At 33.4% G+C, this 72,089-nt stretch overlaps 3 protein-coding genes and 2 long non-coding RNA genes across 5 annotated transcripts; 3 read left to right on the forward strand and 2 right to left on the reverse strand.

Annotated features, from left to right (window-relative positions):
* The first annotated feature begins 1,447 nt into the window (after positions 1–1,447).
* Positions 1,448–11,789, forward strand: LOC128172464 (ficolin-1-like). The gene is made up of 5 exons (XM_052838262.1): positions 1,448–1,553; positions 9,956–10,039; positions 10,755–10,891; positions 11,398–11,494; positions 11,611–11,789. The coding sequence occupies exons 1-5, from the start codon at positions 1,448–1,450 to the stop codon at positions 11,787–11,789; spliced, it is 603 nt and encodes a 200-aa protein (XP_052694222.1).
* On the forward strand, positions 5,764–8,127 carry LOC128172538 (uncharacterized). Its single transcript, XR_008242304.1, has 3 exons — positions 5,764–5,882; positions 7,439–7,531; positions 8,041–8,127. It is a non-coding gene; the product is annotated as an uncharacterized LOC128172538 (long non-coding RNA).
* Positions 11,790–28,332: 16,543 nt separating the features above from the next.
* On the forward strand, positions 28,333–29,045 carry LOC128172485 (uncharacterized). Its single transcript, XM_052838278.1, has 2 exons — positions 28,333–28,358; positions 28,725–29,045. The coding sequence occupies exons 1-2, from the start codon at positions 28,333–28,335 to the stop codon at positions 29,041–29,043; spliced, it is 345 nt and encodes a 114-aa protein (XP_052694238.1). The 3' UTR covers positions 29,044–29,045.
* An 8,270-nt stretch (positions 29,046–37,315) lies between these two features.
* Positions 37,316–38,707, reverse strand: LOC128172433 (uncharacterized). The gene is made up of 2 exons (XM_052838232.1): positions 38,273–38,707; positions 37,316–37,811 (listed from the first exon to the last, which is right to left on the reverse strand). Exons 1-2 carry the CDS (start codon positions 38,664–38,666, stop codon positions 37,366–37,368), a joined length of 840 nt encoding a protein of 279 aa, XP_052694192.1. The 5' UTR covers positions 38,667–38,707; the 3' UTR covers positions 37,316–37,365.
* Positions 38,708–44,654: 5,947 nt separating this feature from the next.
* Positions 44,655–45,815, reverse strand: LOC128172504 (uncharacterized). The gene is made up of 3 exons (XR_008242270.1): positions 45,467–45,815; positions 45,165–45,284; positions 44,655–44,758 (listed from the first exon to the last, which is right to left on the reverse strand). It is a non-coding gene; the product is annotated as an uncharacterized LOC128172504 (long non-coding RNA).
* Between the last annotated feature and the right edge of the window lie 26,274 nt (positions 45,816–72,089).

Genomic DNA, 72,089 nt, shown 5'->3' on the forward strand with positions numbered 1-72,089 from the left:
GTGTAACACTACCCTGGATATTAGGAAAGATGACTTTGGTAAATATCAACGGTATATGACCTAAACTACATGAAGTGCTGCTAGAATCCTGTGCTTTGTTGTTTTAAACGAAAAATACGTAGTATTTTCAATGAAATTTTAGAAGTTGAGAGGGTTTCCGATAAATATTTACAATATTTATTTTATGCAATGTACAATAGGATTCTAGCAGTAATACTAATAAACATGAACTAATTTCCAATCGAATTATTGTAGAAAACATACAAATGAACTTCGGGGTAGTGTTACACTTTTTGATTTTTTGTTAAGGTAAAAAAGTGATCTATTTTTAACCGTCAGGTGATACCATGGCACGGCAGCTTCAAAGATTGAGTCGATTCCGAAGTAGAAAAATAATACCTTGGTGAACTCTTTCACTTGGTATTAATATCCAGCGCTGTTTTCATAAAAATAAACATTATTTAAATTGATCATAATTTTGACGGTCATTAAACTATGAGTTGCCTTAACCTTCCCGCGCAGTCTGGAGGGTGGAGTGATAAGTGTCTATATCACCAAGGAGGACAAAGTATATAAGGTCATCTTGACTCCAGAGGCGACTTGGAAACTCCAACTTCTGTCTTCATTGATGTTGAAGTCACAAACACTGTCCCATTATCAATTTTCCCAGACACCTACCTCCATGACTCCTATAGTCTCTCCATCCATAAAGAAAGTGCTGTCCGTTGTCCTTGCTGTGGGTCCAGAGCATTTCACGAGCATCAGGAAGGAAACCTGCACCCCAGCCTATGTTCCGTCTAAGATGTCCGGTGCATGCCATCTTCAGGGTCCTCCTCCCGTCCCAGGTCAATAAGAGAGTTCCGCCATTCCTTGCCAGCCCGAGGATCTCCTCACCATTGACGACCAGCCAGAGGGCCCCCCCCCCTACCATTGACAGCCAGCGAGAGGCTCCCCTGCCATTGACAGGCAGCCAGAGAGCTCCTTTGCCATTGAACATCCTGCTATACTCTCAGACCTGCCAACTTTTGCCATTCCTGTCGATTTCCGAGCGCGCCACCTGAAATTTCCCTGGCAAATGACACTCCTGCCAACGAGCCAGCAGCATTCTCAGTAGATCCCTGGTAGAACTGGCAGATCCAGACGCTCTGGCCAGCGAAGCGAGCCAGCCAGTTCTTCCCATGCCGATATCAATGCTCCAGCTGTCCCCAACACTACTGCAAGCTGCCCATCCAGTTCCACAAATTCTGAGGCTCCAGGTACCAGCTTAGCTTTGAGCATAGACTTGTCAAAGAGCCATACTATCATTTTGAACGGGGCGCGAACTCTATTGGAGTTTGGTGTAATGCCACTGCTGCCCCCAGCAAGGAGAAACTAGTCCAAGGTCGCGCCATTCCCCATTTCTCCAAATGAGCCCAAACTCACTTGGCCACCCTCAGGCTGGGAAACCATGACTCCGGATCAGAGGCTGCAGGCGTGGGAGTTCGCAGTCCTCTTCCTTGAGACGAATGGTGTCATCAATTATTCATCCCTGACCTCATCCAGATCTGTCCTCTGTAATTACTATTTCCTTTGTCTTACTGGGTCAGCCAAGCCGGTGATGATCAAAGAAGAGGAAACAGACAGGAAACTTAGAATTTACAACTACTAAAAGCTGTGTTCTATTGCGAGAAAAAAGAGTTCATTCCATGGATGATAATATGTTCATTTTGATGTTCGAGGCTGCTTTCCTGCAGAGGAAAAAGACCATGCACTCTGTCATCAATATCATCAATTCTAAAAATGATCTACTTAGACTGTCGTAACTTCAGGAGAGTTTTCATTTTTTAAGTGGGGGTGGTGTAATATGATTACATGTATCTATGATCAATTAAGTATTTCTATTAATATTTTATTGTGTATTACATCAGACATGCAATTCTAGTTAAAATGCCTCGTATCATGTTCAGTTATTTGTTGTTTACCTGTCAAAAACCTGTTATAGGCATGCTTTACCAACATTCTAATGTTAACATGTTCGGAATTACCGTTCGTGTTTTGACATTACCCTTGTACATTGTATACAATTTTAAGAGATCAATTTATTTGCTTAAACACGTACTTGGATCAAGTAAATACATGATAACTGTTTTAAAGATGTTTATATTTACCATATTAATCACCCTGTTCAGTTTCATGCCATTATATAAATGTTCTTTCTGCGAGATAATCGTCATTTCACCGCTCACAAACTTCTTCTTTCAAACTTCCTTTAGTGTAAACTATTACAAGGATATGTATTAAAGCTATATGCGTATTTTGACAAAAATATGTGTCCGTGTTATCAAACTAATCCGGACAAGGCTTTATATAGGAGTAAAATGTTTATTTATTATTTAAATGTGCTTGTTGGGAAATATATGATACATGTCTGGAATGTCTAAGATCTGTACAGATTTCTGATTGGTTGTTTGTGTCCGGACAGAAAAGGACAAGTACTCATTGTTTGGAGAAGTTTATAAATATATGCTAGTTCCAGCAGCAGTATCACATGAACACTCGTTCACATCCCGTTCGGTTGAGCACTCTCCATACAAGGTTGAAAATCAAGAAGAACCTGGTCGTAGACGATGCCATTATTTATAAGGACTTCGTCGTCCAGACAGAATCTGTATAGTATAGCAACCATGTCGACCAGTCTTTCCAGAGTTTATAGTTCTAGTTATTAGTTACGGTCTATAAAAGGAACTGTTATAATTATTTGAACTATTTCAAGTCTAGAATTACGAGTTGTCCGCATTGTTCGGAATCCGTTATACTGCTGTTTTGAATTTCTTAACTCATGAGTTCAAATAGGTTATTCATTTTTATAACGAGTTGTCCGGATGTCCGGATTTGGCTGACTAGATTATTTACAGTTTACTGGAAATTATGAGGACTTAATTAGCATACCTAGCGCAAATGGAGTGGGTGTGTGATTAACCAGAGAGAATTAGACTGCGTGTTTAGAGTTAAGCTGTCCGGATCGGCGCAAGTTTATGTATTAAAGTAAATCCACCCTCCTGTGACGTCATACATTTTACATAAACCATAAATTCATTAAAGTTCTTGCAAGGAGATTTGTAATTTCTATGTTATGATAGGTGCACATCAAAAACTCAAATCATTGTTTACTTGGAGATATTTACTAAGCGTTTTTCATCCTTATATTCGACATAATTCAATAATGACAAAGGGAAATAACTCTTTTCTACTTTTCTCTAAGTGATATATCTAAATGCTATAATTTTTCTAATGTAAACATTTTTTTCTTTTTTTTTAATTAATTTTAGTTTTCTGGCAAAGTAAGCAATAAAATTTGAATAGACAAACAAGTATCCATCCACTTATATTTAATTTTTAATAAAAAAAAAGTGAGATTTTCAGATGATAATTTCAGCCTTTGGTTTTTATTACCTTACATCTTAAATAGTATGGAAACATATATATTTTATTTATTTTTTGATGAAATTAAAGTCCAATAAGTTAAAAAAAAGTTAAGTTTTTAACTTTGAACCCATGATTTTATAGGTACGGAGTTACCTTAAATATTTATCAATTCAGTACAATTCTTTTACGCTGTTTATAGTTGATATTGAGCTTGAAAACGACATATCCTGTAGATACGAGAACTTGTAGCGTTTTACTACTTTGGAAAAGTTTTTTAAACGGTTATAACCCCGGGTTTCAGGTGTATTGTTTGAAATGGTAAGCATCTCAGACTGTGTTCTGATATTGATATATTTTGCCATCCTGAATAAATTGATGTTGTTAGAAAAACGGTGTTTTTCTTTTGTGACAAGGATCGCTCGACTTGATACATTAAGAAGTTTGCTAATAACTGAATTGGCTAATTAAATTTAGAGATATGACGCACTAAATGCCTACTCTATGGTTTGAAATAAAATTTTAAAAAAAATGTTTTTTTTTTTCAATCCTGCAAGAAAAAGAGTTGATGCCATATGCATGTATATAACCCCAATTTCAGTATAGATTCTTGCCTCTGTCTGCTTAAATAGGTATCAAACCATGCAGTTAAATTAAAGAATAGGTAAATAGAGCAATTAAGGACAATTTCCAATGCAGTTAATACAACAACGAACACAACAAAATATCATATATTATTGAGTATATTGTTAATTCCCGCGCTTGTGCAGAATATTATCTAGTAAAATCATATTTACACGTTCTATCACTTAAGATATCACACATGCTCACATGATACTTTTCTTTTATAACCGATGCACTTTAAATTTAAATAAAATAAGTTGTCCCATAAAATGGCCATGAAATTTAAAGAACTTTTTATGCATGCAGCATATTCTAGACTTTCTTCCTGATTTAATTGAACCACATTTTTATGGAGTTCATTTAGAAATAATTGTTTCACAATACCATAAGAAACTTAAGAACGATTGTTTTTAATGTCAAATTCAAACAAGAGATGTTTGTATAAAACAATAATGCCCCCTCCCTTGGAAACATCCACGAAGAAAATAAACGGAAACAATAAATAACCGGAATTTTCTAAGTTAAAGAGGCATACCTCCGCTGACTATTGCTCATTTGTAACCAAAATTTAACTTGACCCATATATTACCTTGATAAATATGTGTATTACATTTTATCTCAATACGTGCAACCTCTGAGAAGAAAATAAACGGAAACTACTGGCCGACAGGCAGACAGACACACAGCTGCAAATCAATATGCCATTTCTCTCTCGAAGGGGGGGGGGGGTATAAAAATATTACATTTACTTGCTTAAAAACCATTTATTTACATCACCATCAGTAATTTTTTTTAATCGAAAACTACAATTTGTGTAAGTGTTTAACAAATATTGAATAAATGTTTAAAAAAAAACCCCTTTTGATAAATGCTGAAGGACTATTAATGTCCGCACAGAATACATGTTTGAAGCAAAACTCATTGAACTGATTTCAAGGTCTTATTGTTACATTTTTAATTATTTTATATTTTTTGCACATATGTATTTGACATAATTATTTATTTACATGTATATCTAACTGTTAAAAAACTTGTTAAAGTCTCTTTTTAACTTCTTTTTTTTATACAACACAATTAAGAAATAAAACAGATAAGCTATTAGACATGTTTTACCTTTTGCATTTTATAGTTAAAGAGGGATTAAATGTGTTTAGCTTTATTTTTTTTTTGTTATGCGATTGTTTGTCTGATAAGTAAATAACAACTTAATCTACTGATTTGTTATTATAATAATATTTTACAAAACGACAGCGCACTGATTTTAGAAGATTAAGTTTTTATAAAACTCTATGTTTATCATAATAGTATGTGTTACATTTTTATTAGTGATCCTATGTTGTATATGTGTCTACATTTTTGTAATTGACTGACAATGTAATTAGAGATATTTTTAGATCTAAATTAAGTATTCTGTTTCGCCCTACTTCAAACAAAAACTCAAGCATATCTTGCTTGACTTGCTTATCGAAACTGATGACAATTCTATAATGGCTGTTGATTTTTAAAAAAAATAATAACATAATTTCATTATTGCATAATCAGTTGCATTGTAGCATAAAGAAGACTGCATATTTTTCACTGATTTTATCATTTTTAAATTTAAAATGTTTGGAGAAATACATTCACGTAAACTTCTGCAAAGAAAGGTTTGACATGATTTGTTTAACTCTCAGTCAAATAAGATCAAACAAATTCTGAACCAGGAAGAAAAAAGATAAAAAAAAGAAATATCAATCCATATCATCCGTATGCATCGAAATATTGTGGCTTGTTATCATCCAAACATTGTGTGAAGTCGTTGTTGTATATATCGACTTTTTACTGGATAACTGAAAGATAATATCAATATGACAGTAGTAAGTATTACTTTTTGATATGCTTCTCTAAATAAATGCAAAACAAATGCAAGTTCTGAACTTTACTAAACAGATAGTCTTGATTGATCTTGATTGGCTTACATGTATTTATATATAATCTATCTTTACATGTTTTGTTTAGAAGTTTTATTACTATCATCAATATTTATTTTTACAATTTATTAATTAGATTACATTTTTGAATTGCGATACATGTATCTATCAATAAATCAAGAGTTGGAAAATCTGTGGAATGTAATAATTGAACATCGTTGTTTTCAGGTTTTATTGAATCATAAATTACCTTGTAGACGGGCAAGGATTTAAATTGTTTGACCTCGAATAACCATTGATCGAAGATAGGTTGTTAATCAATAACTTGAACATATTAAAACGTTTCTGAGCCTTATTTACAACAGCCAAACATCAGCGTCTCTTCAACCATTCTTTTAAGAATGTAGTCTAATGACAGCAAAATTAATGAGACGCACTTTAAAAAGTTTTGAGTACATGTTTGCCCCCATTGTTGAAAAAATGAAACTAACCCCCCCCCCCCAAAAAAAAAATAAAAAATAAAAATAAAATAACAAAATGAATAAATACTCAATGCTGACCTCTCCGTTTTGTAAAGTATGGATTTGCAGGCATAGGCAATTACATGTAATACCTAAAACTTTTTGTTTTGTTTAATGTCATCTTTTTGAGATTACTTCGAACTTATGAACAATAAAATGACTGCATAAACTTTAACAGTTCTCTCGTGTATTTTTTTTTTTATTTGCGTATGACCTTGCACATTATCTATATTTAATCATTTTCAAAACATTATTATTTTTGAATATTAACGGTCGACCTCTCCATCAGTGATTGATTGTTTTTAATGTTGTAGCCACCCATGCACATCGCAATAAAAAATATGAATAAACTATAAAACAGGCAATTCTTGTTATAACTCGGTCTAAGCTCAAAACTTTTGTCTAATGTACACATTTGTAGCGTAAGATTTATATATCTTCATACAAATACCACTTTATTAGATTTATGTATTTGTAGTTAAAATCGCAATACCGAAATCAATAAGAACCGCATAGCTTCATGTTATGCAAAAGATAATGAAACGTGAACTGTATTCAGTACCTACATGTATGATTCGCTTTTATTAATACGGTATGGTTGATTTTTAATGTATTCTAAACAACCAGTAATTTGACAGAGGAAACATGCCAATATTTAGAGCAATTTGAAGTTGATGATTCCTAAATACCTGTATTAAATTACAGCAATGCACAATGATTTTCTTAAAAGATTATCGAGAGAATGCTTCGGAACTGACAACAGTTGGTAATACACAAACATAAAGCATCAGAACACATTTACAATAATTTGTATATTAATTTAACTTACTCTGCTTCTATATACTTATGTTGTTAACTCCTTTTTTTCTCTCAACTTTAGCCTAAGGCACTGGTTTGCCTTTTTTGGAGATACATGTAAACACATACATCTACTTCTATACGTTACGTGCATCTTATTAACACACCTATTTTGTTTATCAGACAAATTCCGCTATTTACATCGAGGCACAAGTAGTAATGGACTATATCACTCCTGGCCTTGATGAAAAATCCACATCAGCGACAGCAAAACAGGTCTATTTTCTGTTTAAATCTAATTGCAAGCTAATACTTTTAAATCAGTTCTGCAGAGATGAAGACATCGCTGAAGACAAACTTTTAAATTAAATATTGTATTGTATATACATATATTTTATTAATATTTAATTCTCTTTAAATGTACATATTTAACATTAATTCTATGGGTTTTTTTATTTCTATATTTTGTTGTTGTAATATGCTTTGTTTTTTTCGTTGTATATACGTATTTGTTATTAATTGTCCTTATTAATTGACACATATAATTTATAATCCCTTGTAATTGCCAGAAAGGAATACTTATGTAAACACATTGCATAGAAAAATGCATTTCCATTTCTAATTATAACTTTAAGGAATTAAAACATAAGAAAAAGAGTTAACGGTTGTAGTCATGTTACATACCCGGGCGTACGCAGAGCGGAAGCAAAAATGGAGAAAGGGATGTTTCAATAACGATTTATATGAATTATGTTTATCACTGACGGATTGATTTTGTTTATCAGAAAAACCCAGCTGACTACCAGGAGGCACAAGTAGTAGTGAATGTTCTCTCATCTGATTTTGATAAAAAATCAACAACAACAACAAAACAGGTGTATTTTATTTTTGATTTCTGTAGAAGCACATATTTTCGTTGGCTTCGAATTTCGATTTTTTTTAAAACCAGATACAATTTCGTTGGGATTTAATTTCGTCATATCGTTATCCATAAAATGTATTATGTATCACCTCTGTATTTATTAACACACGGGTTAAAAATTGGATTGGATTTCATTGATTTATACGGCCAACGGAAGTGACGAAATTAAATCGTCAACAAATAGTTCTGCTTTTACAGTAGTTGTATGCACACTCATTTAAATCTTATTAGCTGATATAAGGACGTTGCTGAGGACAACTAACCTGAACCGACATTTAAAAACTTATACGATAAATAAAAACCAATGCAGTCTTAACTGAATATAATTTACATATTCTGGGGTTCTTTTTTCTGTAATTTTTGTTATTTACTTTCGATTTAGTATGATGCAGTGGGTTCATTTTAAGCGGTCTGTTCTGTAATCAAATTCTCTTTTTTTTCTTAGCAAATGATCAGTAAATATTCCTTTCACAACGCTTAAAATCACATATCGATGTCCACAAAAGCAGATTATTCCATCGGGACATCATCAGATTTTTTGCACACCGGGATCTCCAAATCTGTAAGATTTGCATACATATAATATAGAGTCGCTTGGAATGGAATAAACATTACACAATTTAAAATTTAAAAAAAAAAATGTTTTTTATTATTTTTTTTAAATCAATAAAAGATTTGAACATAAGTACACGTAGGCAATCGTAATAAAAGTAACATTTGCTTAAGCAAAATAGTTTATAGTAGGTTACGTTTTGATTATTTTGACTTTACCTTTTTGGCATATGTACTGGGCTTCTACAATTTCTATAATCCAGAGCGATCCGAATAATGGAAGGTTTAAAATAAACATTAACCCGTGCTTCAAACGACACAAACGATCAATTGTGGTTGGAATATTGATAATTTTAGTCATAGTCATTATTGCCTCTGTCGTGGCATCGGTAACTTCTAATGCAAGAACAAAAGGTAAGTTTCATTTTAATAAAATCAGACGAAGTATTAATGATCTCTTTATATGTAAAATCATTGTGGTTCCTTTTAATGATATGACTTCGAACGAAAAGTGTAGACTGTAGTGAGTTGTTGTATCTCATACATTTTATTTATTTATTTAACAAAACGTTAAATCAATTAATGTACGATCAGAGCAACGGCATATCTATATATTATTAACGTACTACACTGTAAGAGACATTTAATAATTTATATGCACTCTATCTATAAAGTAGTCAGTTTGAACGGCAATATTACAATAACAGAAAGCTATTCAGTGACAATCACTGATAGAACATTACATGTATAAAAAAATATTTAAACGTTACGTAATATTTGTCAACACTGACAATGAATATTAATTGTTATAGATTTTTTCAACTATATATCATAGTTTGATGTAAATACTGGATATATGTACTTTAATTTCTTGATGTGACAGTGCGTTTGTTTAATATAGACGAAGTCAATGATTACGCTCAAGTTGAAAATACTACAAAAAGTAAGTGTTTTAGTAAATAATAATTATAGCTGTTGGTAGAAAATTGAAATCAAAGTTTTGATGCGTTGTTTAAATTATTTAATACGTTACTGTAATTTATTTTATTTCAATCAATCAGTTAGTGCAGTTTCACTCACCTTAATGTATCTATATGAATACAATTCCGTCAATGCTTTATTTGACTGTGAATTTGTGTTTACTTTTTGGGGATAACTTGAGGAGTGGGTGTAAGTTTTAATTTTCTCAGACTTTCTTTTTTAAAACGTTTATACGTTTTAAAAAGATATTAGTCCTCCGCCAACATCAGTTTTAACAAGGAATGATACATCCCAAAAGACAACTATTCCAACGTTCCCAGCGTCAACAGGTTAATATTCTTTTGACTTTTGAACAACCTCTACTTTAGATTTAATATATGCAGAGGTTTTAAATTGCCACGTAGTTTAAAAGAATAACACAGCTCAACAATAATTTTGTTATAGTCTGTCCCAAATTATTGCTTCCATCAGTTTTTGATGTTTTTTTTATTTTTTTTTTTATAAAAATACACATACCTGTGAAAGAAATACAACTGGAATCCATGAAAGGGAATATATCCAAGATATCTTCATTGAACATTTATCCTTTTTCACTCATAAAATTTAACACGAACGAAAACAATTTTCCTACGGAGATTTGTAATGGGAAATGTTTACATCTTTTCTCCATTCGGAATACACTCGGAATAGATCGCGCAATCTTTTAACATTATCATCCGGGCTTATTAATGGCTGATGCAATGCAAAATCTCCGTAGACTTTCAACTTTTGGATGTGTATTGACACCTGAAGCGGTAGAGGGGGCGTTTCAAAACAGATAACCTGGACATTTTTTATATTAGTGGATGAACGTAGTTTGAGCACAAAGGTATTTACTATTATTGAAATATCAAGCAAAAAGTGGTGGAAGCAAAAACTTGGGACAGAGTATACATCTAACGAACCTTTCATGAAAAAAAAAATGTCATAGTAATGAAGGTGAACCTATTTAAGTACATCTTTGTAAAAATAAATAGAATACATGTACCTGATATTTTGACTTAGATGCTTTGAAAGACTGCAAAGAACTGAATTTAAAAGGTTTCAATGCTGATGGAGTGTATACAATATACCCATACTTGCCTTTAACTACGTCAGTCAGAGTTTACTGTGATATGACGACAGACGGTGGGGGATGGACGGTAAGATTTCAATAAATTTATCTTTTTATTCTGCATAAGCACCTAACTCATAAATAATCAGACGCGTTTAATTTGTATGTAGTTATGTATTTCATTAAAACTTGTTAATGTGTATAATATGAAATAATGCATTATATATAATGTATAATAAATCAACATTACAAAATTGTTTTAATGAATTCCAATAATCAAAAATTTAAATAATCGATCTAAATGACAATCTAACAAAACTTACTGAAAAAATGCATTCAAGTGTACAACGTTAACATTATGATCGATATTTCTTTATGGAACAATGTGATAATTCTATGTTATATAGGGTGACAGAAAATCCTTCAATTCAAAATACAACGTTAAAAAGCTATCGATGATATCAAAATCAGAATAATACGTTTATTTTTTTTATTTTTGCACGGCTTTAAAAACAATAAGTAACGATTTGCTGAAGTAAAGGACACATAAAATTGTTAACAATTGTTAAAGTAAAAAACAAGTGTGTGTTTCAGGTTTTCCAACACAGAAAAGATGGGTCAGTTGATTTTTATCTCTCATGGGATAGTTACAAAAAAGGCTTTGGGGATGCAAGGGGAGAGTTTTGGCTCGGTATATAATTGCATTTGTATTTGATATGAAGAACTAATTTTTGTTATACATTAAGTTAAAGGGGGTGGTAGGGATAACAAGTCCAATTGGTATGAAAATAGATTCATTTCTCGTAGGAAACGACTATCTCCATCAGCTGACAAGGTTGGGGATATCTGACTTATATATTCGTCTAGAAAAATTCACCGGAGGCTGGGCTTACGCTAGATATAACAATTTCAGTGTGGCAGATGAATCAGATGGATACAGAATGAGGGTTAAGTTTGGATCTTATGAAGGGAACGCTGGCACGTAAAAATTTGTTTGATATGTTTATGCTTACAATACATATCGATATAATTTAATTCTGGTTGTATCTCGCTTTCTAAATGGCTAAAAAAATATTTAATATCGTATAAAGAATGTTGCCTACGTTATAGTAAGACTAACGTCATAACATATCAATACGCCTGACGTTACATTTGAATTTTGTATAATTTGACGTCATTTTAAAGGTCAAATGACCGTTCTTATCTACAATGAAGAGTAAAAAAATAAATTATAAGCAATGAATTCAGTATTTATTAGTTTTATACGGTATAAAATGGTTTGAAACAGTTTACGCTTTTATATAAACCTCTTTGCGGTTTATAAAGTGTAAACTGACCCAAACCATTTTATATCCAACAAAACAAATAAATATTGAATTCATTTCTTAAACAAAAGAAAAAAAATCGATTATGAAATAAATATACGACTTAATTTTAAAAAGTAAAATTCATATTTTGCATGCACATTCCGACTGGATAACAATTAAATTAGTTATATGGTTTGAAGTTGACCTAATATCATAAAATGACTTGAACATAGTTAGTAAAATCCACACTAAATATTTAAATAAATCGTTTTATAGCAGTGTGACAAGTTTTGATTTTTGTACATAATGCTTAAAAGAATGACGTCATAGTGCTTATGGGGATGTATATTTTTTACTTACGGTGTAAGAACATATATGCTCCCCGCGTGACTGTTTCCCTAACTAGTTAATAGGAAGTAAGATAAAGTGATTTATATAAGAAGTAAAAGAGACCGGACCTAATATATGGATATATTACTAAATTTTGGTAGCTAAGTAAGAAAGTGTGATTTGTTACATTTATCCTGAAACGTGGCTTTTATTAGAATAACAGTCTATTAAAAGGACATGGTCACGATTTTGGTCAACAATTATTTTTTTTCCATTTTAATTTTTACAATGCTTCAGTAAGGCATTTTAAATAGGCAACCAAAATTTGAGTATCATTTGATGAGTTACAAACGAGTTACATGGCTTGCGATTCTTCCCTATGTAAATCAAGCATTTGTTTACATTTTGAATGTTGAAGTGAAAATTCAAGTTTTAGACCTAACATGAATGTATCAATCGTTAGGAACTGTTCATTTATGCTTAAAATGAATCATAAGATGGACAAACCAGCTTGAAAAAGATTTTTACCGGTATATTTGACATACGTAAACAAAAACAGGGCACGAGCCTTGTTTACATGACAAAGAATTGTGAGCCCTGTATATTGCTTAAAACTCAACGACTGGCACCAAAACTTCATTTTATCATTAGAAATGCATTCCTAAAGCATTGCCATTGCAAATAATAAAAACAGAAAAATAAAATTTGACCAAAATCGTGACCATGCCTCTTTAAGGTCATCATCAAAACTGGCGTCTTTTCAAAGAAGAATATTTATACAAAATTGCGATCAAACTATTTTTATTTTACAAATGATTTAGTTCTTTTTTTACCGTTTCTTATTTAACGTATGTTAATCCCTTAGCAATATTGGCTCTATTTAAGTCGTTTTTGTTTATTTTTAATGAATAGGAGACTCTATAGAAAGCCACGGAACCACAAATACAAATGGAAACAAGTTCAGTACTAGTGACGTAGATAACGATTCTGCGCCAGGTAGTTGCGCCGGCGCACGCAAAGGAGCCTGGTGGCATAATGTCTGTACCTGGGCAAATCTGAATGGAATCTATGGAAATGGGACTTGTTTGAAATTGGAAAACTGTAATTTTTGGTATTCTCTGACTAACAGCTTCAGTGGTGTAAAAACGTCTTTCATGATGGTTCGGCGAGTTTGACAATATATACAGAATATAATTTTGAAAGATTTCATGAATGCACAAAATGTTTCATCTACGTTCATTTGTAATCCATCGATGGTTAGTTTTTGATATTTTTCTATTTCTAACTTTAATTTTTGCTGGGAGATTTGTTTCATTGATTGACGTGTTTTACGGTATCTTTATTATTTGAAACCTTCTGTAATTATTCAGTACCGTTTTATTTTTGTAAATTTTTGCTCTGACAATATATGAAGATCTTTTCTGCCAGTTTATTTTTTACCAGTTGTCCAATTGTCAAAATAGTAATGTTCAATCATTGTCAGTGATTATAATTTATGAATTTATAAAATGTATTGTTTTTCGTGCATTTTCGCTCAAACATGTATCATGTATAAAATAAAACTGCTGATTTTGTTCTTACAACTCAATCAGTTTAAAGTATCTTTCATATTCATTTATTTCTTTGTCACTTTTTCTCACGTTTTGCTCATTGGTTAAAATTTAGAAAGAGAAGACTGCGACGACATGTCGTTTAATAAAACCGAACTATTAGTCCAGTCAATTTAGCAAAATTTGGGGGATGACCTTAAACAAATTGCAACAGAATTTTTTTTTGTGGCATACGCATTTATACTTTCATATTATACTTAAATAAAAAATCCACCTAAATCCTCTAGAGGGAAAATATTTTTTTTTTTGCTTGAAATTAATGATATTTTGGGTCACAAATTTGTCCAAAAATAATTCAAATGATACATTGTGACAAACTTTTATCTTAGAGTTTGCTATTAAAATACATACAGACATAAATGTATTTTAAAAAATTAATTAATAAATGTTTAAAATATAAGTTTTTTTAATTTTTTGAGAGTTTGAGTAGATTTAAAGTCGATAAAAGTTCATAAAGTGATCCTCATTCATCATCAAAATTAATGTCTCCATCAATAGAATTAGAGCAACTCGTACCACGGCATTCCCCACAACTCATGGAACAAACAATACCATGTCGTTTACAATTGCAACGTTTGGATTCACAATTTGATTTGCAGTTACAGCGAATTATTTTCAATAATTCCTCGGGTGCAGGGGGGAGATGTGTTTTCGTTGGAACCAGAATCCCGTTTTCCAACTTCCATCCCCAGTCTTTTGGCTCCAGGTTATTACCTATCCATTGTTGTACTTGATGGTATACTCGGTAAATGTGATATATTGCAGCTGCATATGTCGGTGGGAGACTGCATACTTGTACCTGTTTTTGAACACGGGATGTTTTGGTGACAAATTTCCGAAATCTCAGTATGTCTAGTCCTTCGCAAGGTTGAGCGCCAAACAAACCAGCTATAACATCCTCCCCTTGAGATGCAAGCATTTCTTTAGATGGTATCGGCGAATTTGTAAGAAAGTGAGAGGAAACTTCCTTGTAATAAGCTGAATTAGCTTTTACTTTCTTTAACATTTGTCCCTTACTCAAACCATATATTCTAGAGGTAGTGTCACAACCTGTCAATGCATGTAAAAACAAAATACACTCGCAAACTTCGTCTGTTAAATGTGTCTTTGTCTTTTTAATGTCCCATATTTTTCCAGTTTTGTTAACTCTATCAGAGAGAAAATAAACTTCTTTGCTTTCCGCAAGATCCATGTGGTGCAATAAAAGCACTAAAAGGTCTGTATCTTCTCCAATAAGAGCGACATTATTTTCTTTTCCTTGCGATAACGTCGTTTGAACAATCAGAAGGTCTGCATCACAGTCTGCATTTATTGTGCAACATCCTGACTTTTGTAGGTCATTCTGTAAGAGCTCGTTGATCGATTAGACAGAAACACTTCTTTTTTTAAACGAAATGGTGTATTTTCATTGAAGAAAACATCACGTCCTGTCAGCCCCTTGGAACGTCTGATGTGAGCAACATCTTTGGTTGTGGGGCCGTGTGAGTAACCATCAAAGACAACCATGCAGTTTGAAAATTTGGAAGCAACGTATCTTGAATACATTTTGGATATATCACCAAATGTTTATTTCGAAGTCCACGGTAATTTGTGCAATAAAGACCCACCATCTAGAACATATTTAGTATCGACTGGTAAGGCATCAATCCCGCATTCACCCGACGTCCAAATTGCATCTGCAAGGGTGCTTTTGTTCGCTTCTCGTGGCATTCCCGAATTATCAAACAGAGAAGAAGGATGACTTGACAGTTCAAATTTAAAAAGTTCACTCATTTCGGGAAATGCGTCTCGGGCTACAGTTGTTATCCTCTGAAATAAAAGTTGGGGATCTACTTGGGCAGTTTCATTATCGATTGTTAAGGCTTGTTTAGTGTGCATGGTTATGGCTTTGTTCTTTTTCTTGAAAGAGAAGGTGGTTGCATCATTTCCAGACAATGAAGAAATTACCTTAGATCCAATCTCATTGCATCTATCAACATTCACATCTTTTTCTGCTGACATCCCTGTTTCGATACTTCGAAGTTGATCAACATTTCTATCAAAAGGGTTTCGCTCCGCTATCCGATTCACAAGCACTAACATGTCTTTATGGTCTCTTTCTTGTCTGCTTTTTGAAGTTTCTTTATGCTGCTCACTTGTGCTGTAGTTCACTTCTGTCAATATCTGTAGACTCTGAGTAATCTCTGCACATATTGGGCTGGACAATAACCACAACGCTCTTAGATACTCGGACATTCCTTTGCCCCTGGTTAGTCCACCTGTTGTTTTCAGACTACGCATCAAGATCTGTTCTATTGATAAATCGGTAGATAATCCTGCCCAGTACTTATTGGATCTGCGAACAACGTGATAGCCTGCTGCAAAAAGACTATGGACATCAGGATGTGTCTCTTCAAGTTCGCACATTTCAGTCAAGTAAATGTATGCAGATTTAACATATAGGTTATGTCCAGCAGCAGCTAAATATGGCAGCATTTTTTGAACTGTTTGTAGGTGTAGAAACCAATCCCCTTTCCTTTCAGCTTTTATAAATGTGTGCAGGAGGGAAACCATGTTTAGGTATTCAAACCAAAGAGTAGCTGTGCGATTCGAGGAGAGATCTCTCATAAATCCTGACATTTCGTCTTTTATGCCCTTAAAAAGGTCATTTTTACAAGCTTCATCTGCTGATAAATTTTCATTGCACATATCGTCATACATTGCACAAATAATTTGTAAGTCAGGATGCCATATGTGGAAGCTATCATCTCTGCCACTCAAGTCCCCATCTTCATCACCGCTGTCCTTCTGTGCAAGGTTGCAATCTGACGAGTTTTCTGCAGAATGATTTTCCATATCTAAATCTGTGTCATCAGGTTGAGTTCCCTTGATTCATCGTTTGGATTCTTTCCCCCTCCATTTTCTTCATTTGGAATTTGTACTCCATAAATCTCAGACAGAATTAGGGCATAAAGAGTAGATTCGACCAAAAAATGACCTCTGACGGCTCTTGAAACAGCCTTCCCACTGAGCATATGTACATCGGCATTTGGAGCATAGACACATTCAAGAAGCTCTTGTTAACCTGACCCACCCATGATGTGACCAATGGCACCGAGGAAGCTCATCTGTAAATGAAAACCTCCAAGGCGTATTACTATTCAATTTAAGTCACTTTCTCTTTCATTTCTAGTAATAAGAAGCGCTTTTCAATACAAGGGTTGATCAAAGGTTATTACGGGCGTTTTGTTGTACCTCGAAGCTTCCCTACAAACAAATTTGAGTGTTGTGTAGATGCAAGACATGTTACTTGGATCAAGGTCTATCATTGGGAAAAAAACTGACGAAGACTGTCCAGGGAAGGTTCCACTACTAAACATCTGTAAAAATCCAGACCATGCAGGTTTTGGAAATCTCAAGGGCCAAATTATGGATGACATGAAGTCTAATTCCCAAAATTTATTGTTTGCTTCCAAGATTCTGAGTTTGGCAAATGGTATCTTTTCAGTCTTTGTATTCTGCTGGTACAGAGATACATCAATTGTTCCAATGTTCAGTACTTCCTCTTTTGAAACATCTCTTCTTGGAACTTGAAATTTTTTTTTCACAACTGGTGTTATTGCTGCCATGATTCCCATTCCATGGAAAGTATTCAGACCATGAATCGTACAGGCATTGTGATCAACATTGTCTGCAACAAACTGCAAACAAGACTCCTCTCCAACATCAACCTGAAGTGAATTGCCCTGTACCACAGCAGCGGATGATTGGAACTTTTTAATTTCAGAGTAGGATGTGCAGAAGCCAAGATTATGCAAGGTGTCGATAAGGAAACGAGAGGCAAAGTGATGATGCAGAACAACACCCAGACTGATTTGTAATGGTGAAATAATGACCCTTGGTCTTGCCGCCTGAATCATCGCTTGACCAATTGCTGCTATCTTCAGATTAGGATTTTTTTCTATGAAAATGCTATCTAAAAAAATTTTCAGTGACAACGGTAAGAAATTTGTATGAAAATTCATCGATCCTACTTCTGTTGGGGATGGATAAGACTGCTTTGAAGTGGACATGCACTTAATGTCACTGCGTATGATCTTGGATGCAGCGGTTATTAGAGCAAACTTGTCTGACTCTGGATCTTTTTTCTGTTGCATGTAGAAGTCATGAAGAATTGATTTAGCTGTGTAACAAAATGTGACAACGTCCAATTTGCCATTGACATCGGTGAAGACAATGTCTTTGTCATATTTTTGTCGAAGCTTTTGCTTCATGTACACAACACTGTAAGGAATTTCACAAAATTCTTCCATTTTTTTAACAAGATCTACTATGGTAATTTGCTCATCATCATTTGCTTCTAAATAATCAGTTATTTTCATGAATGCTTTTTGTTGTATGAGCTCTACTGGTCTACCTGAGGTACATTCCTTTTTTTGTTTCGCTGGTGTTGGAGAAATTGTGCTAGGAATGTTTTTTTCTGGTACGGAAATTGACACTACAGGTTTGGTGATATAGAGCATCAGCTGCGTGTAAGTCATTTATAACTCCCAGCCTTCCTTTAACTTCACGGCTCCAACTGTCATTCCTTTCTTCGCAAATTTTTCCAATGGTCTTCTGAAATTCAAATGTTCTAACACAAAAGGCATCGTTTCCACGTTTCCTCTCATTTATTTTAGCTGGAAATCTACAGAACAAACAGTGGTCCCGGAAGTCAAAAGATGAATGAGATCTGAGTTTTGGAGGTTCTGAGGTATCGCTGTAGCAATTTGCTATTCTCCGCTTTGCTACAAGAATTCTTCTCTTATCAGTAAAGAATTTTCTGCAGTCTGTGTGAACGACATCACCAGGGATACAAAGTATGTCCTGTCCTCTTTCTTCACTTGCTGCATTAATAGTTTTGCTTCCTTTCGAAGTCAAACATACAGTGCTGCTGGTAGCAAGGGGACCATGACATATTTTGCAGACTTCCATAATTGCTGAAAGTTTTGAAAAGAAAATACATTTGTAGACATGTTACATTTTTCACTCTTGATTAATCAAAATAATTAAGTAACTTAAATCGGAGATTAAATTCTGATTTAAACTTTAAATCTTAAGCAATACACTGAGTATATAATTATAGAAGATATATTTATATCAACAATTTGACTTTTAAGACAAAATTAATTTTAAATTGAATGAGATTTAAATCCGGCATACATTATAAATTGAAATACAATTACATACACTGTATTTGATAAATATAATCATCTTATTTATTCAAAAAGAAATTCATTATGCCATTGCGAAATGGGGAAAAAAATGAAGCATTATGCTGTATTTTGTTAATTTTTGACCCAAATTGCGTTCCATATTTTTTTTTCCCAACGAATACGTTTAATTTCGAACAAATTACAAAAGATGGCTGTATTATCTAATGCAGGACAAAATGATTCTTAAATTAAATAAAAACTTTAATTTTGTCTAAATAAATCTTGGCATGTATAACATGTCATTAACTTCAAGATCGTACTACTGACCGATTCACGTCTGGTGTGGATTTATTATTTTTTAAATGGAAGATCAAAACATGTAAAAATGTTTAACAATATTTTACTGAATATATTCAATTATTACTTACCTCCTAGAAATACTGCAAGGTAAAAAAATTCTCATAAATTTTCATCTCTCATGATGTTGTTGACGTAAGATTCACCAATAATACGTCATAAACTTGAGGTACGGTAGCGCATAAAAGACTTTGAACGTATACAAAATATATCGATTTTTTTTTTGATAGAAAATATTTTAAATTACAATATTTTGAAGTGGATTTTTCTTATTTAGATTACGAACAAAACACCTTTGAACAGCTATAAAAAAAAATTTTGTTGCAATTTGTTTAAGGTCGATACTTCTTCTTTACTGGACTATATATCCGTTTCCATCAACACACGTGTTTGTGAAATAATTAAGTCGTACGACAAATGCATTCAGAATATCGTGACATGCACATGGCTTGGCTCTTTATCGTGACAGCATATACCGTAATATGAAAAAAAATCGAGCACATGGATATAAATTCGCGCGATCTGTAAATCAATGTAACAAGAATGTCGTATGGAACTGTAATTATTCTGGATATTTTAGGTTCGGCCCAGACCGGGTTTTTCTTTTAGTTCCTTTGTTTATGTCACGTGATACAAGGGTATACATAAGACAGTGAATCAGCTGTCGGCTGCTTAGAAGATAATCAGCAGAAAAGAGAAGGCTGTGAAGTATAATAATAAAAGGTATTGTGTCAATGCAGTGGTCGTCCGTTCGTAACGGCGTTCAGTGTTTTTGATAGGCCATAGAGAGGTTGTCCTCTTGGTACTGTAGGTTAGGCATTGCAGTCGTTTTGGCTTGTCAGTGTGTCACAGTAGGCTTTCCTCAGAGAGGCTAGCCATTATTCTCTATAGTGGCCGATCAGACGGTCGTCCAGGCCGTTGTGCTCACTGTCCGTCCTGAATAAGGCAGCCTACAGTGTGCACAATGATTGAAGGGCTACCACATATACTGTCCGTCCTGAATAAGGCAGCCTACAGTATATGCGGTAATCTGAGGACGGTCAGTCATTTTAGCTGAGTGGTTGACCTCAGTGGATTGTCACTGTGGGTGTGTACTGTCCGACCTGAACAAGGCAGCACCAGTACATCACACACAGTGTCAATTATATATTTATTATACCCTTGTTTTGTTTGTAAATATTATAGATTCCCTGAAATTACTTGTTGATTATTAACCTAAGTAAGGTTAGGCTATACCAATCATTTTTGACAATCAATAGAAAGTCACTATATTATAAGACTTTGTTAGTGTACACCCAAAACCCTGGAAAAGACCAGGCACGAACCCTTCCCCTGGCAGTACAAGTAGCTCGGTACGTTACAGAACGACTTACTTAAAGTTAAATGCTAAGGTAACAGAGGACTGAAGAGTTTCAATTCGGAAAGGATGTTGATTTTTAGATAAAAATTATTTGAAACCAAAACAAAAGACGTACTTCTAATCAAAAATTTTACTTGCCGGATTGGACAAGTCTAATCAGAGTTTCACTTGCCCGAATAGAGATTTTACTTGTCCCGGGCAATCGGGCAACCGTTAATGTCGATCCCTTTGAATAGTATTTTATAATATGCTGTTTAGGCATAAGATTTTGCGCAGGTATATGTAAACAATCAGGTGTCTGATTTACCGATCTAGACTTCAAAAAATTAAATTCTAAAATAAAAACGATGGTTCCACTCAAATTAAAATAAAAAGAAACTAAACATGTTATAAACCAAAAAATCAAAACAATCCAAAACCAACGTCCCAAATGAAAATGTCAACGCATTGAAATATATAACCTAAGTTTACTTCACATATATGGCACAAATATATTTTGGATGTTTCAAATATTCCCTTCGCACGTAAACTTTTGCACAACCAGCAAATTCATCTTTGTTCAACATGTTTTAGATGGCTGCTTCTAACTTAGACTGGTCCTCTAAACTGGTTTTCAATACACGTATATGAAATATCGAGCCCGAAGTTAAACTGATTGACCCCCATTCTCTCTTTCTTAACTATTAGTATTTTCGTAGATTACTCAAAGCTGAAACAAAATTATCCCTTCAATTTTGCAATTTATATTTTCCTTTCCATAAGGATGATTTATGCTAAATTATGTTGAATTTGACTCAGTAGTTCTTGAGAAGATTTTTAAAAATGCACCCCCCTTTTTCTACAGTTTCGCGGTTTTCTCCGCTTTGAATAAAGATCGGTCTTTCATTTCTGCAATTTATATTTGCCTTCCCATAAGGATGCTTTGTGTCAAACTTGGTTGAAATTGGCCAAGCGGTTTTAGAGAATAAGTTCAATAATTAAAAAGTTAACAGACGGATGACGGACAATGAAACTGATGAAAAAATGGGCAATTGACCAAATGCTTCATTAAGAGTGTCGGGTTCTAATAAGATTAAGACTTGTCTGGATGTTAGGATGCTGTCGTTTTTTGCACTAAATAATATTCTCTGGTACATGTAAGTGCAAGGTACATCACTTGAACAAACACTGCACAGTTTACATAAGATGCTACACGGATTACATGAAACGATGTCTACAAAAAAGCTACATAGTTTACAGGAAAGGCTGCATGAAATTCTTTGTACATGTTTCCACATGCTTTGTACATGATTGTAGCATGCCTTGGTCTCAATTTGGACTTCCTACTAGTATTCAGAGTCTATTTAACACAATTTTAAAGTCATTATGGATTTTTAATAGGTTACAGTAATTAAGAATGGCAATCTTTTAAAATACATTTAATTTAAAACTTACTAAATGGTAAGTATTATGAAAATAGGCCCATGTGGAACATCCCTCACTTGACCACATTAGTTTAACATGAAAAGGTCGATTTTATATGTGATCAAAAATACCCCCTTCGAAATTCACAACTTTGGAATAGACACCCTACCTAATCATAACTATGTACTGATCATTCATCAGCTCAATACCCAAGGGAAGAGAATATTTTCAAAGAATTCATGCATTTTCACGGTAGAGTCAGGTATATGACATTCCTACTAGATCTGGCTTTTAGCTGGATTGGTAGAGTGCTGAACTGGCGTGCCAGATGACCCAGATTCAAACCCCAGCAGAGGCAATAAGTGTCTCTGTTACATTTTGGGCCCATGTTGGGACCTTGGTGTTCTCTGGTGGGTGAGAGACATTGCTTCTAGTACTTCAACCCAGAGGTGTTGGCACTCCGGAAGTGTCGGGGACGCCTCTTTTCTTGGAGGGAGACAATGTGGTAGAGTCAGATATATGGCATTCCTACTTGCTCTGGCTAGTGAGTTAACCCTTTAGCTCGATCGGTAGAGTGCTGGACTGGAATGCCAGAAGACCCAAATTCAAACCTCAACAGCTTAATAACTTGAGACATGAGTGGATGTTAGGATGCCGTTGTTTTTTTTGCACTTAAAACCATATTAATTTAAGTCGCACATGCTATGTATTACTATGCGGTGCAGCCAATATCAATTTTAGGTTATGCTATAAGACACGCCCATTTTGTGTCACTCATGATTTATGAGGTTATTGGGTTTTAGGGTTCAAAATTGATTCGAAATGTTATCTGTTGAAAATGTAAATATAACTAGACTCTTGTTGCAAGAGCAACAAAAAGGTCTACCGTTTTAATATACATGTATCAATTTAACTGTCAGACATTGCTCTTCTCACATTGAAAAAATAGTGGATATGATAATTATTGTTAATAAAATATCCAGACTTTACTTCCATGTAAAACAACGAGAATAAAAAAGAAATCAATTTTTGAAGTATACTTTCTGTGACGATCGAGAGTAACACCAAACTAAACAAAAAATGTTAAACATTTGTACAATCATAAGTCAATTTTTCCTCAGTTTGGTTGTTCACCTCTCTGCCAAATCTGCTATCTCGTTGAAACAATATTTTTTGTCTTGACCAGAGACGCACAAACAGAAGTAATAAATAAATAACAAAAGCTGGTATTTCTCGTACATTTGCTTCATACATCACTGTTTTTCAGGCTCAGACATGATTTTTTCCGCTTTAAAGCGGAAGTCCGTTATCCAGATTTATAATTTCCGCTCCAATTTTTCGATCCCGCTTTTTAATAGTAATCCGGATTTTTTTCCGTAATTGATTTGAGTTTTACTATTATCTTAAAACTTCCTATATTTGTATGTGTTCTGTTTGTTCATTGGTTGAATAATTGTCTCCCAGTTGACTCTATCCAATCACGAGTCCATTTACAGTGCCATACAGACTATTAAATATAGACTTAGTGCTGATGGAAAAACAGCTATTCACTTTTTAGGTCACCTGAGTCACTCAGGTGACCTATTGCAATTGGTCTTCGTCCGTCGTCGTGCGTCTGTGCGTCGTGCGTTAACATTTTTACATTTTTAACTTCTTCTTGAAAACTACCCGGCCAATCGTTACCATTTTTGGTGTGAAGCATCTCTATGGTAAGAAGAATCTAAATTGTGAAATTCATGGCTCTACCACCCTTGGGGTGCCACGGGTGGGGCCAAATATGCAAAAAAAAAGCCAAATTTTCAAAAATCTTCTTCTCTACTCCCACGCATGTGAGGAAAAAACTAAATGCACGGTTATGTTGTCCATGAAGCCCTCTACCAAAATTGTGAAATTTATAGCCTCTGGGTCAGGGGTTTTGGCTCTAGGGTGGGGCCAATGTGGCCATATAGTAAAAATGTATTAAATCTTAGAAAATCTTCTTCTCTACTACCATATACATTTGTCAAAAACTAAATGCATGATTATAATGTCCATGAAGCCTTCAACCTAAATTGTGAAATTCATGACCCCTGGGTCAGGGGTTCAGGCTCTAGGGTGGGGCCAATATGGCCAAATAGTAAAGATGTATTAAATCTTAGAAAATCTTCTTCTCTACACCCATATATATTTGTTAAAAACTAAATGCATGATTATGATGTCCATGAAGCCCTCTACCAAAATTGTGTAATTCATGACCCCTGGGTCAGGGGTTCAGGCTCTAGGGTGGGGCCAATATGGCCAAATAGTAAAAATGTATTAAATCTTAGAAAATCTTCTTCTCTACTCCCATATATATTTGTTAAAAATTAAATGCATTATTATGATGTCCATGAGGCCCTCTACCAAAATTGTGAAATTCGTGACCCCTTTATTAGGTGTTCAGGCTCTAGGGTGGGGCCAATATGGCCATATAGTAAAACTTTTTTAAATCTTAAAATATCTTCTTCTCTACTCCCACACATGTGAGCAAAAAACTGAATACATGGTTATGATGTCCATGAGGGCCTCTACTAAAATTGTGAAATTCATGACCCCTTTGTTAGGTGTTCAGGCTCTAGGGTTGGGCCAATATGGCCATATAGTAAAAATGTTTTAAATCTTCAAAAATCTTCTTCTCTACTCCCACACATGTGGGCAAAAAACTGAATACATGGTTATGATATCCACAATCTCCTTTACCTAAATTGTGAAATTCATGGCCCCTGGGTCAGGGATCAGAACATGAAGGGGGGGGGGGGTGCAATATGGCAATATAGTGTTAATGCATATAATGTTTAAAAATTTTCTGCTCTATTCTCACACATCTGTATAAAAAAAACTGACTAATAATTATGTTTACCAGGAAGTCCTCTACTGAAATTTAATTTTCATGTCCCCTCAAGGATGGGTTTTGACTCTAGGGCAGGGCCAAAATGGATGTATAGATGTTAGTGCATATAACGTTAAAAAATTATTTTCTTTACTCCCACACACCTGAAAGGAAAACTGAATTCATGATTTTGTAGACCAGATCTTTTAGTTTTTCACCAAAAAAATAGGTTTCACAGTTCTTTTTGAAATGTGGTCGTCATTACAAATTTATAATTTTTCTACTCCAGTATGAAACCTAATTAATTAGATGCATGTATGAGACTCCATGACAAGTTTGTGTATGGGATATATGCTACTCAGGTGACCGTTAAGGCCAATTGGCCTCTTGTTTCAGAAGAAGGATCATATGCATGAAACTGTGGACAAATGCTTTGCAAAAATATGAGCAGTTCTAGAAAGAAATATAAAGCTGATCTAGATAAGAAAAAGGATGAAAAGCTTTTGAAACAGAGACAGATATTCGTGTTAAAAATAATCAATCTAAGACAAAGGCAAAAGAATTGATTGTACATGCAGCCAAAAAAGCAAGACTTGGACATTGTCAAAACGTTTAAAAAAAAGAACTTCAGTGTTTTTTGTTGTAATTTATTTCTGCAAAGAAGGACTATAAGTAGACATTTTCATGTTGATTTTATCTATTTAAAATTAAATTTGGTGCTTCTAAAATTCAGTTCTCCAGGGGTTTTAAATGATAAAATAGCCATTTTTGGCCGGGGCCTTCGGCCCCCTGGACCCCTTGATCAGGGGCGCTGCCCCCTGAAACCCCGCTGGGGGAGGACCCCCAGACCCCCCTTCAGCTTTTTTGGTTTTTCTTTGGAATCATGTCTGCAGGCTAGATGAACCACTCCAGAAAGTCAGCTAAACTGGTTATAAACATGATTCGTTTGAACCCTTCCTGTAAGAACCGGAAGTGGCAGTTGACAAAATAAAACCCGTTAAACTCATCTTCAATTAAATGACCATCATTTATGAAAGCTTCATGTCTCAATCACTTACAGTAACTAAAATCTCACAGGCATCAAAATTGTAATCAAAGAACTGACTGACATTTTTTCAAACTTGTTAGGCCGTTATTTACACACAGTAATTTGTTGCAACTTTCCTTTTTTAAGAAAAGAGAAAATACTTAGAGGATACAAAAAAGAGTAGTGTTTTGAAGCACAGATATTCTACAAGGCAAATTGGAGAATAGGGTAGGTACATGCATAACAAGTAAATTTTAGATATGCATGACATTTTTCATAAAAAACTTTTTAAGATATTCTATGAATTTTAATGATTATCGTAATAAGCACTCCTCGTTTTAATTATTAAAAAAATATACCTACTGTACTATAAACATTACTGTTATGTTTATGGAAGTTATATAGAACTACTGATCATACGACACATGTATAAATAATATTTTATATGTAAAACATCGAGGCAATTGTTTGTATAATTTACAAATGTTTGAATGAGTGAAGTACAATTTCTATTTTTTACAGAAAATTCAATTTTAAGTGTAAAAATGTAATACAATAGTTATTTTAAATCAAATCATTCTGAACTTATTACATGCAGTCAAAGTACAGTAAAACTTTTATAACGAACACGGATATAGCGAAATCTCAGATATAACACATTTTTAGTCCCAATTTGAGTTTTTTGTTAAACTTGATAGAGCAAGCTCCAATTCGCAGTGTGAATGTCAGGATCACACCAAAAAAAAACTGGTGTTGAAATTTCAACACCAACAACTCCAACCAAGGAAGCTATGAGACGACTAGCTACAGACGGCTCATCTACCCCCAGGGGTTCTACGACTTGTACAGGAGGTGGCATATCTTCCCCCAGTGGTTCTACGACTAGTGCAGGTGGCGGCATATCTTCCCCAGGGGTTCTACAACTGGTGCAGGAGGCGGCAAATCTACCCCCAGGTGTTTTAAGACTGGTGCAGGTCACGGCATATCTTACCCCAGGGGTGCTACGACTGATGCAGGAGGTGGCTTATCTTCCCCCAGGGATTCTTTGACTGGTGCAGGTGGTGGCACATCTGACAGTTTGTTAACATCAGGTTAGAAAAAAATATTGAGTGTTTCGGCATTTTTTTGAATAAATTTGATATTACAGCTCTTTGAGGCACGCATGCATCCATTTTGAGGTAGCTACATTCCAAGAAATTGAATAACACTTTTGGTCATCATTTTCAAAAGTCAATTCAGGCTCGTTTAGAAATCGCACTCAAAGATAATGCCTACGAAGTAAGGAAAGTTTATATGGATGAACAGAGACTTTTTATCGTTATTTTTATATAGAAAATTAAATTCCTCGTTTACGTTTTCATAGGGCTGAGCAATAATATCGATATTCCAATATATTGCAATAGACTCTAAAAAAATATCGTATCGCAATACATTTTTCTATACCGATATATTGACAATATTGATAACACTCAGAATTTAGCTTCTAAATTAAGTTTTCTTAATCATATTAAAAGAAAAAATGGCTTATATCTAATACAAAACAGAGATATTTTAGTACTTATTATAAATCTGTATTCTTAAAATGAAAATAAAATTTCTTTACCAAAAAAATTATTTTATATCATATATCTATAGTGAAAAGTACATTTTAAGACAATTAAACTTGAAATTGTTTTACACAAAAAATATTGCAATACATATCAATACAAATTAAAATATTGCAATATATCGCAATACAAAGTTTCCAGCAAATACCCAGCCTTTTTTATCAATAAAAATGAATTTTTTAGGAAATGCCCCCTCGCCTCTTTTTTTTTTTTTAGGAAAATGGTCCGAGAATTGATTTTATGTAGCCTTAATAAATATTTTTTTTTACTGAGGAATTTAAAATTATGTTGCAAATTTTTGTATTGAATAAACTAAAAGAGTCAGAAAATACTGGTATAATTTTCGTTTCATTTTTCAAAAGCATATGTGGTGTAAAAGATATTTGATTGCCTAATTAACTAATTAATAAGTAAGTGAAACGAAGTCACTTTTTAAATACATTGTATTTGTTTTTACACAGACGATGAGAACCACGAGTTTGATAATTTCAGTATCCAAGGAAACATGGAAATGTTCATTAAAAAGAGCAGGTAATTCCCTTTACAATTTGGTCTTTTAACTCTACTTTGTACCCCCTTCATTCTAAAAAAGTAAAATATAACGTTCTTTAAGGTATTCAATATATAACGACAATATTTTGTATCAGATAAATATATCCAAATTGAGTGGTAGGGCCTTTTATAATTCTTTGTATCATTTTAAAGCGTTATTTAAATAAAAATGATTCACACTTAAAAATTTTATATTTGGGTTAGTCATTCGATTAGCTAATTATTTATGAATTTTAAACCTGTTTTACATCGTATAGAATTGTAACATAATCTCCTTCATATTATACATTGAATACCTTAAATTATATTGACCTGTAATGTTTTGATTTTATTATATTCCATTAGGGAAAAGAAAAAACTGGAACGCCTGGAAAATGAAGTTGACATTTTGAAGAAGGATATTAAAAAAATTAAAAAGAAGGTCCATAAACTGGAAAATAAACAAGCCCCGGAAAACCAATCAGATGCAGGCGAATTACAGCTGAGTGGGTTAAATTTGAAAAAGTACAATTTAAAGAATGCTGTGAAAGGAATGTTCAATGCACAACAAGCTCTCAATTATGCATTAAGAGAACTTTTGTCATTGGAGGAGATCCGAAATTCCTCAATATCTGGGGGAAAAAATTGTGAAGTGTGGAGAAGATGGACCCAGACCTCCTCTTGATCAGGAGAAGTTTAGACTGTTGGAGGAAATTATTCATGAGAAGTTTCCGTCATTTACTCGAAAAAAATTTCGAGAAAAAATCCAAAATATTCAAAAAGTAGAAAGGAAAAAATTGCCTCCGGTAGACAGTTGTAGGTTAAGGCTATGCACATAACCGGCAAATTTTGTAATCATTAAGGAGGCTAAGGGGATGGGGGGTTATACCATAAAATTTTAAGTAACCACCAGATTTTGCTGAAATTTTTAGACATAATTATTGAAGCTGTCAACATTCATTCGGTAAAAAAAAAGTCGTGTTTTTTTTTATTTTATCAATTTCTTATATCTTTACATTGTGCTCTTCTTTTAAAGGAGACAAAAATAGTATAAAAATGGCACTATACATTGTGCTCTTCTTTTAAAGGAGACAAAAATAGTATAAAAATGGCAGCAACCCCCGAGCCTCCTTAACAATTGTATTTAGTTTCTCTGACAATTTTGTTTGACACTCGAGAGCTTGAATTGTCGTGTAACATTGTTGAAGGCAATAACATGGGAATTTTAAGTATTAGATTCCAGTCAGATGCACTGTGAGTTGTTCAAGATTAAAATTGAGGCTGATCGTTAATGTTACCGCATGATTTACTCAGTGATAATTGATTTTTGATCTTAAGGCTTAAAACCTATTGCCATAAATGTAGATTTATATGAAATTATACTTAATGAAGTTGTGAATTTCAAGAACATTTAAAACTTGGTTCATTAATCTTCAAGAACATTCATGAATGTTAGTGATCATTCATAACCATGCTTATTCTTCAATGTATTCTGCATGATTTTAAAAAATGCCTTTTCTGTTGTTCATGAATAACCTGCTTTTCATGAATATTCTTGAACTTTGTTTTCATGAATAAAATTCCAATCATCATGATGTCCAGTTTGTAAGTTCATCGGATCTTCATGAACATTTCATGAGCCGATTCAAGAATATGATTTATGAACATTTCTTAATGATTCATGAATTATTCCTGACGCTCTCGCAAGGGTAAACAGACAGAAATCAATTTTTTTTTTAAATTTTCAGGCCTATAATTGTACATATTAGCAATGTGAGATTTATATTTACTGATATGTTTCATGTCTAATTTCAAAGTGCATTTGATAAATTGCCAATAAGACTACTAGCTGACTCACAGATTTAGAGTCAGTTTATACATGTATGAACTGATAAATGCTTTTGAAAATCATGTTTGTAATTTAATACATGTTTATATGCTGCATTATTTTCAGTATTTTTTTTTTATTTTGATACACATACATGTATATGCATATCTTTAAAGATTAAATAAGTTCATGACAATTTGAAAATATTTTCACAAAGGTGTTGATCGAGGACCCTTAAATAATAATTCACATTTATGCATATACACTCTCGAACAAAAAGTCTGAATTGTAAGATAATAGATACCAGATACCTTCTATTTCAAGTAAATAATCTCTCCAGTAAGTCTGTATTCTTAATTCATTTATATATCTGTTACTGCCTTCCTCGGAAAATTCGACAACAAACATGTTGTCCATTTCCACTGCATCAACAACAAGATCACTTTTATGGACAAAGAGCCCTCTCATGGCATCAGGATAATTTCTGATCCTGTCGAGTACACCAAGGCATTTTAGACCTTTAATGAACCTGTAAAACAAGTTTTAGCAGAGGTTATGAGTTTCTGAGTGTTTCATTTTTGATAAATGTTCTGTAATTGACAAAAGATACAGTACAACTAATCCTTGGTTTATCTAGATCATTAATTTTAAATTGAACATTGGTGAGAAAAAAATTATGCGAAAACTATACAGTCATATATTTTAAATATCTTTTTAATCTATAATATGCAGTGGGACTTTTTGGAGACCTACAATTACACTTTGCACACATGATTAAGTTCAATTTTTAATTGGTTAAAATAAGAATGGAATGTTGTAGCACTAACATATGCTCTTAAATTAAGAGTTGGTTACAAGTAATCATTTACTTGAGTTATCACATCGGCAGTACCAGAAAGGTTGGTATGTTTTCTCCAATCTATTTAACACAATCTTGTTATTTATTCTTATAATGTAAACAACAAAAACCTAATTTTCCTATATTTTTACATCCCAAGTCTAATAAAATTCACATACCCACTCCATTAAAAACTATTGAATTTGTCATTTACAACTTCATGTATCAATGAATCTTTTTAAGGTCAGACACTTTCTTCGATCATCTTTTTGTATCTCCTCTTAATAATTAAAGAATTCCAACAAAATTATTATTATTTAAAATCATTTTTATAATGATTAAAATTTTATTTGTTGATATGTACATGCCTAGATGGCCGAGTGGTTAGTGCGGAAGATACCATAGGTCTTTAGCTCAAGCCCCGGCCGAGGTGGAGCTCCAACATAGTGAATTTTCGCTATATGCCAAATATTTTTGTATCAGCAATTCAAGTGGTTTTCAAGAAGATTATATAGGAAATTGCATACTCTAGCATCTTGCAGAAATGCCTGGTAAGGTATCCTTTTTGTAAGAAAGTTTGTCAAAGTAGTAGTAAATCAATTACATATCCCTGGAAAAAATATAAAATTGAGGAACGTGTCGTCTGACCTTAAAACACTGCTTTTTATGAGATTCAATAACTTGAGTATTCTATTTCGGATATTTCCCGATTTTCACCTTGCACAAGTGAGTTACAAAGCTATTCAACATTATGTCAACTCACTGTTAAAGTGACTTCTCAATCCTTAGACAGCAATGTGTCTACATTAAGCCTGCCAAAGCTCATTTTTCTTTTTTGGTACTGCCAATGGAAGAGCACCAATATAATCCAAAAAGGGGTTTCATTGGATCCACAGCATCAAAAAAAGAGCTGCAAAAAGTGACATTGGTGAACCATCTAAGATGAGTGAAGTATCATCTGCATACTGAGAAATCTTATGTTCATTGCCATTAACAATTATACCTCTAATATCAAAGTTTTGTTTTATGAGAATAGCTAAAATTAATAATAATATTTTAAAAAATAAGTAAGGAGCTACTGGATCCCCTGTCTACATCCTCTTTGGATTTTGAACTGTTCTGACAGGAAGCCACATTGTAAAACAGAACCCTTAAAATCTTTGTTGAGAATTTTTATCCAATTTATAATATTATTTCCAAATCCAAAGTATCCTATAGTTTTGTGTATAAAGGACCATGAAACAGAATCGAAGGCTTTCTCAAAGTCAATAAGACCTAAAAGACCTGGTATGTTTTCATTTTCAGTGAATGACATTAAATCAAAAATAATTCTAGTATTTTCTCCAATATATCTTCCTTTAGAAAAGCCTGTTTGTGTATCAGATATAATATAGTCTAGTGTAGACTTTATTCGATAACTTATACATCCTGATTTAAGCTTATAGAGAACATTCAGAAGAGTGATGGGTCTCCAGTTTTTCAAATACTGTCTTGGTTTGTCACCTTTTGGAAAACATGATATAATTCCCAATCTCTGGGAAATATGAAGCTCCTTTTTCAGAAAAATAAGGTTGATTGCATTTAAGATGAAAAGTTTTAGATCCTTCCAAAAGAATTTAAAGAATTCAACCGTAAAACCATCACTACCTGGTGATTTGTTATTTTTCATACTTTTAGAACCTCAAGAACTTCTTTTATGGGAAATTTCAGCTTCTAACGAGCTAGATATATCTGGTTCTAACTTAAGAATTTCTACTTTAATAATTTCTTCAAGGTTAATATTTATTAAATCTGAATCAGCACATGTATATAGTTTTTCATAGAATTCTTTAACCTGATTCAATATGTTCGATTGCTTGTGTATAATTTCCCCTTCTTTAAGTTCTACTTTTTTGATACAGTACCGATCAGACCCAACCTAACACCAGAGTAAACCCCAACTAAACCCCGGGTTTACTTTTGGGGTCTACTTTGGGTTTCCTCTTTGAAAATTTGGGTCCTCTCGGGGTTTACTTTGAGTGTATTGGGACATTGCTTTTGAAGTCAACTGTACGCACTGAAGTGTGATGCAGACCTGTCTTTTATCTTAGTATTCTACTGCCTGTTTTTCCTGCCCCTTGTATATTCCGAATACACAGTTAGCGTCTGTTGTCAAGGGTATACTTCTGACTGGGTTTACTCTCTGTGTCCACTCTGGGTTTACTTTGGGTTTACTCAGGGTCCACTCTAGTAAACCCAGAAAGTAAACCCTGGGTTTAGTTGGGGTTTACTTTCTGTTAGGTTGGGTCTGATCGGTACTGTAGTTTTGTTCAGAAAATTCCGAGACTCCAAATTTAGAAAATATTTTGTTGGTATTTCTCCCTGCTCGATCCATCTTGCTCGAGATCTTATGCAATGGCCTTGAAGTTTATCTTTTCTTAAATTTTCAAGATTTGATTTTTTTTGTTATATTAGTTCAAAATTAATGTGCTCTTGAGATTCTAAGTATGTTATTTCCTTATCTAGGGAGATTTCAATCTTCTTTCTTTCCTTTTTCTTATGAGATGAGTATGAAATAGAAAGACCCCTTATTTCCATAAGAAGCACCTCTAGGAATATACTGTCGTCTATATCCTTACTGAAAAATGTATGAATATCAGCATTGTATGCATACTGACTCTTTACTATATCTAATATTGATTTGCAAAGATCTCTTCTGCCAGTTTATTTTTTTAACAGTTGTCCAAGGTATAATAGTAATAATTAATCATTGTAAGTTGGTTATCTTTTATAAATAATTATAAAATGTATGTTTTCTACGCAATTTGCTCATACATGTTTCATATTTAAAAATAAAACTACTGATTTTGTCCTTAAAACTCTACCAGTTCGACCAGTTTAACATACCTATCATATTCATTTATTTCATTGTCACTTTCGGACATGTTTTGCTCATTGGTTAAATGTTTTGTGGTTGATTGAAAGTCCTTTGTCCGTAATCAATTAATTGTATACGCTCTAAAATATAAAACACACAGGTGTTAGCCTCATGAAACTGTCATTATAGTATACGTATGAATAACAGTTTTCTCAGTGGGGATACAGCACCATTGTACGCAAAAATACGTAAAACATACTGCTGAATAACATTAAACTTATTTAAAGTTTATTTTCATATTTTTAGGAGGCTTAAATCAAAACTGAAACAAATTTAAGCTATATGCAAAAGCCAGCCCCCAAAATATGTTCGTCCCATATAATCACTTAAAATGTCACCGCCGTTGAAATTATCCTTGGTCGTACGTACAAACACTTCATCGCCCTGGTTAACTTGAACGACAACCGTCCCTGGTGTGTTTCCACCTACGTAATGCGTCGCGTCAAAATAAATGGAACTTTGAGGCGCTCCATTTACCATAAGTTCAGTCGAAATATGAGCATCGCCCTCAACCCTCAATGACCACGTAAAGACATAATATCCAGACCGAGGTGCAATAAATACTCCGGAATGTGGATGATAACTGTTACCACCATTTGTGATTACTGTGTCGAAGCTCAAGACGAAGTGGTCGCTAGGTCTTGAGAATGTGTGAGAGGAGTAAGCGTAAAAGGCAATTGGAGTGTCTGAAGCTCGAGCTATCCGGTGTTGTGTTTGGGTACGCATCACTGAAAAAGTAAGTGACACCTAACAACTATTATTTTTGAAAATGCTTTGAAAAAAAATTAATTTATTTATTCGATCATTTATCTCCCTTTCTATATTTCAAATATTCGCTAGATTAAAAGCATTTTTTTTTTGGTGGGGGGGGGGGGGTCAATTGAAAGACACACTTAACGTTGGGCTGATACTTTTTTCATAATCCAGAGGTATATTTTTATTTATTGCCTACCTTTTTCAGAAAGTTCAGGCCCTTCGAAAGTTGGAGCTTTCTTACTCTGGAAATTCCTTGGTTTAGGTTCCATCAAGTTTGATTTATTTACAAGATCAATTTTGTCAGCGTGCTGGAGATGCAAATGCAATATTTTTGCATCTTGTGTTTTAATCATTGTCCTAAGCTCCTTTATGTTTTCGGATTGCATATCATTTTGCCTTTCTAATGCCTTTATTTTTTCACTTTGATCCAGAACTAAAGATTTCAGCTCAAAAACCATGTTCCGTAACGTGATGCGATCACTTACATTCACATCATATATTTTATGTTCGGGCTTGGCGAACACTATTGAAAAATATCCAACTGCAACTAGTAAATGCATGCCCCTTTTTCTCTCACTGTTAAAGCTCAAATAAATGTCTTATCAGCTAAGACCTTTTCGAGACTATGACGTTAAGATAACAATGCAGAATGATTAGTTATGGTGGGTTAAAGGTATTCCATGTAAAATGTCTGCATTTTATTCATAATAAATACATGTTTATACATACAATACAAAACAATACATAATTGTATCATTTTACAGATGACATTTAAAAATACCCTTACAACGACATGTTCAAGGTTGACCATTGTATAATTAATTAGACCGTGATTTTTTTAAGGAAATGTATGGACAGCGATTGTTTTTTTTAAATATATTGTAAAATGTAATGCACATATTTTGGTGTAAATAAACAAAGACTTTTTATCAATCAAAATATGAAACAAGATGAACCGTCTTCGGTAAACACATTTATTTTATTTTTACAAAATACAACTATTCTTTCTTAATCAAGCGAAGATAACTAATAGGCTCAAATTTGTTGGTTTTCTATTTGTTATGCGTCATAAAAAATGTTAATTACACATACTCCATTATCTAACAAAATACAACCATTGATTTAGATTAGATTAGTTGTTTCATGTCCATTCTTTAACATAAAATACATTAAAATTAGCTCTTCTTCTACTGTAGGACCGTTACTCATAGTGAATCTGACTCTTCGGCCATTTGATCATCGAAGTGTATCGATATTAGAAGTATTTTGAATAGAGCTTACACCTAAACCTGAACATGTCAATACATGCACAATATATTTCTGAACAATTTTGCGAATAAAAATTCCCGGTTAGTTAAGGCTGCGTTTTGAGGATTTCATGTAAAAACAAAAAGCATCTTTACAAATGTGCCTTACTAGATTCTCCTTTGCGTTGATTAAAAGAAACTAGAGGTACTGTGAGCAAGCTCACAATTGATACCCCCCGCTAAGAAAAAAATCATAACGCGTGTATTTTTGCTATTATAGAAAATATTGGATGAATCTATTTCACTGTCCATTTTCTATAAATAACAACTGCTTTATTTTTGAAAACTGTTCATTTTTAGCTTCTAATATTTCCATTAATACAAGACATGACACAGACAGAATTTAACTTTTTTGAAACAATGACCTTGAACTTTCGCAATTGACCTTGGGCCAAGGTCATGACACACCCTTTAATCATAAGCAATCTTTGTGTGAAGTAAGAACTTCCAATGTTTCCCCATAAGAAAGATATGGACCAGACACGAATTTTGCACTTTTTCTGCCCTTGACCTTGCCCGAATGACCTTGGGTCAAGGTCATGACACACCCTTAGGTCATAAGCAATCTGTGTGTGAAGTAAAAACTTCCAATGTTTCTCCATAAGAAAGATATGGACCGGACACGAATTTTGCACTTTTTCTGCCAGTGACCTTGACCTTGCCCGAATGACCTTGGGTCAAGGTCATGACACACCCTTAGGTCATAAGCAATCCTTGTGTGAGGTAAGAACTTCCAATGTTTCTCCATAAGAAAGATATGGACCGGACACGATTGCACAGACAGACGGATAGACAGACAGACGGACGGACGGACAAGATGATTCCTATATACCCCCCCAAACTTTGTTTGCGGGGGGTATAATGAATATATTTTATGGAATCAATCATTATCACATTAGAAAGGTTTTACCATCTACAACCCGGGAATGTAAATGACACAAGTAAAAAACTCAGGTACTATGGCACATTATTTATTTTTTTAAATAATTGCGGCTCCTTCAGAGTATTCTAATCAATGATTAGTTATCAGTACATTTCATGAGGCACTTAGTTACATGTAACTTCATTTGCTTGTTTCCAAGTGTTTCAAACGCATGCGATGGGGCCACGCCAAATTATAATTTATTTTAAATTCTTTTATATCGCTGATATCATAAGAAGGTGTTCTTGATTTTCTTTAAAAAAAAAGGTTGGCATTTGTTTCAATGTACAAATGTTAATTCACAATAAGATATACAGGGTTAATATATCGCAGATCACTGGGTTCACTGCAAAATCCAATGCTACATTACCAAACAGAACGATAATTGGTAAGGAGTTATTCTTTATTTCTAGTATATTTTGTCAGCTAAAGTACAAATTTACGCTAACAGCCATCCAGCGAAATAGGTTCTTCCGATATGATCGCTCAATATGTCCCCAAGGTTGGCAAACTGGGTCGTACGTACAAACACATCGTCCCCTTGATTGACATGAACCACCACAGTCCCTCCTGAATTCCCACCTACCCCTGGGTGGGCATCAAAGTAAACTGACCCCTTCACCACGTTGTTCACGACAAGCTCTGTCGAAACGTGTGCATCGTTTTGTAGTCTGAATGACCAGGTGAATACGTAGAACCCTGTACGAGGGGTAATGAATGTTCCTGAATGGTGATGGAAACTGTCGCCGGCATTTGTTATGATTGTGTCGAAGGTCAGGATGAAATGGCTACTGGGACTTGGAATTTTCTGAGAAGCATAGGCGTAGAAGGCGACCGTGTTTTCCGCGTTTGGTGCCGCTGTCGTTTGTGTCGAGAGTAGTCTTTCTGTGGAGTTCAATTATTTGCATTTGTTAACATATATTTAACCATGTTGCCAAATCATATTTCAATTTTAAAATATTAAGAGAGGTTAAACGTTTGAATGTGTACTTCTACGGATATGCGTGGAGCTACAAGGAAGTTTACTCGTACAATTATCAAAATATGGCTTATATTTAATAAACTGTACTTGTAACTTAACTTTTAGAATAATTAGATTTCATATTTTTAACACTCTCACTGTTTATAATATAATTCTGTGAAATTGATGAAACCAAAAGCACAGTCGTCCTTAACTTATCGTCTTCTTTACATAAAACAACTTATGATACTCAAATCTGTATTTCTTTTGAAAAATGCCACAAGCCTTCACCTCCGCATAATTTTGATTCTAACGTATGTTTTTATATAGTGTTAATAAAATAATTAAAAAAAGAAACAAATTCATTAAAAAAAGACAAACAAACCCGTTCTAGGAATAGAAGAACCAATCGAGTTTAGAGATTTTCGAGATGGTCGTTGTTTCCCCACAGTATATAACAGTTTAGATACTTTTTTCACTGTTTTCTCACATACACGAACATTTTGGTTCAATTTTTCAATTGATAGATCTTGTATCTTTATTTTCTTCATCAAGGCAATAATTTCCTCTGAACTTTCACTGTTCTTTTTCTCTAGTGATTGGCATTTCTGCTCCAGAGCCGTTATTCTCTCATTCTGATGCATCACAACATTTTTCAGTTCCAAAACCATTTCTCGTAAAGCAATGTCACCATTATTTGATAAAAACTCATCATTTGTTTGTGCAAATGAAACTGTTAAGCTTACGAAAACAATAACAATCAACATGACCGCCGTCATTCGGAAATAAGGTAGGCAGGTACGCTATAGGTCAAACCAATCATGATAAGGAATCATATAAGTGCATGCTACAGCATAGTATTAAATCTCGAATGCCAGTTCTTATCTGCCTTAACCATGTTAGACACCACGTAACAGTCGGTCGAGAGCGAATAAGAGTACACATGACTTTTGTTAAAGTGAATATCGCAACACGAGATTTGTATTGAAAAAAATCTAGTTGTTAAACATTGAAAATTGTTCTTACAGATTTAATTTTTATTTGAGTTAAAGGGAATTGAATAATAAATCATATGTATTGAAAATTTTTTGCACGATAAAAAAACACAACTGTTTTGATTATTAGAAACGATGTTTTAGTTCGCCTTGAAAACATAAGAAGGCTGAAAAATGATATTTACCTTGTTTAAATGCTATCTTTATTTATCGCCTCCGTGTCTTAATATTACCGAGTAGGGAATTTGAGTAATGGACAATTCATTTTTGCCTAACAACATTGCAAAAGAAAATTAGGCTTAGACCAGAGTTAAAATGAGCATATGGTATCAATTTACAATATACCGAAGGTAAACTGTGTTGTAATTTTTTGAAGTTTGGAGGATGTTTTATATGCGACTTATTAGCACATGTTCTTCTTATAACGAGCTATGAAGTGTGTCCATGCTTAATCAAAGTGTTCTCATCAATTTTACAATATCATACTTTGTTATCAAAAAAGGTCGTCTTACTTTAAAACCAGTTCAAGCTCGTGTGTTAAAGAAATCAATTTTTATACCCCCCGCAAACAAAGTTTGGGGGGGTATATAGGAATCACCTTGTCCGTCCGTCCGTCTGTCCGTCTGTCTGTCTGTCTGTCTGTCTGTCTGTCCGTCTGTCTGTGCAATCGTGTCCGGTCCATATCTTTCTTATGGGGAAACATTGGAAGTTCTTACTTCACACAAAGATTGCTTATGACCTAAGGGTGTGTCATGACCTTGACCCAAGGTCATTCGGGCAAGGTCAAGGTCACTGGCAGAAAAAGTGCAAAATTCGTGTCCGGTCCATATCTTTCTTATGGGGAAACATTGGAACTTCTTACTTCACACAAAGATTGCTTATGACCTAAGAGTGTGTCATGACCTTGACCCAAGGTCATTTGGGCAAGGTTAAGGTCACTGGCAGAAAAAAAGCAAAATTCGTGTCCGGTCCATATCTTTCTTATGGAGAAACATTGGAAGTTCTTACTTCACACAAAGATTGCTTATGACCTAAGGGTGTGTTATGACCTTGACCCAAGGTCAATTGAGAAAGTTCAAGGTCATTGTTTCAAAAAAGCTAAATTCTGTCTGTGTCATGTTTTGTATTAATGGAAATATTAGAAGCTGAAAATTAACAGTTTTCAAAAATAAAGCAGTTGTTATTTATAGAAAATGGACAGTGAAATAGATTCATCCAATATTTTCTATAATAGCAAAAATACACGCGTTATGATTTTTATCTTAGCGGGGGGTATCAATTGTGAGCTTGCTCACAGTACCTCTAGTTTCGATCTGTGCACTTTACGTATTTTTCTACATACAACAAAATGATACTAATTAGGATATAATGCTGCTTTTTAAAACAATGCAAATTTTTAAGGTACTATTAACTGATGTATTCATGCTGAACACGTCTCCTTTATGATCTATGTGGGCTGTTAACTTTTAGAGAAAAAAATGGAAAAAAAATTAAATTCTAATCAGTCACTCTCTTTAATTAGACAAAAATGTGTTTTTATAATTGAGATAATAAATTATGCTGCTTGTGAAATGTGATGTACATTGATACGATTGTATTTAATGGCCCTTGCTCATAAATATTGTTTACAACTGCGCTTTCTGAACTTATCCATTTTTCAAACTGTTGTTTTAAGTTGTAAACATTTTACAAATAATACGTGCACTACACTCTGTGTATGTTTTCCAGATAAGCTTTAAATATTTGATTAGATTTTGATTAACTTTTTTTATATTTACCTATAGCTTTGATGATATTAGTTCAAGGATTTGATTAGGCATTAATGATCTATTTGTTTAACTCGTCTGTACTTTTAATGCTTCTTGATGTTTCTACATATTAAAAGATCTGTTTACAGATTCATTCATTGTCAAAGATAATAAGAAAAAATTAATGGGAAAACGAATGTGATAAACTGGCTAAGGAAAATCCGATCAGAACAGCTTAAATATGTAAAATAGAATGTATTTATTTAAACGCCCATAGCTAGATTTGTGTGCGTTAAAACAATATGAGCTGCATTTTTCATGTTGAATTTTTTTTTTTTTACTACAATGTTTTTTTCTACTAAAATGACAAAAATATCATGGATTTTAAATTTCTGATAGTCATATTTTTGTAGAAAAGGCGTTAAGAAGCCTTATTTGAAGCAAAATTGAATTATTGTCGTCCTGTACAAAAATTGATTTGCTGTATATTCCTCAGAAGAGAAATATTTCCTTTGACAAAAAATTATTGATTTTTAAAAATTTTATTTATCATAAAAGTTTAAGTTTTATGCATAGACTTATCATACTAGCAGGTTTTTGCAGCAAAAAAAAATCTATAAAATACAGCTCATATATAACATTGTTCATATAATGAAAAACTACTGTTGTACTACCTATTGAATTTTACGTTAAAAATATGTAATGTCCACCGTTATAGTTTTAAACTATAAATTAAGACGTTATTGAATACTTGGAATGGAACGTTTGTTAAATGAAATCGAATTTGTCATATGTTTTAATAAGATTGCAATATCAAAGGTTTATTTCTTACATTTTCAGGCAAACGGTTCTCATAACAGAAAAAAGTATCATTTTCACGAATAAGAAATGTACGCAGTATGCTCTAGATTGTTCTCACTTTTAAATGGTTGATCCAAATTTTTAAGTCATCAAAAATTAAGGTGCGTTAAACGCATGAATTTCTTTCAAATGCCACACTCGATAGATGGCCACGCATTTTCAGATAATTTTTAAGTAGAAAATAGAATGTCATTTTGGGAAAATGAAAGCGATATATGATTAAAAAAACTGTGGGTAAATATTTAGAGAAAATGCAGTTTTATTTGTACAGCATAAAAACCGTCGAGAAATTGATATTTAGTTATTTTTATCGCCGTCCATTCAAACCTCCAAGCAACTCTCCCAAAAGAAAGATTTTTGTTTTAAAACAAAAACGCAGAAACGATCAATAATGACTCATTGGATATTTTATTGATATCTCACAGTTGTGACTTTTGTAACGGGATGAGCGGAGGCTACTCCAAACAACAACAAGAAATCTTAAATTTAACAAAATTTAATAACAAAAAAAATAAGAGAAAGAAAGAAAAGATAGAAATATAAACACTAAACCACACAAACACTCACACACCTTTCACTCAACAAGAAAAAATATCATGTTTATACAAATGACCAAAAATAAATTAGAAGAGTGTCCGAATCGCCGGGGCTGTAGTCCTGGACCAACTACGGACAACCACAACTAGAGTAGTTTCGTCACCACAATCATCATCATCACCATCGCCATCATAATCATCGACACTATCGTCAACATCATCGCCTACAACACCATAATCATCTACTTCATAATCATCGACAAGACCATCATTATCGTCGTCGACATCACCATAACATCATCGTCGTCATCAACAGCACCATCACATCATCATCGACATCACCATCGTCGTCGATATCACCATCGCATCATCATCGTCCTCAACATCAACAATATGACACTACAATAAGTGTTCAAGTGACACCATAACACCATAATAAAATCAATATTGTATAATACATTATATAATAAGTACCTCACTGATAGTATCAAACTATGATAATGTATAAATAGTATTATATTAAAGGCAGCATCTCAAAATATTGTAAGTAAATGGTAACTAAGTTATTTGTTTACAGTAAACAATATGGCGTCTGAGACTTCCGGTGACGCACTTCCGCCCAAGAAGTTAGGTGGAAAAAGTGACAATAAATTGTAAAATAAAATAACGCATAGAAAATAGCCCTTTAAATCACCGTTTCTTTATACAGCAATAGCAAAAACTGTACTATAGAAAAAGACGAATTCCATTTAAACACTCTCGTGAACACACAGGTAACTCTACAGTGAACAATGGTCAAGGTGACTTTATAGGACGACTGCGTAATACTAATAAAAAGGCGCAAAAATTTACAAATAAACTACACCAAGCTAAATAAATACTTACCACGGTCAGCTATCCGTGTCCGCGTCAAATGCTGAACTTGTGAAACTAAAACATGCCACACAGGCTTCTAACACGATACCCCCTTCACACACTAAGCACGTCTTTATTGCTGGACAGCTCGGCCGGGTATAACTTAGCGCCTATTGTTAGGGTCGGCCAAGGACGTTGCAAAGAATTATGGGAAAAATAAAATCGGGTGTGTTCGATATGAACAGTGATTGTCACAACTTTACAATGGGATTTGCGTAGGCATAACGAAGTAAAATAATGTGGAGTTTTATAAACAGTGTAAAAATTGATTGTGGTGTATAAAACATCGGATAAATAGAATCTCATATGATTTGTAGTATAATATGATTTTTATCCAACTTGTGTGTTTTATCCCCTCACTAAGGCTCAAGAAAAAAACACTTTAGTTGTTGGATGAAAATCATATCCAACTACAAATCACGAGATCCTATATACATGTATTCCAGTTCTTTACATCTTCTGCCGGGCATTTATTTTTTAATCATTGTTAATATAAAGAGGATGGAATTCAAAGTTTTTTCACTTCTCGATATTAATTGTCATAGCGGGGCCCTTCCTGACTGGTCAGTTTTCTAGTTTTACCTATTTCCTATTTAAAGCTGCTTGGTCCGATTTTTTTGTTAATACAGTATCATATTTTTTTTCCATACAAGCCATTTATCTTAGAAAGTTATGGACTTTCTCCTATTTACACCAGCAGAATCAGTCTCCTTTCAAAGTTAGAAATATTCAAAGTAGATAAAAATAATTTCTCTCTGGGCAAACGAAAAAACAAACCAAAATGCATCACGGGAATGTTTAGAAAAGGAAACCGCTTCGTTTCGTCCCCCGAATGATTTGGGTTATCCAACCCGCATGCTATGCATTGATTGTAAAGAAAGCAGACTTCAGAAATATTGGCGAACAAAACGTACACATGTTTATTTGTAATTTGTCTGATCATTTCGACCTTTATTTAAAGCGATGTCAAAGTCGTAACACAACCATACCCGGCTCGTCGTCAAGGGTGAAATTTAACATGAGGCGAAATAACGCGGTACCCTTTTATGTCGTTTGTTTTGTTAGCAAATTTTGTAGGTATTTTTCTTCATTGAAATATGGCTTGATTGACTGGAAAACTACTGCAATGCCTATTTTTATACATATACTAAGCATAACCATCGTTTAAAAGGGTGCATAAAATTTGATACAAAATCGGACCAAGCAGCTTTAATTTCTATATCAACTATATAGTTTTAATTTCCTCTGTTCTTTTATCTCTGATTAAAGCATGACATCTCGTTTACAATAGCTCTGAAATAGTTGTGTGCTTGGAACCTTTCATAGAATAATACAAACCGGTAGGGGACGTGTATTGCTTATGTAATACTCTCAGAATGCTTGTTTTAAATACAATTGATGTTTAACTAGAACACCGCTAAGCAAATCATTCCGACGCGACATGAATTATACTGGGTGATGTATTATTTAAGGTGGATCTCTACACCAAATAAGTGTAGGAGATTTTTGTTGCATGCATTTGTTACCAATACTAGGCACAGTATTCAACAATAATAGACCTCAAAATACAATACACTATTTTCTAGAGAATTTTTAAAATATCAGTCTGGTTCCAGATAACCCCATATTCATCAAATTATTAAACATTTCTGTTTTAAAAATTTTATAAAAGTGAAATGTTATTAAGTTTAGAAATGAAAAACAAAAAAATCATGAATGAAGTTTGTATGATTTTTATTGGAATCCACATAAATATGAAACTAAAATATAAAAAAATTCTTTTAAGGCAAACTGCTGGACAAAATCCTACAAAAACCTAAAAATATAAACAATATTCGTTGGTTAATAGGATGAAGAAAAGAAATTGAATGAAATTGAAAAATTAAAGGAAATACTTAATTATTGCAAAAATCTTGGTATAAAAGATCCTGTTTAAGAGTTGTCTTTCTTTATTTTACATGGTCTCAAATATCTTGGGATCAATTTTTTAATTTATAAAAATCACGAAGAAAAATTAAAAAAGGAACAAGTCTATGCTAAATATGTAGATATAAGATTAGTAGTGCTTATGATAATGTTTGAAGCTGAAAAATTATATTTTTGATGAATGCATTATATATATTTAACTCTTTAAAACAAAATATTAGTAGTTAAATTGCCTTTTATTTTTTTTATATACAATAGCAATTATAAACAACAACCATACGCATATTAATACATACATTAGATGTCCATAGTGATACACATGCATGTGTGGAAATGAAAAACATGCTCCTTATCAGAATTCTGTCTTTTCCTCATTTGGCCTGCAAAACCGGGCCTCCACTGCTATTGCTACCTAGCTGTATTTATTTTAATCAAAATACATTAGTTTAATGTCAAAGTTTCAATGAAAGTCTTTTACTGCAAATATTTTTTTTTAAATTTGGGAAGTTAGGATCAATTCAAGAGATCGTACTACGGTACTTTCGTTTTATATTCATCATACATATATAGTTTAAATGAAAATTTGACATCTGCTTACCTATATCGATAATCCGCCACATATGTATGATCGTCTGTTGCAGATGACATGACAAAAATGTATTGCCAATAGCAGCAGAGCAGGGAAACTGTATATTATCTAGATTCCACGTTTTCCGTACAAAACAGCTGATAATCAATGTTAGTTAAAAGCTTTAAACAGGAAGAAAATTGACTTATTTTCTAAGCGTTTTGGTGATTTCAGTCCTATCTCACCTCCTTAGTTAGAAGAGTTCAATTAAACGGTGTATAGCTATTTTGTACCACGACATAATGTTATCAATCCGGAACACAATGGCGTTTCGAACGGAAGTCAGACATGTTTTGACGATGTAGCCTTCCACCTTAAGAATAAATGGAAATAATTGAACTACAACTATATCGTTTTGTGAAAAGAGAAAATTAGAGTCGTTTGAAATATTACACGAATATTCACATCCTTAAATCACTTCGAAATCAAAACATTTATCCCAAGCTATTTCATGGTTTACATGGACGGGAGGGGGGCTTTTACGTGGTTGAACAGTTCCCCTGTTTTAGCAGAAACACTAAACATCTGCTTTAAGGTTTAATAATGTAGCTTCATTTCATAATATGCATTATTTTTAAACATATATAAACAATTCTTGCAAGCAGATTACAGATTATAATGACGTAGCTGAGGTCGTGCGATATGTAATCTGCTCTGATAAGAAATTAAAGTTGGCAGCAAGTTGCGCGAGGGGATACACAGTTAAGATGCCACACGAATTTACAACATTGGCTAGTGTGAAAGCATTTTTATTTCATATTACGCTAGTGCTGAAGGTCATCTTGTCGATATCAATTGTTTATAAAACAAACAATCGTTATAAATGGTATTTAAAACTTTTTAATACTAACAGTAGTTGAAGTCATGAAAATTTACTTAAAGAAAGGTGCCACTGTACAGTGTAACGAAATTCCACATATTCCAAAATACGTTCTTCACAATATGTTTGTTTCATAGAATCCATCAGAGCTTAAATTTGTTGTATAGACAGAAATTTAAGGTTTTAAACAATTTAGATGTTGCGTGTCTCAGGTTATAACATGTCACACAATTTCAAGACATTGCTATATTTCCTATAAATTTGATTGCTTGAAACAAAAAACACGAGAAAACAAATCAAATCAATTATGACATCATAATGGATTTGGTGCCAATAAACGACACTCTGGAGCCATAATCTAGATTTTAAATGTATAACAATATATCTAAAATCCGTACACCTCAACTTCACCGATTCCCAGATACACGTAACCACTCGCCAATTTCTGAATAGTGACACTACTACCCCTGGATCCTGGAGGACACATAAAGAGTATGACGTCATTGCCGGCTGTGGGACCCTGATACAATCCTCCACATAGGTATTTGTATACGTCTATTGCAATATCGATGTCGTCTGCTTGGGAGGCTAAATGAGATTAAAATGACTTATATAGAAAGCAAAAAGTGTATTGACATAAGCGTTTATAAGTTCTACAATATGTTTACAGTAAATACCCATGCGTGATAGTATAGAGGGCTGAACCCTGTAACACGTTGCGATGTATATATGTATGGGTTATTTTTAGTTATTAATTTTAATGAGATAATTAGATTTATTTCATGGAGTTATTTGTAATTTTTCTAAAAAAAAATTCCTATTATGATCGGAAAAAAATTTCAAGTCGGTTTTTTAATAAGATGCGCCGTACTGTCCCTTTAATATAATGTGATGTCAGTGTTAACAAAAGGAGGATGGGCTTGTACGGTGAAATATAACAATAATCGTTTTTTGTAATTGTGGTTTATAAAATAAGAAAATAGACTGACAGGTGGACATTTTAACGAGAAAAGGAAAATTGCCAATAAAGCCAAATTTTCAACCTCGTCAAAATGACCACGTTTTAAGCATTTTTGTAGGAAATTCCTGAATGATTCAATGAATTTGCAAATACCAACATAATTTTAAACTGTTCGCAACTTTAAGAAATAATACTGAAATATTCGACAGATGCTTCTCGAGATTTCATACGGTATTAATTCCTCGCTTGTAAGAAGAAATATTTTGTATAACATCAGCATCCGTTTCTCACAATGTAGAGATAACGGCAATAAATCAATAAATTACATTGGTTTTGTATAGGGCACACACATTTGACGGAAAAAACCCAAGAATGAGTATCTTATATTTCACCATAAACACCATCCCCTGCGTAGAAGACAACTTTTTCTATATAATACGTGGTATCCAACTGAATCATCAGCCAGGGAACTGGGGACCAGTTTGAGACAGCTACTAAATTGCTGTTTTGCGAGTGTCACCCCGTCTACGGCGAGTGATGAACTGTGATTGCTATCCAATGTTCCGCTTAAAATTGTGGTTCTTTTATACGCCACTGTCAACAAAATATTTTATCAGTTAATAAACAAGGCTTTGCCAGAGAGAGAGAAAAAGAGAGGTAGAGAGTTAGAGGTATGAAGATAGCTCGAAAGAGAGATTAGAACAGCATAGTTGCTTAAAACCATTATTACAATCAAGTTTAAATTACTAAGGTTTGTATAAATACTTTTATTCTTCAATGATATTAAATTACTTAAATATGTACACATATGAATACATCCCTTCTTAAAACCTAATTTTAATGTAAAGTCAATAGATTAGTGCGACGTAGTGTTTAGTAATAAGTGTTAAACCCAAGTAAATGCATTTTTTATGCAAGCTTAGAAATAATTCAAATGTGTTCAAAGTAATTTTGACAATGTTTTCATAAACATATCATGAACGTTGAAAGGTCACTTACGATTCTCTCCGAATGCAATATTCTGAAACAATAAATAAGTGATCAACCGTTCAGCAATTGATAAAGTAACAAAATCATGTGGTCCCTTTATCATTTTTAGTTTGATATATATACCTTTTATCTAAGAGGTGTTTAAAAGATAGTCAAAACAGTGAACACTTTCTTCAACAAGAAAATATATATAACTGCTCACCTTTTCTATGTATTTACATCCAGGATCATCCATAATATCGAATCCTCTAATTTTCTTCCATGTACAGCATGTTTCACAATAGAATAAACTCTCGGTAACTTTACAGAGCTGAAACCCAATACAACGTTGGTCGAGCTCGCAGTTAAGCACGCACATGTGCCACATTTTTCCATAACTGTTTTCTTCAAAAGCAAGCAAAGGTTCAAAATCTGTCGAATTAAGTTCACCATGGGTAATCTTTTGAAAAGCTTTGGTGACACATTGCTGAGAAAAACAGCTTTTAATGAAAATGAAGGAAAGTACGAACAGGTAATTTTGTGTCATCGCTAAACAGTTATCTGTTCCATTCGAATATGGTGTTGCTTAAAACCATAGCATTGATATTCTCTGCATAAACTGTGCACGGATGCACGTAACGAAAAGACCCCGCCCTACATGCATTTCAGCATAATTATATAGCGAGTTGGTTCGATGTAATCATCCTGGTTCATACATCTCATTCATAATTGACACATGCAACCGATTCTTAAAGCGGCTTAATCATACGGTTGCTGATCAGAAAAGTCACGTTCTGATAGAAATAAACATGAACACTTTAACACGTATCTTTTTATAATTAAACTTAACTGAATCGGTTTATTTCTTTATTTATATTTATTCGTCATTTTTGTTTTTAATTAAAAATTTTTGTATTCCAAAGACTACATACGTAGCTATCATAGTCGTAAAAGGCATATGGGCATAGCAACAACGAATCATTGGTGTATTGTATGTCGCAAAACAAAATGCACATTATTTATGTATATTTATTGTTTTTTAACCTATACTGAGTTTTCTATTTTTTAAACAATTGATTTCACTTGCTTTATTCATACATGTACCAAAAAACCCCAGCTTGAAGACTGTTTAGGTGTGCATAGAAAGAAATGAGATTATAGCATAGAGTTTTAAATTGTTTTAAAGTTGTAACAATTACAGTTTAAATGGTTTGTGAAATTATAATATCAGTGTCAAATTATCTATATCATCCATGGATATTCAATTGATAAACATTTCCTAATCTTTTTTTTTTTTTTTTTACTCTCAAGAAACATATTTAATAAATTAAATACAGTTTTTTTTAAATATTCTTTTATTCACTCATGCTCATTCTCTCACACTCAATCTAATTGGTAGAGGCTGCTTAAATTGGAAAAATAACAAAAGAATTAAACCAAAAAAAAACCCAAACAAACAAAAACTGAAGAAAAAGAAAAAAAAATAACACCAAAAAAATCATAAGGTATATATAAAATAGTAAGACTATTAGAACGGATGAAAAGAAATATTGTTTCGAACATAGAATAATTAAATTAATAACTTTGTTGTTTTTAGACATTGGAAGTTCACCTAACAAAATATTAACTACATTAAAACCAAGTCTTAAGGAAGTTGCATGGTAAATATGCAAGCTTAGGTTGCTCCAGTGGGAATTACATTACAAGAGTTTAATTGCCTATACACTTCATTAGTACATTTATTATGCAACAACAAAGATTTATAATATATTTGAATGTATGAAGTAATAAACCCTTGGTATGATTTTTTTGTAAGAAAAGATTTAAGATATCTTGATATGGCACTTACTACACTGTTATACAGCATAATACAGACATTTCCTAATCTTTTTAAAGCTCAGACCTTTATATTATAAAACAAAAAAACTCACTTAAGAGGCTTGCCAGTTAAGCAATTTGATGATTATACCGTTAGCATTTCTTTAAGGAGTCCTATGTTTTTAGCATTTATTTTTTTCTATCAGATGATTGTTTGTACAATTAAAAACATCTTATTTTATTTAATTAAGTGTTTTGTTTTAACTTACTTAACCCAAGCATAGCCTGTTTGGATTGATCATCGTAACTAATGGCAACTTCATGACAAAAGTTGACATAAATAAGAAAATACAAAATGTAGCTGTAAAAAAAATAACATTATATAATTATTACATAACCTGATGCATCGTTGACTATAGGTTAATACATACATTTACTAAATGTAAACGTTTTTGACATATATATATATCCACGTTATCTTCTGCAAATAATGAATTGACATGATTTGTAGAGCGCTCGGTGAAAGAAGGTTTAACAGAATCGAATCCAGGAAGTAAAAAGATATAACACAAGAAAACCAGTTATCCATAAGCAACGATGTTTTTTGACTTGTTATCATAACAACATTGTGTTCAAAACGTTGTTCTGTGTATACTTTTTCGGACTTATTAAAGAACATCTTAATATGAAGGCTGTAAGTACCAACATATTATGTGCTACTCTGAAATGATGCAAACTAGATGTGGATTTATGCTACATATTAATGATTGATTGATTTATTTTTTTTCTCTATCAACTTATTTGATAATATTTTTGGAATGTTATCTATCTTTTTATCAATATATCAAAAAATTGGAAAACTTGTTGAATTTGAGAATGGAACATTAACACATAATCTCAAGCTTTATTAAATCATAAATTACCTTGAAGACGGGTCATGGTTTAAATTCCTTGATCTCTAGTAACCATCGATCGCAGATTGGATGTGTATCAGTAAAATGTACATACCTGCGCTTTAACGTCGTTTACATAAATGCTTGCACCTAACAATTGCAACATTAAAACTTCTTCTATCAGAAAAATCATTAATATCATTTGCTTCTATATCCATTTTGTGGCGGGCAAATATTAAAATCTTACGTTTATTTTTTATAAGACGTTTTTTATTTTGCATGTACAAAAATACACTTCTTATGAAAAGTTACAATCACAATTTTACACTTTTCTTATCAACAGTTCTTTCAATTAACTGTATCATTTAATAACATCACCAGGGTTATTCTGAAATAAATCAAAAACCTACTTTCATTTTCGATAAACAAGCCCGAAATAGCAAACATGAGAGTAAGGTGGTGGACAGATTTGGCGGATCCAAGTCGGAGATAGTCTCGATCAAAACATATAATTGCAATAAATAATATTAAATGATTATAAGAGTGAATATATTTACTCTGAGCCTATTTAGAAAATATATAAAAGTTAAGATTTAACAAATGTTGAATAGATAAAAAAGTCAATTCGTTTTTTTAGTTAGGGATTTTAGTTTTGATACTCATTCGCTTGCATAGCACGATCTCTGGTGAGAGAATGGGATAGAACTTTTCTGAACGGGGTAACCAAGAACGCGGAATGACTAATAAACGTAAAGTGTAGGACGAGTTCATCAAGAATCGCGGGCAGATACCTTGGATCGGATTTCGATTAATACCAAAAAAAATAATGAATAATATGAAACAATAAATACGATTTTAGTATTAATGTATAGTGTCGCTTATCTCAGACTCTCATTCTCGAGACTGTAAAGAACTTTCCAGAACGGGGTGCTCACAAACGGGTTAAATAATTGACATCATGGTGGAAAGTGTAGGACGAGTTAACCATCGGCTATATACTGTCAACCGCAATTTCTCGAAAAGTTGCGATTGCTATTTTTCTAATTATTTTTTCTATATTGTTTTCCTATTATTTTAAATTCTTTTTTGTGACAGTAAAAGAAATCATTGCAAAATGACATAAAGAACCAAATTTAGAGAAAGATACACTAAATACTAATCACTGCTTGAAATAAATACAGTAAAAAAAGTTTATTTTTTTTCCAAGTCCGCTACAACAAACCGGATTAAGGCTTCATGTTTATACATGTGTATATTATCCATTTCAATTTAGATTTGCATCTCTGCCCACTCCTCTAAATATCCAGTAATGAAGTTTGTTATTTATATCATTTTTAATTTAACCAATTCTTACCTCTGTATAATTCAACTAGCTCCAATTAAGGCTTTTTAACGCCCTTTTCACACAAAAGTATGGCTTAAAGATATTTAAAAACCATGATATTTTTGTCATTTTAGTAGAAAAAAAACCAGTTTCGTAAAAATAAATTTTAACATGAAAATTGCAGCTCATATTACTTTAAATCAATTCAGCGAATATACAGATGTTTGCTAAGAAAATGTTTAACACTTCCACGATTTTTAAAAACCTATTATCTTCCATTGAAATCGGTGTAAAGTTGGTTGTATTTTTGCTTCTGATGCATTCTAACGCTGTATAAAAAGTTTTCAACAAAACGATTATCTAGGCAACAATTAGTCATATTTAAAAAAGCTTTCCTCCAAGAGACAAATAAAGTCAAGTAATAATTGAAAAAAAAAAATCAACACTGTGACAGTCTTCGAAATGCCTTAATAACATTTATACTCTTCCACTCAAATTCATTTCAAAAGAAAGATATAACAAACATATAATTTATTAATTATTTTGTAAAGAACAAACACAAAACACTGAACCCCTTTTGAGAATAAGAAGATTATTATTTTGAATTGTTAATTTAGAATTGCTTAAAATTAATGATGAATACAAGTGATAACAAGAGATGTTTGTGAAACACTTATGCCCCTCCTCCCTGGGAAACATTCACAAAGAAAATGAACGTAAACTGTAAATATTTGGAATTTTTCTAAGTCCAAGGACCATAGAAAATGGCTCTATTGTACCCAATATCGAACTTGAACTAGATATTATCATGATAAACCTGTATACCAAATTTCATTTCAATATGTTCATCCTCTGTGAAGAAAATGAGCAGAAACTGCAAATAACTGGAATTTTTCTACGTCCAAGGGCCATAACTCTGTCGAAAATGGCTTGATCGTACCCAATATCGAAATTGGCCTAGATATTATCATGATAAACCTGTATACTAAATTTCATTTCTATATGTTCAACCTCTGCGAAGGAAATGAGCGGAAACTGCAAATAACTGGATTTTTTCCATGTCCAAGGGCCATAACTCTGTCGAAAATGGCTCGATCGTACCAATATCGAACTTGACCTATATATTATCATGATTAACCTGTATACAAAATTTCATTTCAATATGTTCATCCCCCGCGAAGAAAATGAGCGGACACTGTAAATTACTAGAACTTTTCTACGTCCAAGGGCCATAACTCTGTCGAAAATGGCTCGATCGTACCCGATATCGAACTTGACCTAGATATTATCATTATTAACATGTATACCAAATTTCATTTCAATATGTTAATCCTCTGCTCAGAAAATGAACGGCAACTGTTGGTGGACCGACCGACCGACAGACAGCAGCAAAGCAATAGGCCCTCGCATCTTCGAAGGAGGGCATAATAAATTGTTTTGATAGTTTTTATTAGCTCACCGAGACGAAGTCAGGGGGAGCTTATGCAATACCCTCGGCGTCGGCGTCCGGACCTGGTTAAAGTTTTTGTTGCAGGTCCTGTATCTAAGCTATTACTTGTCCTATCTTCACCAAACTTGCATGGATGATGCATCTGGACCTACTAATGGACTTGAAAGACTTGGATGCTGAACCTGAGTCCGAAATTTCAGATGCTGGAGGAGGTTAAGGTTGTTGGACCAGGTTAAAGTTTTTGTTGCAGGTGCCCTTTGATAGCAATATCTAAGTTACTGCTGGTCCGTACTTCACCAAACTTGCATGGATGGTGTGTCTTATGATACTGATGCACCAGACAGGCTTGAGTGCTGAATCTGAGCAATAGGTTTCGGATGCTGGAGGAGGTTAAGGTTTTTGGAGCTGGTTAAAGTTTTTGTTGCAGGTGCCCTTTGATAGCAATATCTAAGTTACTGCTGGTCCGTACTTCACCAAACGTACATGGATGGTGTGTCTTATGATACTGATGCACCAGGCAGGCATGGGTGCTGAATCTGAGCTATATGTTTCGGATGCTGGAGGATGTTAGGGTTTTTAGAGCTGGTTAAAGGTTTTGTTGCAGGTGCCCTCTGATGATTATATCTTAGTTACTACTTGTCCTAACTTCACCAGACTTCCATGGATGGTGCGTCTTATGATACTGATGCACCTGACAGGTTTGAATGCTGAGTCTGAGCCATACGTTTCAGATGCTGGATATGGTTAAGTTTTTTTTTTGAACAGGTCACATGTTTAATAGGTAATAGTACTTTTTCAAACGTGCATTAAACTGTAGTATGAATGAATCACAAAGGAAACTTCAGATGCAGAGCTTGATTTCCATTATCAAGGATGCTAAAAAATATATCTTAAATATTACAGGTCCTAACTTCACCAAACTTGAATGGATGGTGTGTCTTATGATACAGATGCACCTGACAGGCATGGATTTTGAATCTTAGCCATAGGTTGCGGATGCTGGAGCAGGTTAAGGTTTTGATTGCTAGTGCCCTCTGATGATGATATCTTAGTTATTACTGGTCTGAACTTCACCAAACTTGCATGGAGATGCGTCTTATGTATACTGATGCACCTGACTGGCTTGAATGCTGAACCTGAACCATAGGTTTCGGATGCTGGATGAGGTTTAGTTTTTTGGGAAACAGTTCACATGTTTTATAGATGATAGCTTGCATAGTTGATTTAACTATATTATAAATGAAACGCAGAGGTTGCTTCAGATGCAGAGCTTGATCTCCATTATCAATGATGCTAAAGAAATCTCCTACCTCACTCAAACCTGCTCGATAGATATATGTGTTTGTTGATAAATGATATAACATGATTCCTATGATATAGTATTGTATGGTATGAAACAATATTGTTTAATATGATACAATATAATATCATATGTAATATTATAAAAAGTTATATGATACGATATGATATTGTATAATTTTTTTTTTTATATTTTATGTTATGATATTGTATCATGATATCGTTATGTATAGTATTGTATATTATGATACAATATTGTATAATAGTATATTTTATTATTAATTTATTATTTAATCACATGATACTATTACATAAGATATTGCAAAATATAATATTATTGTATCCTATGATACAATATTGTTTATTCTATATTATTGTATCATACGATTTTGTATAATATGATATTAGTTTCTGTAATATAGAATTATATCACATGAAATTGTATAATATGATACTGTAATAATATATAATATCGTATCATACAATATTGTTTAATATGATATTGGTTTATAATATGATATATTATCACATCACATGAAATTGTATTGTATGATATTGTAAAATATATTGTTGCATCATATGATACAATATGTATAATATAATATTGTATTATATAATATTTTACTTTATCACATCATATTGTATCATTTGATATGATACAATGTTGTATCAAATAATATTGTATCATATGATACAATATCAAATTATGTATCAAAATGATACAGTATCATACAATATCATACTATATTGTACAATTTAATATCATTTGTTTCAATGTTATGATGTAATATGATATTGTAATATAATACTATATTGTTTTATATATTATGATATTGTATCATTTGATCAAATACAATAACGTATAACACAATACAATGTCATATCATACGTTACAATATCATATCTCATCATTGTTTATTATGGTATTTTATTGTATTATATGATATATGTTGTAAATTTGATAGGATACAATATTTAATTTTATATTATTGTATTGATTAACATATGAACTTATGATTATCATACAATTTTTTAACAGATGATATACGATATTGTGTCAAAACAGAATCCATGAATATCAAAGATCATAAAGTATGATTTTCATTTAATATGATAAAGGTGGTCTCATAAAGGTGAAGTCTCATAAGGGTGATGTCTCGTCTTGGTGAGCTTTGTAATCAGTGATTACCTATGTTTCTAATTATAACTGAAAGTCATCGTTCTGGAAATTCACTTAATGAACACTTTTTTCAAACGAAAAATTTCATATTTTTTTCTTAACAATACAGGTAGACAAAAAAGTGACATCAGCAAATTTTACGAAAGCCGGAAACCACAAACCTGTAAGGATACCTTTCTAAATGCACATATATAATTTAGACTTGCCTGTAGTTAAAAAGATGGTTACAATGGTAAATACATGTAGTAAAATGCTGTATTTATTATTTTGTAAAATATTCTAATTGTAGCTTAAAATCATTGTTGTGTAAAGTCATTGTATATAAATATCTCTTCAAACTTTAAATATCATATTTCTTTTGGACGAAACAGGTAGATAAAAACGTAACATCATCGGATTCGGAAAAATCAATTAATCACAAAACTGTAAGGACACACTTAAAAATCAATGCATAATAATTTCACCTTGCCTGTAATTAAAAGGATGTATACAATTGTAAACAGTACAGAAGGTTTTTTTTTTTAATTTTTTTTATCTTAATGTAACTAAAAGTCATTGTTGTGTAAAATTGTTTTCTATAAATATTTCTTAAATATATCAAACGTTAAAGAGCATAATTATTTTTTTTGACAAAACACTGGTCAAAAATCGAGTGGAACTACATGTATAAGATTTTCACAAATTTAGGAATGTAAATGTTTGCTTATATTTTTTATGATTTACTATTCAATAAATTTATCCTAGATATTTTTTTAGCTGTATTATGGTTTCGGTGCATATTTGCCGCAACTGTTCTGAAAAACATCTCTCCTTTTGAGAGAAAATTGTATACGAATACGCATACAATCATATTTCTTTGTAGACAAAACCAGATGACGGAATAGTGTTAGCTTTTCCCCAGCCCGGTATTCACAGAAATGTATTATATTTTGAGCAACCTGGGATCACCGTATATGTAAGTTATTTTGAGCAGCTCACAATTGGCAAAATCGAAGACGAGTTCTTATTTTTCCAGGTTTTTGGTACTAGTATATTATATGGTAGATATGTATATGCTTCTTATTCTAGTTTGTGACCGAGTGTATTAGTATATGAGGACAGTTTTGAGTGTTTAGACGTATTTGCAATAACCGTCAACCTTTTATATTTCGTTTGTTGTGGGTATAATGATATTGTTTTAAAATTTAAAGCTGATATTAATTCATAAATACGGATCATTTCCCTTTTATCTCCGACTACCGCAATATTAGTTGTCGATTTCTATTGTTCTGCTCATCGCTACACACCCCCTATGTAAGGCCGAAAGCACTATTCATGCTTCACCGCATTTAGGTATTTCATTCACCCAAACACGTTACCTTGGACGAAAAGACGTAGAAACGCGTTTTGAACAAAAAATAATATGACAACCACTGCACTGGCAAGGAATATCCAATGAACGTCGAAACAAAACAAACTGAAATCCAGAAACAGATGCTTCAAAAGTCCTCGATAACTGTAGACCGTTTTCCTGTGTATGTTATAACATTGCACATGCGCAATCACAAACTGTGGCAGATTGGGCATTGCCAATGATCGCATGGATTATTTTTGTAGAAACCGATGGAAACGATGTCACTTTGTTATTTTATGGGATTTACTATCATGTATCTACTGTGTTGTATGTAGTGCCGCCGGTGACTTAAAAAAGATGCAGACGTTTTGCACTCTATATGAACGACACACGTTTTCGATGTGCATGTGAAGTAAGGCAGCACTATTTGTGAAAAATAGTACGGATACCTTGGAAATTCTTTCAAAGAATAAATATATTTTGTATTTTATTGATTGCTGTTTCCTTTATTCTTTACTACAAAGATTTTACTACAATATGGAGTTCATGCATTTAGAAGTCCGTGTAACCTGAATGCCTCGATCGAAAAGCAACCGACCGTAACTTTCTCGTCCATCTTGTCAGACGTGTGAATCGACATTACCTCTCACAAGCTTATTTTTTAAAAAGATTGGTGATCTAGCGCTGTACTCATCATCAGGCACGTAGCACCAGGGGGGGCCTGCCCCCCCCCCCCCCCCCCACCACTTTTTCTCGCAGCAACAAATTTTTTAAAATTTACATATAAAAAAATGAATTATAACGGAGTTGGCCCCCCCACTTTTTTGGAAGTAAGTAAACAAAAAAGTGAAAATAAGGAAATGAGGAGTGAAATTGAAGTTACTTCCCCCCCCCCCCCGCCCCCCCCCCCCCCCCCCCCCCCCCCCCCCCCCCCACGGATTAGGATTTTGAAGATTCTTGGAAACTTTAAATTTCCTTTTTTTTTTTTTTTTTTTGGCTTGTCAAGATTTTTTGGAGGGGTCTGGCCCCCCCCCCCCCCCACTTTCAAAAACGATGCTACGTGCCTGATCATAAAACACAGAAGCAGATTTCTAAAACATTGGTTTATATTTCTGAATAGATTAATTATAAATTAAGAAGCCAGAGTAGTGTACTGGAATTGTGCTGGAGTGAGTCTCAATTTAGAATTGTGAATCTAGAGTGGGCTGCACATCGGCAATGGCATAGCTCATTGACTGTGCCTTAATCATTATGTATCTACTGTTATTTCAATTTCGAGGAACCATTGGTACTGTCATGCAGTAATCGTATCTTCTCGGGCCTTTCCGACAAGCTCGGAAAACATCATCTTCGCTAGCCAAGGGTTTTCGGTTCACTTTGCTCCCCGTAAACCCTTTGGGGATTTCATAACGAAAACTCGGTGATGTGGTGGCGCTATCTAGCGAGCAACTTGAGTTGCGCCCCTTGCATATTTACATTTTAATCGAATTAAACAACGGGTTATATATACACTACGGTACTAAAACAACTTAAAAACATGTTGACTACCGAATGTCGGAACATAATTAACGATGCTATTGAACATGTTAAATACGAATTAAGTAATAACCAAGGGAAAGCACAGAATGTTTTATTCATCGTGTTTTGTAAGGACCGCAAATGAGAAAGTCGCCGATTTATATGAAAGCTTTCATGTCATAAAACCAGGTATCGCTGTCGTTAATATTGCGGACCAAAGAAATTAAATAAAACGAAGATAATTGAATCTTTAAAAGCAATTAAAATAAGCAGGAACGTAAATACTAACGGGATATGCAACTTCTACATTCGCCATGTTTACTTCCCATGCTGATCACGCGAACCTTGACAAGTTTGTAGAACTACATGTTCAATCCCAGTAAAATAGATAGGTTTTAAAGCGATCTGGTTAGACCATCGTTGGAAAAGCACTGTACCCGAGAACTTGTGTCTCAACTTGTTAAAAGCACCGAATGTTTTACCAAAGATCTCACATGTGTTTTCTTTTAAAACTTATATTTACATGCACTGTGATTGGATCAGCTACTCGCAGCTGCAGCCAATCATAAAGAAGAGCTTGTCACCGAGTTTTCATAATGAAATCCGCCAAGGGTTTATGGGGAGAAAGCGGACCGAAAACCCTTGGCTAGCGAAGATGGGAAAACATATCCGAGGTTGTTTTCCGAGCTTGAAGGAATTTGAAGATAGAGCTAGTTATTTATTATAATACCTTGTATTTAAAATAACTTTGCATTATAAGACCTAAGCTACTGTTGGGTTTTTCTTTACATTTACAATAAACACACAAAACTTCAAGTGAAGATTATAAAACAAAATTCAAATGGTACAGTTTATCTCCAGTAGTACAGGTTCATAGGTTTCGAGGGGATGTCTGGTTTTACGGGAAATAAAGTTGTTTTCAAGTTGGTAATTTGGAAAACGAGGTTATCGTAGATTCCTCAGCTACCGGCGACACCAATGTCGTAATGAACAATGAAGTTACCTGACAAATTTCTCCATTTTTAATTGCTAGCGCTCTCGAGCGCTAGAAACTGCGTTAGTCCTTTTCAGTGGAATACGCATGCTCGACTCTATTGTAGGGGATTCTGGGAATAATCAACAGTAGTACAGTATTCCCAGAATCCCCTACAATAGAGTCGAGCATGCGTATTCCACTGAAAAGGACTAACACGAGAGCGCTAGCAATTAAGAATGGAGAAAGTTGTCAGGTAACTTCATTGTTCATTACGACATTGGCGTCGCCGGTAGCTGAGGAATCTACGATAACCTCGTTTTCCAAATTACCAACTTGCAAACAACTGTATTTCCCGTAAAACCAGACAGCCCCTCGAAACCTCCGATTTAAACAAAAAGGGGTCAGGCTATTAGGCTCACGTTTGACCCTTCATAAGAGAGGCCTACCGTATTCTGATATTACTTTACGATGGACTTCAGAAAAATTAAGGTTAATGGCATCAGTGGGGGAGCCTACTATTGCCATTATAGATACAGCAGCAATGAAAAATCCTACTAACGAGAACTTTATCCCAGATTACAAGCTAGTCATGATTCAGCTCATAAAGTGAAATGGAATAGGATCCGAAATTTTGCATGGCTGGTTAATAAAAGGGGTGGCTTCTGAAATTAATGTTAATGTCTCGTGGGACTGCTGCTTTTTACCAATAGATGATGAAATGATACTGCAGTGTAGTACTTGACTATTTGGCGGCTTACCATGTAACTGTCAACATTAAGGAGTTGCACCACATCGCTGGAGGACAACACATTTCAAGTAAAGCTGATACCTGGACACCTTAACTCTTATGTCCAGATACAGAGGACACTGTGTATCTATCCAAGCATTAAAGTAAGAGTACCTGTTTAACTTGGGAAACACCCGACAGGTGAAAATGTTGTCTCCTGTAGGCTAAAAATCGGAACTGCTCGGATCCCATGCCCTTGAAAGGGGCAATATCACAGCTATGATATTCATAAATGACTCGGCACTGCAGTGAAAATTAAAAAAGGATGTGTTGGAGAAGCTGAGGTATATGCAGGGATTTGTCAAGAAGCAAAAGCCCTAGCCTCATCAGAAACAACCATACCTCTGTCCAAGTTGATTAACTCCCGGAACATCTCGCTAAAATGTACTATATGTCAACTCCTGAACTCAACGACAGGGAGAAATGCCGCGTCAATCAATCGCCAGTGGAGTACTATGATGTATTCTCTTAACGTGCCCTTGACTTGGGCTGTTTAACATCAGTTACTCATAATAATGATACCAAGGATAACCTACCTGTTAAACATAAGATGAGGTAAACACCACTTGGATTCCAGGATGAGAAATAAGCACAACTTGAAGGCTCAGTCCTAAGCCTGGCCGTCAAGCATTCAATGGCCAAGCAAGTCGCCTTCATCTGGAACACCCCAGACTTACTCCTGATGAAGGTGGTTAACGCCAATACCAGGAATATCTACGGATGCCCTTATACATGTACCTGTAAACCTGTACATAGTGTATAGGATCGTCCACAATTGATTTATACTGTAAATACATATACATATTTGTATTTCATATAAGCTTAAGGAAAGTACATGATAGTAATATTTTGGATATTGTGAACTGGAGCATTCAGTTATATAGACTTTGTTTCTTTTTGTTGGGTTTTTTCTTCATTAATTCCATCCAAAACTGCTTCAGTACCATTGAGATTGATTTTATTTTACTCTGTAGGCACTCTATCTCTCACAGAACTTTATACCATAGCGAGTACTGCAGAAGTTAAGCATTTGTATGTCACTTATCTAAATCATTTCTGAACACAATTTTGTGAGGGCTGGATTTTTTAAATTTAATACTTCTGGATTCGCAAATGGATACCGTCAGCTCTACAAAAAGGGGAGGAGTGTGGTACCACAGCCCGGCTCTTTCTTGTACGACTTATTTAATATAATTATCTTCCCTGATCTCCATCTTCCCAGACGTGTGCTTCAACATAATCTGTCATTTAGCTCATATCTTGAGAGACTTGTCAGGTAACTTCGTCATTCATTACGTACTCATCTGTAGAAACATTTGATTGGTTTTTTACAACCATAATGTCCACGAATTATAAAGAACAATTACTGAATATCATGAAGAATTGGATATTTGGATTAAAACTGAAATTTGCGAATAGTTATCCAAATATCGGTTCCATAATTCTAAAAGGTTTCACCAGTTACTGTGTTCATTTGATTTTAATTTTTTTTAAACACCTTTTTTCAAAAAATATCCCATTATTAATCTGAAGTAGGTTTGAGCCATTTTTTGTCCCTATCGCATATACCTTGATTTGTTTGTAGAAATCCCCATCAGAAAACATTATGTTGCCTTTGACATGGTGTCAACTATTGTATTATATCACATGTTCTACTTTGGCATCACTAAGTCAACATGTTTTGAAAATTAAAAATAAACCCATGTACATTTTAATCGGTAATATTTCTTAATTTTGGTTTGTTTACAATCTATGCATAGCATGCGGATTGAATCAACCCAATTATTGCGGGGCGACACAAACTGTACCTTTCCGAAATATTCCCATAATGCATTTTGTTTTTGTTATTCGATTTTGCGTGTTAGGCTTAAGTATAAAACTTTTACTATGAAACTTTTTCATTAAATAATTGGTTTATATGGGAAATGTATTTGATACTGTAATAGCGAACAATCGGACTATATAACTATAATTCATTAGTAATTACTCAGTGTATATATTCAGTATGTAATAATGCCACATCACAAAAACTTTTTTTCAATACATACAAAGTGAGCTAAGTAGCTGTACTTAAACTACTTTGATTTACATGTATCTAAGGGTGCATTTTAGGAAGTACATGTAACACCAAATGACATTTATCTTAGTAAGTACATGTAATAACAAATTGCCAGTTTTCATTTTATTTTTAGGTTACTTGGGTAAATTCAGGTGAACTATTGCTACTGTTATCATTTAATACTTATTCGTTCGATGAGATATCGGCGCTTCTGATTGGTCGAAACATTTCTTTGATACCTGCATCAAAAACATTTTCGCCGGATCTACTTTTCTCAGCTGTTCTGATCATAACACTATTTATAGATCGGGAATTTCAAAAATAAACACTGTCAACAAAATGTAAAGTTGTATATGTTTTATTGTCGGCAAACAAAATGCAACTTTAAGTACATGGCTGGCTATCTAGTTACCATTACGTCAACTATTTTCGTCCACGTTCCAGTTGCATATTCCAGCGATCTCACATGAAAACTAGTTTTATTAATAGTTTTCTGCAAAGTGAATAATATCACAAGCTATCGCATGTAAATTCTTTTCGCTTTCAATTCAGCCGGTTCAGATTTTAACTCACTATTTGTGTTTAATCCATTAAATTCAGCTCAATAGCTCTGCATCAGCTAAAGGTGCATCCATTTTGAATGTTGTTGCTATTGTTGTTTTATATTCATACGCGCCGCCTCATTTACATTATTTACATTTTTAATCAATGGCACCTCAATTTTTTTTATTTTATGATAAGAATTTTTTTTTATTTTAAAATGTTTTATTATATGATAAGAAATGAAGATAATTTTTCTATTGATCGACGTATCAAAGAAAATATTGACCGCTACGCGCATTGATGAAGTTTTCCGGTCAATTGCGTTAACAATTTTACATTTTTGACTTCTTAAAAATCAATTGTGATTGTTACCATTTTCTTGTGTAGCCCCTCTATAGTAAGGGAAATCTGACTTCAAGTTCGTTTTCCAGGAAGACTTCTAATAAAATTTTAAATGCCATGCTCTCAGCAGTATTGCTTTTGGCTCTAGGGCAGGGGCAAAATGAATGTATAGTGTTAATGCATATAATGTTAAAAAAAATATCTTCTCTACTTCATTACACCTGTTAGGAATTCATAATTTTGTTGACAAGAATTTTAGCAAAATTTTAAATTTCATGTTCCCAGAGGTAGGGTTTCAGACTCTAAGGCAGGGCCAAAATTGTCATATAGTGTTAATGCATTGAATGTTTGAAAAATTGTCCTCTTAACTTCAGCTTATACTAAAAAAAACTGACTGCATATAAAGTAAGAAAATAAAACCGTCTACCAAAATTTAAAATTCATGTCTTACAATGTAAGAATTTGAATCTAGAGCGGGCCAAAATACTCAAAGAGTGTATAGGCTAGCTTCCAATTGTTTGTTCATATTTAGTAAACGATCATTAAATTTAATGCAATTATAAAGAAGTTGTATGATCAAAAGAGTTATGGAAGTATTTTTATCATTTAAAACAAAAGTGTTTTTGAACTTTCTAAATGAACAGATAGATTTGTTAATAGTAACGTACGTTTTAATAATTGGCTAACTAAACTAAAATCACTGATACATGTAAAATGATTCTGGTATAAATGCCAGATGTTTATTAATTGTAAATGAAGGCTGAACATTCAAAAGTTGGAACAGGAGAAACGAGGAACTCATGGCTTTTAAAGCTGTTTTTTTTCTGTTTAAATGGCCGCAGGAGAGTATTGCAATGAACATTTTGACAGATTTGAAAAGGGAGAATATCGATAATCCCGATTGTTTAAACTTATCGGGTTCCTCCGCCATAAACCTTGTTAAAGAAAACTACTTTATGTGATTATTCTTCAAAGCTTAAAAAATACTATAAACTGTTTATATTTGACATTTTATTCCAACAAACATTTGTATTTGTTCATCCATTGATATCTTCATTCTTTATCATCTTTCGACCCCACCCCAAATATAGACTATATATTTTAAGACAGTTATTATGTATTTAGTTTATCCAGCAACATTATAATATTGTAGGCTTCAAACGAGCTATTTTGGACAAATATCGCGGCATATTTGCATTTGAAAGAATGACGCCACAGCGTAAACGAAACAAGAGAGATGACGTTACAATCAAAATGAACGTAGGATCAATGCACGAGACTATACTAAGGAATTGACCGAATATTGTTTTATTGCGTGGACCCTAAGGTCCACGCAGAAAATATATAAGCGAGGTTAAACCGGATGCTATGGGTAAAATTCAGCCTGCGCATGAGCTAGGCTGGTTCCTGTGCGTAATGGGTAGCTCAGGGAACCATGCTTGCACACGTTTATCTGAATCGGGATTGGGATTCCGTGGCATAAGTTCAAAGGTGCCGTAATTGTAAAGTTGTCGGTAAACAGTACAGAAACAAAATATTCCTTCTAAAGAAATGATTGGCATGTGATATGAACTATCAGTATTATGAATAAGTTAATGTTATGCCAAAACTACAACATGCATCAAATAGCATAATTTGCAAGGTTTTGTTGTTTTCCGAATAAACATGTAACTTAACTTTACATTTACAGTAGGCGAGGCTAAAGAACTTTCAGATTAAATTTTTTAAGATTTATGTATGATTAAATAATTATGTCATTATAAAAGTTTAAATCTCAAGAAAATATTATCAAAATATGAAAGTTTTTAATTTACACAAACTTGCTACTTCATAGTTAACAAAGTAGTGCGAATCGTAATGTGTGCGTAAAAATAGTAGAATTCAACGAATACCTGAAACTATACATCCAAACTTCATTCATAGATAGATCATAATTATTTCAGAAGTATGAATCCTTTAAATTCTGAGATAAAAAGTCAGGGCTATACATACATGTATATACGTAATACAACGTACAAATTTAGTGGTTAAAAGCAGAGGGCTCTCACGTTTTCGTTGGAAACACATGCAAATGGTCCACGTATTGTAGTTCTTTTTTTAAAGGACAGCAACTTGTCAGGGCAAGGGGTTGCTGCGGGATAAAAAAAAAATAAATGATTAGTGAAATAGACACTTTGAAGTTATGCATTTTTAAAAAATTTTCTTTTGTTCCTTTTTATTAATAAACCTGAACACCTTGAAAAAAAAACCTGCAGTTTAAAGTGTTGTTTTCTTTGAAAATAAAAACTTCCAAAAAAGTGTAAGTTGCAAATTTGAGGACATCATTTTTGTAATATGCTTCTCAAATTTGTCTTCATTTTAGAAACATGACAAAAGGTACAAATGCTTCAAAAGAAACCAGCGAACAAAGACGGTCGGGATTTTGATAATGCTAGCCATAATAATTGTTATTGCTGTTGTGGTATCGCTGTCTTCTTATGAAAAAAGCGAAAGTAAGTTTCAGTTTGGTTAATTGCAACTATTGTTTAGACCGAACTCAGTCGGTTTCTTTATGTCTGAAATCGTAATGTGCTGTGACCTTCCATGATGCTTCCAGTAAAGTTGACAATGTTTTGAAAGTCTTGTAACTAATGATTTGGTTCTTAAAGTTGGACACGGCAAATAGCTGTTTAATGGTTCGATTAAACCTGTTTAAAAAACCGTCAAATAGAATAATATACAAGCAGAACGTAGAAGTTGGTCATTTTGCGAAAGAAAATCTCATTTTGATTAAATTATCTTTGTTTGATTAAAACGTTAAAACAAAATCGATATTTGAGATTAACCTTGTCTAAAAAAATATAGTGAACAAATATATGAAAGGAGCAGGAAGATATCTAGACCTAATGCAGTTTATAAATAACACAATAACATGATATTTATATATTACGTAATATGTTTTAAATATTGACTTTTATTTTCTTTAATATTTTAAAAATATTGTTGATATATGTTTTGATTAAAATACCAAATAAATATCGTCTGACATGACAATGCATTTGATTTATCTAGATAAAGCCGAAGATGACGGTCAGTCTAAAAATACTTCAAAACTACATCATCAGCCAGGGAACTGGAGACTAGGTTGAACCAGCTGATGAATTGCTACTTGGCGGACAAAATGTTATCCCGTCTACAGCGAGTGATGAACTGTGATATCTATCTACTGTTTTGCTTGACGTTGTGGTTCTTTTGTATGCCACAGTGAGCAAAGTATTTATCCATTGACTCCATTTGATAAATGATTATCACAAACCGATTTGATCACTTTTAGAAATAATACAACACCAAAATTTACTGTTACAGAAAGAACTTGAAACGTACAATCTTTATAGTTTTTATATTTTTAAACTTTTAAGTTGTTAAAGTTAAACAAAACGCATTTTGAAATTTAACGGCAAACGGTACACCAATAATTTTTTTTGCTATTGTCCTTTTGTCTATTAAGACTATGATAGCTACAATATAAGTATTTGACATTGCAAAAAAGTCTATTTAAATACAAACTCGTCTTATATAAAAAAGAAAATCTAATCAGTTTAGAACTTTATAATAAAACAATAATTGTTAAAATGTCCATGTGTACTTCTATAGTGACGTTTTTGATCAGCAACCGGATGGCAAAGCCGCTTAAAGGACTGGCTGCATGTAACAATAATGTATGTGATGTATGAACCAGGATGAATACATCAAAACAACTCTCTCTCTATAATTATTCTGAAATGCATGGAAGGCTGGGTCTTTTCGATAAAGCCGCTTAAAGGACTGTCTGCATGTAACAATAATGTATGTGATGTATGATCCAGGATGATTACATCAAAACAACTCTCTCTCTATAATTATTCTAAAATGCATGGAAGGCTGGGTTTTTTCGATCGTGCATCCGTGCAAAATTTATGCAAAGATCAAAGCTTTGGAAAGAAAACTGTTATTGGGTTTCAGCATTGTAAGGATACCGAGAGTTTGTGTAACACGTTTAACATTAATCATGTATGTACAATGCAATATAATAGCATTATAAGTGCCATGGCAAAGTTTTTAAGACCCACTTGTTTAACTAAAGAAATGTATTGTTATATAATTGATCCAATAATACCATTGTACTATTATCTATTGTTCTTTTATAAAAAATGTACCAATATTATTTTCTCCTAAATTTGAGCACTGAAGACAAAAATTCCTGCTTCTATTGTCAGATTGAACTCTGAAATGTCACTTAAAGCTGACATGAATTCATAAATGTGCATTATTTCCCTTTTATCTCCGCCATATTTGTTGTCGATTTGTATTGTTCTGCTCATCGCTACACACCCCCTATATAAGGCCGAAAGCACTATTCATGCTTCACCGCATTCAGGTATTTTATTCACCCGAACACGTTACATTGGACGAACAGACTTGAAGAAACGCGTTTTGAACTAAAATAATATAAACATACACTTCACTGATAAGGAATATCAAATGAACAACGAAACAAGACTCACTGAAATCCAGGCACCAATATTTCAAAAATACTTAATTGCCTGACGTCATGACGTCAGGCATATCTAAGGTTTAAAAGTTGCATTCTCCGAAACAGTGCAGACAATGGGACAAGCAATATCATGATATTTCAAAAAAAGATTAACCGATTTATGTTTAGGATGTCAGCATTTTCATTCACAATTGATGAAAATGTTATATGGCATGTAATAACAACAGCGAGCAAGAGTTTTCAAATAAAAGGGACGTTCACCATGCAGTGCACGTGTGTAATCCTGATTTAAAAATAGATCAGCATTCCACTATATTTAAACGGTGAAAAAGGGGGAGGGGGTCATCGCAACAAGTTGTAACATATTGTCTATAACGGTACAATGTAAGTTATAATTGGTGTATGATTATCATTATTTCAAGAGAGTCATCAGTTTGGATTAAAACAAAGATATATTTATACAGCTGGAATGTTTACAGGAGGAACTAAATCGCCGAAGCGGGATGTGACCCGATTTTCGTTCAGTTGGGCGATTTCATTAATCTTGAAAAGGGGTCATAACTCGCGTGTCTTGCTTAAATGTACACTACTACATTTAACAATTACTAATCAAGTGTGTGTCTTAATTCGTTAGATTTCTTCCAAAACATTCGATCCAAAGTATAATATACATGTATTTAGCTGTTACAAAACAAATGTAAAAAAATAATCTGACCCTCTCCCCATGGATCTTCTGCCAATGGATGAGTTCATTCGTTGCGTGAACTACCGGTAATAGTAGGATTTCACACCATAATGTCTCATTCATAATTTTGCGCACCGATTAGTTGACGAGTGCACTGGGATCATGCGAATACCCCAGAGCACACAATGTGTATACATCACAGGCACGTATCATCAGGGTTTGGAGTGAGGGGGGCTGCTTCCCCCTCCCCACTTTTTTGGCAGATGGCACTTTTCGTAACTTTATATGATAGATGGAAATATCATGGATTTGCCCCCCCCCCTTCCACTTTTGTAGGAGCAAGCAATTAATAAAACTGCAAATAAGGAATTCTTATTGAATTGAAGTTACAGTTAGGTTTTTTTTTCATGAACTTGAGAATTCACCCTTTTTTAATTGCTTGTCAAGATGATTTTGATGAAGCTGCCCACACACATTAAAAAACAATACGTGTTTGTATACCCTTTTATATTTCATATGGTTGGAAATTTTTTAAAAAATGCCTTTCAGTTTATTTTACATCTTAGTATAACAAATATAATTTTAAAAAAAACCCGACTATTTACTCTCCAGCTTTCAAGCTTACATGCACTTATATGATGTGTACATTCCTAAAAATAATTGAATTAATAAAATAACTGAATTTCAAGTGATATATATATGCATGTTCTAGATTGAAGAAAAGACTGACAATTCGTCTTAAATTTGCACGTTCCGTTTATAAATTTATGATCAGCAGCGAAAATAAAAATTCATTTCTAATAAGAAAGCCTAATTGATACATGGATGCTTCCATTAAATAATTTTGTTTAGTCAGGCAAGCTTTTGGGAAAGCTATTACTTGTAATTGTAGAAGGTTTTCCTGTGTTTGTTATAACATCGCACATGCGCAAACAACACACTGTGGCAGATCGTGCAATGACCGCATGGGTTTTTGAAACGGAGTGTTTTGGCAGAAACCGATGGAAACGATGTTACGTTTTCTTGGATTTACTATCATTTATCTACTGATTTGGATGTAGTGCCGCCAGGGTCTTCAAAAAGATGCAGACGTTATGCACTCTGTATGAAAGACACACGTGTTTAATGTGCATGCAAAGTAAGGCGGCATTATCTGTACTGTGCAAAATAATACGGAAATCTTGGACATTCTTTAAAAAAATATAAATATATTTTTTGTGTTATATTGTTTGTTGTTTCGTGTATTCTTTTTTGCAAACTTTTACTACAATATGTAGTTCATGCATTTAGAAGTCCGTGCAACATAAATGCCTCCTCGGAAAGCAACCGACCGTAACTTTCCGGATCGGTTTATATACCCTAGCGGCAGTTTAGAAGCTATCGAAACTAATATGGCGACCAAATGTTTTTATGAATTCTTGTCAGCTTAAATGCATATTGTTACTTAAAAACAAAAACCTACTTAAGATGGGTTTAATTTATGCTTTAATTTGATGAGAGATTCTGCTGCTCAATGGTTCGAGTATAGGATTTTACACATAAACCTCCCAGTAAAAAATTATCTGAAGATAAAAGCATTTGGTAATGTTATGTGCACATTATGTGGGAATTCTACTGAAACTATTTAGCATATTTTAATTAGTTGTTCCAATTCATTAGCTTTGGCTCGCATATAGAATACTACTTCAGAAATAATTGGTTTCAATATATCAAATGCTATTTTTGGAGAGTTTCCTTTTCTAAACACAAACATGGTTGTGAATTTTCCTTATATTTTATGGAAAAGTATTCTTTTAAAAAATATGTTTGTACGCAGTATATATAGTACATTCAACTATTTTTGTGGTTTGAAAGATCTTAGTCAGAGCATATATTCATAGTTTATATACAGACATGTATATGATATATTCTACTGAATGTTTTGGTTTATAGTAAATGAGTTCGCATCAATACATGGTTGCAATGCAATACAGTCTGGTCTATTGACATAAGAAGTTGCACATTACTTTTTAAAAAGGATTGTAAATAAAAATTCTCTGAATGACAAAATTATTCCATTTAGGTAGAGAGAACATTGATATAAATGAAACAAAGTAATGGGTGATAAAAATATGTCGACAATATTTTCTTGGGGGGGGGGGGGTACATCATACAGTTTATATAAGTACTGGAACTTATTTTTAGTTCAGGGAAAATCAAATTCAGTGGCAGTATAAATAATTCTGATGTGATAATCTTTAACTATCACTTATAAAAGTATTTCCAAAATGTTCAGCTATGGAATGTATGATCTTTGATGTCTTTGTTACTCTTGGTCCACTACCACACTCTTTTGTCATAACTCGTTGTATATCCTCTTCCTCTTCCCTACTAAATGCCAGCTTTAGAGCTGCACAGTTCAAGTCTCTGGCAATTATTTTATATTCATACACTTCGTGATTCTTTTTTCATTGACAAACGTTCATTTGAAAAAAGGAAAAAAAGATGCACCTGACAGAGAAACGATGCCTTTTAACTATTCTGTGAATCGAAATTGACTGACCATACAAGCCTTTGAGGAATGTGACATTACATGTAAGTATCATGGGCAGCAAGGTAACCAATGAAGAAGATGAAACTAAAGTCGATTGGGTGTAAGGTGGCAACCCTGGGAATCGTTAATGCGTTGATTTTATGAGTATAATGTGTACGATGAAAAGGAAACTCATTGTTTGGATGAAATACTTGACGTATATGATATTAACTACTTTGAAAAAAAAAAAACATTTTTGAAGCTCCTTATCACCCCTTCCCTTAAAACACCATTTTTGAAGCTCCTTATTACCCCTTCCCTTCTTTCGACACTATTAACTGTCCACGTGTGTATAATTTCTTTTTCCACTAACTCGCTTGGTTAATATTTGTGTTTCGGTACTTTTTAATGTTATTAATTTTGTTAAATTTTCTTGTAGCTTTATAGTGTCAAACATATTTCCTTTTGATGAAAACTGCAACAGTTCGTTATAGTTGTTTTCTAGTTTACACACTTGTTGATTTATTATCTTCGACTCTCTAATTTCTCCTTTTCTAATATTAATTTCTCCATCTCCTCCTTGATCCTATGCCCTCTCTCTCTCTCCCATA

This window comes from Crassostrea angulata, chromosome 2, assembly GCF_025612915.1.
Source record: "Crassostrea angulata isolate pt1a10 chromosome 2, ASM2561291v2, whole genome shotgun sequence".
Taxonomy (NCBI): Eukaryota; Metazoa; Mollusca; class Bivalvia; order Ostreida; family Ostreidae; genus Magallana; species Magallana angulata.

Excerpts from the sequence above, each read along its gene's own strand:
- LOC128172433 (XM_052838232.1), bottom strand. The coding sequence starts at position 38,666 with ATGACGGCGGTCATGTTGATTGTTATTGTTTTCGTAAGCTTAACAGTT. Across the intron at positions 37,812-38,272 it reads TTCTTCTATTCCTAGAACGG|AAAGACTACTCTCGACACAA; the intron begins GTTTGTTTGTCT and ends TGAACTCCACAG.
- LOC128172485 (XM_052838278.1), top strand. The coding sequence starts at position 28,333 with ATGGAAATGTTCATTAAAAAGAGCAG. Across the intron at positions 28,359-28,724 it reads ATGTTCATTAAAAAGAGCAG|GGAAAAGAAAAAACTGGAAC; the intron begins GTAATTCCCTTT and ends ATATTCCATTAG.
- LOC128172464 (XM_052838262.1), top strand. The coding sequence starts at position 1,448 with ATGACTCCGGATCAGAGGCTGCAGGCGTGGGAGTTCGCAGTCCTCTTC. Across the intron at positions 10,040-10,754 it reads AACGTTCCCAGCGTCAACAG|ATGCTTTGAAAGACTGCAAA; the intron begins GTTAATATTCTT and ends ATTTTGACTTAG. Across the intron at positions 10,892-11,397 it reads CAGACGGTGGGGGATGGACG|GTTTTCCAACACAGAAAAGA; the intron begins GTAAGATTTCAA and ends TGTGTGTTTCAG.